The sequence below is a fragment of the Rutilus rutilus genome, assembly GCF_951802725.1.
Source record: "Rutilus rutilus genome assembly, chromosome: 13".
Taxonomy (NCBI): domain Eukaryota; kingdom Metazoa; phylum Chordata; class Actinopteri; order Cypriniformes; family Leuciscidae; genus Rutilus; species Rutilus rutilus.
Window position 1 is genome coordinate 7315305 of NC_140218.1, and position 72089 is coordinate 7387393.

The 72089-nt window shown below is 37.6% G+C and overlaps 6 protein-coding genes across 8 annotated transcripts in view; 3 read left to right on the plus strand and 3 right to left on the minus strand.

The window, feature by feature from the left end:
* Window positions 1-6590: 6590 nt before the first annotated feature.
* On the minus strand, window positions 6591-14970 carry LOC311302646 (uncharacterized protein). The gene is made up of 4 exons (XM_084428652.1): window positions 14578-14970; window positions 14156-14473; window positions 13411-13572; window positions 6591-7730 (listed from the first exon to the last, which is right to left on the minus strand). Exons 1-4 carry the CDS (start codon window positions 14615-14617, stop codon window positions 7717-7719), a joined length of 534 nt encoding a protein of 177 aa, XP_084284778.1. The 5' UTR covers window positions 14618-14970; the 3' UTR covers window positions 6591-7716.
* A 10815-nt stretch (window positions 14971-25785) lies between these two features.
* LOC311302360 (uncharacterized protein) lies at window positions 25786-36653 on the minus strand (the record flags this gene model as incomplete). Its single annotated transcript, XM_084428176.1, has 5 exons — window positions 25786-28100; window positions 34437-34588; window positions 35170-35487; window positions 36442-36547; window positions 36645-36653. The coding sequence occupies 5 exons, from the start codon at window positions 36651-36653 to the stop codon at window positions 27990-27992; spliced, it is 696 nt and encodes a 231-aa protein (XP_084284302.1). The 3' UTR covers window positions 25786-27989.
* A 779-nt stretch (window positions 36654-37432) lies between these two features.
* LOC311302361 (NXPE family member 3-like) lies at window positions 37433-46841 on the plus strand (the record flags this gene model as incomplete). Its single annotated transcript, XM_084428177.1, has 7 exons — window positions 37433-37549; window positions 43521-43880; window positions 44085-44500; window positions 44590-44654; window positions 44768-44971; window positions 45587-45927; window positions 46644-46841. The coding sequence occupies 7 exons, from the start codon at window positions 37433-37435 to the stop codon at window positions 46839-46841; spliced, it is 1701 nt and encodes a 566-aa protein (XP_084284303.1).
* Window positions 46842-49767: 2926 nt separating this feature from the next.
* On the minus strand, window positions 49768-52496 carry LOC311302362 (intelectin-like; the record flags this gene model as incomplete). The annotated part of the gene is made up of 7 exons (XM_084428178.1): window positions 49768-49790; window positions 50216-50336; window positions 50433-50588; window positions 50714-50961; window positions 51040-51145; window positions 52354-52437; window positions 52479-52496. 7 exons carry the CDS (start codon window positions 52494-52496, stop codon window positions 49768-49770), a joined length of 756 nt encoding a protein of 251 aa, XP_084284304.1.
* A 104-nt stretch (window positions 52497-52600) lies between these two features.
* Window positions 52601-55130, plus strand: LOC311303070 (intelectin-like). The gene is made up of 7 exons (XM_084429340.1): window positions 52601-52672; window positions 53286-53365; window positions 53444-53691; window positions 53815-53973; window positions 54162-54282; window positions 54567-54670; window positions 54808-55130. Exons 3-7 carry the CDS (start codon window positions 53500-53502, stop codon window positions 54958-54960), a joined length of 729 nt encoding a protein of 242 aa, XP_084285466.1. The 5' UTR covers window positions 52601-52672; window positions 53286-53365; window positions 53444-53499; the 3' UTR covers window positions 54961-55130.
* Window positions 55131-70501: 15371 nt separating this feature from the next.
* The window catches only part of LOC311302633 (intelectin-like), a 2306-nt gene continuing 718 nt past the window's right edge, over window positions 70502-72089 (plus strand). Inside the window, exons 1-6 of one of the 3 annotated variants that reach the window (XM_084428631.1) lie at window positions 70502-70695; window positions 70864-70951; window positions 71071-71139; window positions 71218-71465; window positions 71589-71747; window positions 71865-71985. In XM_084428631.1, the coding sequence (XP_084284757.1) occupies window positions 70867-70951; window positions 71071-71139; window positions 71218-71465; window positions 71589-71747; window positions 71865-71985 (682 nt within the window). In that variant the 5' untranslated portion in view covers window positions 70502-70695; window positions 70864-70866. The remainder of the gene's footprint in view (window positions 70696-70863; window positions 70952-71070; window positions 71140-71217; window positions 71466-71588; window positions 71748-71864; window positions 71986-72089) is intronic. The other 2 variants (XM_084428633.1, XM_084428632.1) reach the window with 2 other exon arrangements.

A 72089-nucleotide genomic window follows, 5' to 3' on the forward strand; every position in this document is an offset into this window, starting at 1 on the left:
CCTTTAGTTCCTCTAAAGCTCTCAAATCAGTTTATTATAACAGTAAACACTCTTTTCATGTCGTTGTCATGTTTATCAAATTAAAACTGCTTAAGAAACGTAGACTCCACTTCATTGATAGTTGAACTTTATTCTTGTTCAAACAGACGCTGTATGAAGCAGTACATAAAGTATTGAATGAAAATGTCTCTGAAACATCTGTGTATTATTTGGCAAATATTGCATTTATTTCACTGCAGCTGTGGTAAAGTATGCAAACACCACGTGAGCGGTCACCACGGGAACCAGAAAGTGTCCGACTTCACGTCTCCGTTTGCAGCTCCTCCCCGCCTGCACAAGGCTACTCTCGCCGATCGGTTGCATCAGAGCCCGTCTACGGAGAGCCTGCCAACTCCCTATTAAGCTCTATTGTACCGAATTTTGGTTGTAGTACCACCAGAGTTCCACTGGGGGCGATCGCTATGAGTGCAAAATGAATGGGAGTCAATGGGGCTAGACAGCTAAATTTGTCTCTTTCACCCGATTGCCATTGAGAAATCTCAGATCTGATTGTAGATTTTGCAAGTTCAACATGGGTTTTAGGTCGAAAGTTGAATGAACGAGTACTTATGTCCTTTTGATTTCTTACAGGTTGAGTTGTTGTTGCCCATAACACGCTAGCATTCTGCTAATGAACGCTGATTGGTCAGTGAAGGACTGATTACGACCAGAGATACCGCTTGATGGCATCGTGGCATCCGCAGCGGGACCAGAAACAAACAAAACAAAAACTCTTCTAGCACGTGTGTTTACCTGTGTCAGCTGTGTTGTCGATGCCTCGAGAGAAAAGAAAGTGCAGAGCACAAAAGCACCAGAGTGACTGAAGGATTGCCGTAAAGCAGTATCTCTGGTCATACGATGTGTATGACGTCATTGACATTTTAAAAGACTTTTTAAAGCAAATAAGTGACTCAAAAAAATCTAACACCCAGCAATGTGTAATTTATTTGCATCTCCTTTCGAATACAACATTCAAATTACTAGACAAAAAATTATATCCTGAGAAAAGTGGATTTTTATTGGTATAGCGCCATAGACCTCCATTCATTCTGCACTCGTCCTGTGAGCGCCCTTATATGGAATCAGAGTGGAACTGCAACCAGTTCAGAAGCCGGAAGTTTACTGAGAGTGAAACTTCTCGCCATATTAGACATTCTCTGGTTGCATCCAGCCGCAGCCGATGTCGAACACACCTTATGATTCTCACACTACGTTAACTCTATGCCTCCCGGGTCTCGTGCTGACCAGATTTGAATGTTTATTTACATGCTTTTTCTCAGTCAATCCAATGTATGCGGATTTATAACAATGGATTTATACATTTCTAACATTGCCTACTGCATGTCAAGCATTTTCTCTGTTCTTTCCGCCATGTAGTTCTTGTGTTCTCCACTTCCCCATGGGAAGAGGTCTTTTCTTCTCCAATTCCACACGGGAAGAGGTCTTGTGTTCTCCAATTCCACACGGGAAGAGGTCTTGTGTTCTCCAATTCCACACGGGAAGAGGTCTTGTGTTCTCCAATTCCACACGGGAAGAGGTCTTGTGTTCTCCACTTCCCCATGGGAAGAGGTCTTGTGTTCTCCAATTCCACACGGGAAGAGGTCTTGTGTTCTCCACTTCCCCATGGGAAGAGGTCTTGTGTTCTCCAATTCCACACGGGAAGAGGTCTTGTGTTCTCCAATTCCACACGGGAAGAGGTCTTGTGTTCTCCACTTCCCCATGGGAAGAGGTCTTGTGTTCTCCAATTCCACACGGGAAGAGGTCTTGTGTTCTCCAATTCCACACGGGAAGAGGTCTTGTGTTCTCCAATTCCACACGAGAAAAAAACGGCTAAAATGTCATTTCCACCTCCGTCATTTCCACCTCTGAGAAATTACAGGCGTAGCTTTGGACATGATATATGCTGTTTTTGTGCGCTATTTGCATGTTCTCATGACATATTTGTGCTTTTGGACTGAGAACTTTATAGGCTATATCACCATTCCAGTAAACTCTACATTTATTTTTATTTATCTATATTTATATGAATGTTTTGAGTAGGTTCATATAATTTGCATATCATTTGTAATCTTTATTTTTAAAACTATTAGGTATACTGTTCAACTCATATATGTTAAATAATAAAATACATGGTTAAAAATATTTTGGACTGACAATTTAAGTAAAAATAAACAGAAACAATCTTTCCACCATGAACCGTCATTTCCACCACTTTCCACCACTACAGTTTTTTAGAAAAAAAAATAAGAATAACCAATGATGTGGATCTAAATGTGTCACAGTGTCTGTTGTGTTTCCACTTGGTGTCCACTAGGGGTCCCTTCCTTCCTGTTTCCATTCATCCTGGAACCACATTTCCCATAATCCTGGTTGGTCCCATCACTGGTGATTATTCCCTGCTGTTCCCAATTATGTTGTTAGTGTCTGTGCATATATACCCTGTTTGTGATAGTTCATGTACGGAGTCATTATTGTATGTCACTCGTCTACACTAAGGTCTGTTTCTAGTCTGTTCTCGTTCTCGTTCTCGTTCTCGTTCTCGTTCTCGTTCTCGTTCTCGTTCTCGTTCTCGTTCTCGTTCTCGTTCTCGTTCTCGTTCTCGTTCTCGTTCTCGTTTGTTTTATTGTTATTCTGACGGATTAAATGGTTTTCGACACTGGCATGGACGACTACGATTCTGATTATTATAACTTATGCCTAGTTCACACTACACAACTTTAAACGTCGGCAGATCGCTGTGCTGTTCAGACTACATGACTTGCTCTGGAGTCTTGAAGTCGTTGTGGTGTTCAGACTATGTGACACTACGTAAATCTTCTGCAACAGGGGCTTACACACTACAGGAGCTGACAACAAGTCTTGGCGCATTCCAATGGCAAATGGACGGCGGGACAAAATTGTTGGTGTATATATATATATATATATATATATATATATATATATATATATATATATATATATATATATATATATATATATATATATATATATATATATATATAGTTGAGCACCGTCATTACAACTCTATAACCACAAAAAAACGTGTTATTAAAATATTTTTAAATTTCTATCTTTTCTATTATAGAGAATGTTTAAATACTAATTAAAAACAATTGTTGACAGTCTGTGTTATTATTGGTCTATACGTTTCCAACTGTAATTGATTCTTTCAATCATTTGAGATAGAAATAAAAGCTATGACTATGATATAGTGATGTGCCATCATTATGAGATTTATTAAACAAATGAAAAACATTTCCAATAATAAACATTAGCAATAAACATTTGCAATAATAAACAATATCATTACCGATAACTGATCGTGCAGTTTAATTACCCCTTGACTGGCCCCAAACATGTTTGATAAAAGAAACATATACAGTGTGTATATATGATGTGTATTACATTTTAGCTCAAAAACAATTGTAATAAAAGATAGGATCATAAGATGCTATATTGGGTTTTTACCACTTAATGAAGTTTTGTTTTGTAAATCGTGAGACATGATTTTTACCACTTTGCTTTGTAGAAATAATTTATTTAAAACGAATTTCGTTTTGTACAAATTGTATCTTAATTTTAATAAATGTTTCATCAACCAATTGCATGTAGGCCTATTTATAAAATAAAAAGGAAATAGGCAATATAATAACCGATGAGTTATGTCATTTGACTCACGTCATAACCGTCACACCAATTCTGAAACCGGCACACGCACACCCCATATATATATATATATATATATATATATATATATATATATATATATGCCTATATATAGGCCTATATTGTTTGTGCAATGATCTGTTTAGAACCCCGAAAGAAAAAAAAAAAAAAAAAAAAAAAGAATATGGGTGAACGGATGGATAAGCACACGCGGGCAGCAGGGATTGTCTGTCAGATAGAGATTTGGAAGTGAGTAAAACATTATAATGAAAAAGCAGCTGCCTGTTGTGGTTTGGCAACGATGGTTACAAATACAAAGGGATTTTGTAATATCATAACAAGATGATCATTGGCTGTTGCTCGTCGCGACACGTGACACCACAGGCTATCGAGTCGGCCGACAATTCCAGATATTTGGCATGCTAGATATTTTTCTGGCGTCGGCGATGTGTCAGCGAGGGGTTTTGATGCGTCGTTAAGTATTTCACACTCAAAGATTGGCGAGCGCGGATCACCCGCAGATTTGCACGCGATTACAGCCTGACCTGTCGGCGAGCTCGTTAACTTGCAAATCGGGCTTAAATCGGGCTTAAAATCATGTAGTGTGAACTAGGCGCTTGCATGGATGACGATGATTTGGACTGCCCTGAGTACTGTGTTGCTGCATTTGGATCCACCCATTTCTCCGCTAGCGATCGTGACAAAATGTATTTTAAATCAAGTAGTGATAGTTCATTACTTGCAATATATGTGTGAGTGACTTATAATAAACATAGACCTGAGCAAAAATGAGATGCTGTAGGCAAAAATCCCAACTCGTGGCATTTAGCAACTTTAAATAAAAATGCATTAAGTTCATGAAGTATTAAGATTTATTTTGTTACATGATTAGGTAGCCACTGATGTTGTTGACAGATACATAATCTTATATAATAGTTTTACAATATTATATTGTAATAAAATACATAAATTGAAAAGTGGTGGAAATGACATCTTTGAAAGCTCTCTTCAGAAAAACTGTTAAAAATAATAATAATCCATGGAATTCTAAAACTGCCCACTGTTTTGTTTTAGAAGACAAATGAATGAAGCTAGGAAGATTGTTTTAAGTGTGTTTTAAGAGAGTGAATTTTCCATAAACTCACAGTGCCAAAAGTGCTCCTAGTTGGAGAATCACCCATTGTTACTGAAACCCCGCGGTCGGATATCAGTCATAGCATTTTTTTACAGTAGGCTATATGTCAAAACAGACACTGAAATCAGTAATAGCAGCATTAGTGTACAGAACTTATGACTAAAAACAAAACAATAAAGTAGGGGAGCAACAGGGGATGGTTGCAACATGTCATTTTTCTCCAATCAGAAACCAGCTAGAGTGATGACACTCATACTGCACATGCACAGTTAGACCCTCCCCTCCCCCCACTAAGAGAACATAAACATCTGCTGCATTTATTGAACAAAACTTGTTTTTAAGGTATGAAAGTAAATTTTTTGACATGTTGTATGAATTAATCAAAACTTACTTAGTTTGAATTATTGTTTTGTTGACTTCTAAGTGACATGGTTAACATGTGTCAAAGTCAGTGTGTCTAGCAGGCACATGATGTTCTGTCATGGCTGATAGGGTTGGGGACGGTTGCAACAAGTTATAAATTGCATGTTTAATAAAAGTTTGTTGCATTGCAAATTGTTCAATTCTTCCACTGAAATATGGAGAGATTGAATAGCATCTGTAACACCTGCACACACTGAATCTATAGGCCTATGTTCACACTATGAAAGAAACAGGGAAAGAGAAAGAAACACACTTCAACCACAAGCCAGATTTTCTTAAATAAAGTGCCGTCATGCGATGCCTGTGTAAAGAGACGTGTGCTTCATCTGTGTGAGAATCTCTCATGATAACTAAATTCACACCAATTATTTTCCCTTTATAAAGACTGCAAGTATACGCGTATCCTAACATAAATCATAATGTGTGGATCTGATTGAAGATCTGCTGTCGAAGCTTCTGTTCATCTCTGATTCATCAAACCTGCAATCTCAACAATATAATAAAAGCTGTATAACTGCACTTCTTAAAACAATTAAAAATACAGATTATTAGCATCAATACCAGCTTACAAGAAAATATTAATAGTATAATTCGTGTTGTGAAGGTGTAAATCCACATTTTCATGAAATAACTTCAATGTTACTTTGTCTGATTTTTGTGCATGTACTTTTAAATTAAAAACACATGTGTATTGCATCAATAACAGCTGTCATCTTAAACTGTAGACAAATGTATTTAAAGGCCCCCTGAAATCAAAATGTAAGTTTTTTAGCTTTTAGTGTTAATATGTCAGTCTTAAGGTATTAATAAGCCGGTGTGCTCCAAAACAATGACAAAATTAAGTGCCTAGATGCTACAATTTTATTAGCATTATTGATCATTATATCACACTACAATAGAAAATTACCTGTCAAATAAATGAAACATTATGACAAATTCATTTGAGTTGAAATTGTTTGATTAGCTTACTTCTAGAGATTGCAGTGATGCATGAGCTGAAAAATGACTTGAAATAATACTGAAAATAGGTTGAGATGAATGTTACTGTGGTCTAGAAGCGCCACTGCTGCTTCCCTCTAACTTTCATAAAGCTGAGGCTAGTGCTTTGATTATTACACAAGTTAAAGGGATAGTTCACCCAAAATGAATATTATTCCATTATTTACTCACCCTGAAGTCATCCTAGGTGTATATGACATTCTTCTCTCAGACGAATACAATCTGAATTAGATTTAAAAATGTCCTGGCTCTTCCAACTTTATAATGGCAGTGAACGGCTGTTTCCGTTTTGAAGTCCATTAAAGCTGACTACAATCATTACACAGACTTCAGTAAGGCCATTTTTTTTATTTTGAACAAAGAAGCAAATTACAAGCAATAGGACAACAAATACAATAGAAAAAAATATATACAAATGAAATAAACTGAAATACAAGGACAACAAATACAATAGAAAAAAATATATACAAATGAAATAAACTGAAATACAAGGACAACAAATACAATAGAAAAAAAATATACAAATTAAATAAACTGAAGTTTTTCAGGCACAATAGCAGGTTTATGTACCATGTAGTAAGAATACTTAAAATAGGCCCTACCGAAATTGAATAAAATGTAAACAAAAACACACAAAAAAAACCCACACTATATATAGTTTACATTTAATGCTCCAGTCGACATGATGTGCTTTTTGACATAATTGTGTGTGTAGCTGTGAAAGAGAACTGAATTTGCGATTGCGATTGACTTCAGCTGTACTTTCAGCACGAGCACCACACTGAAATAATAACAGCATCTGATAGTTTGGCAGTTCATTGGCATCTAAGACTACATTCACACTCAATCCAAATCAGATTATTTGTGATTGGAATCTGATCTAAATGATTGTCTTTATTTTCTGGAATACCTGAGGGGTTTTCAACACAGATGTTGTCTTACATCTAGCCATGGTGCTGGACAAACACATTTGGGCCCGGTTTCACAGACAGGGCTTAGATTAAGCCAGGATTACCCCTTAGTTCAGTTAGGACTGATTTAAGCAGCTTTTATAAATGTGCCTTACTAAAAAAACATTACTGGTGTGAATCTCGAGACAAAACAATGACACTGACATGCTTTTAGAAATGTGAGTGTGAGTTGCTTTCAGGTAAAACAGCTCAAGCATGTATTTTAGTCCGGGACTATCTTAAGCCTGGTCTGTGAAACCTGGGGCTAATGTTTAAAGGTGCAGTACATAACATTTTTGTAGTTCACATTTACCGAATATGATCAGATATGCACAAAATCTGATTTGGACTGGCATTTTGAACAAGGCTAAAGTGATTGTAATGTTATTTAGTGTTTTTTAAGACACTCAGGTCTCCGTGAGAAGAGATTCAGTGTTTTCTCCACAAAGGTTCATGGCGACGGACACACAGTCACTGCAACTGGATCCCAATTCTTTCTTTCTTTTAAAACTCGGGATCTGTAAAGAAAACAACAGAAAACTGAGCTTAGTGAAAAACACAATTACAAGACGACGTGTAAACCAAATCAAATAAAATGTTGCCAAAGACAAAGCTTAATACATTTAAAGCACATTCTTTGAAATATTCAAAAACAAGCTAATTATTTACTAAGTTAACATTCACTTATTTTTAATTATTTAAACTGGTTTATAAATCATTCTGTCTGATCCACTGGCTTCACACATGAATATACTTGATTTTCAATTAAGGATCAACTTTTCACTTTCACTCACACTGAATACGTCGACAAAATACGAACAGTAAATTAATGGTCACCAGTAAAAGGCCTGTTTTTGGAGACAATAGCTCCGTTTACAGGGACATCTTTTGTTTCAATCAGAATTAATTTATTCCAATAGATTGATCCAAACGTAGCGTTTACATGGATGATGCTAACACACTGCAGGAATATACAGTTTCCCACTGTTGACTCATATACTAACCATTTTCCTAATATTTGCCTCTTTTCCTTGTTTTAAAGAGCAGACTTAATCTGTATTTATTTCAGGTCCTGATTAGGAGACGAGCACATGAACCGTTGTGTTCTGCTTATGTTCATCACGCAGTAAAAGCGCCTCTTCCCGCTCCTAACACAAAGCATCTGTGGATGAGAGTCTGAAACAAGCACTGGTGGGACGTCGTCCAGCTTCACTTCACAAACGACGAGTCGAAGGAGAATTTTAGGATGACAGGACACTCATTTATTACACTTTATTTAACAACAACAGCTTGTTCAATACACCGTTTCTACATCATTGCACATGCGCAGTCCTTTCCAGTTTCGGGTTCCCATCCGTCCTCTCGATCAGATTAGAAAAGGTTTAAAACACCCCTAACAATCCAAATGAAATATTATTTGGATTTGGTCAACTGACGTGGTTCCTAGGGAATTGGATGTGGCAGTGAGGATATTTTCCCACCGGTTAATCGACGTGTGACTTCAACTCTTAAATCGCTAATTTAAAGGCAACTAAAATGCGCATGGCCACACGTGTCCACAGAACATGGAGTGGCTGTCCTTGAGTACACTGAGTATCTGATTCTGCACTTTACTTCAGTATTATTTTTTATGGAAACTTTTTACTTTAACTTCACTACATTTGAAAGACAAATATCATACTTTTTACTCCACTACATTCCTGTCAAGGTCCTGGAGTAGAAAGTAATGTCAGTCAGGGGATGATTTTTTTTTCATCTCTAAAACGTGATTGGTGTTCTGCAGGTGACAGACAGCCTATCAGTGATCACTCTTGTAAGGTCACGTGTCGTGAAGTTCAGAGATTTCCCATCATTCTCTTTGAACACTAATCAACTGGAGGCAAAATGGACAAAGACAGATCCTCGGCGCAGTGTGTGCATCCATGGCAGACAGCTCTTTCTGTTCTGCTGTGTGTTAAAGCAGTGTATCGCTGTGTGTTAAAGCAGTGTAGTGCTGTGTGTTAAAGCAGTGTATTGCTGTGTGTTAAAGCAGTGTATCGCTGTGTGTTAAAGCAGTGTATTGCTGTGTGTTAAAGCAGTGTATCGCTAAAGCAGTGTATTGCTGTGTGTTAAAGCAGTGTATTGCTGTGTGTTAAAGCAGTGTATCGCTAAAGCAGTGTATTGCTGTGTGTTAAAGCAGTGTATTGCTGTGTGTTAAAGCAGTGTATTGCTGTGTGTTAAAGCAGTGTATCGCTAAAGCAGTGTATTGCTGTGTGTTAAAGCAGTGTATTGCTGTGTGTTAAAGCAGTGTATTGCTGTGTGTTAAAGCAGTGTATTGCTGTGTGTTAAAGCAGTGTATCGCTAAAGCAGTGTATTGCTGTGTGTTAAAGCAGTGTATTGCTGTGTGTTAAAGCAGTGTATCGCTGTGTGTTAAAGCAGTGTATCGCTGTGTGTTAAAGCAGTGTATTGCTGTGTGTTAAAGCAGTGTATTGCTGTGTGTTAAAGCAGTGTATTGCTGTGTGTTAAAGCAGTGTATTGCTGTGTGTTAAAGCAGTGTATTGCTGTGTGTTAAAGCAGTGTATTGCTGTGTGTTAAAGCAGTGTATTGCTGTGTGTTAAAGCAGTGTATTGCTGTGTGTTAAAGCAGTGTATTGCTGTGTGTTAAAGCAGTGTATCGCTGTGTGTTAAAGCAGTGTATTGCTGTGTGTTAAAGCAGTGTATTGCTGTTGGGCAGTTGTACAGCTGTGGTTGTGTTGCTGGGTTTAAAGTAGGTTGGGGGTTTTATAGACCACTTGAGTCAAATGTGCATGAATGGATACACATAGATGTGCACTTCTTTTGTTAGGGTGTTTTGAGTGTTAAAAAAAAATAAATAATGAAGATGATTATGGCTGTCTTTTTTTTTTTTTTTTGTCAATTCAGTCGTTTAATTTCTACAATTTCTGGTTTTATAACATTCTGAAAGCTCTTAACTCCACAGACAGCAACTGGTAGGTGTATTCACTAGGTTGCTTCAGAGCCATAAGATACTGTAAGTATTACATACAACAACAATAAAACAATGCATTGACATTTACTTTTGATACTTAAAGGGATACTTCACCTCTGGAAAGATGAATGTGTATTTAAAATAGGTCATTTATGTAGAAGAAATGTGAAATTATTGAGCCTTCTAGACTGAGAAAAGCCAGAAAATGTATTTTTGGCTTATGTGGATGAAAGACAACAACTCCCAGAATGCACTTGCTTCGCTGCCCTAGGAGGCCACTCCCAAGCCATGCCTACCGGTAAGAGCGCGCAGTTGAAAACAACAAAGCTAAGCTACTAGCGAGTCTCCGTGGTGAGTTTGCCCTGGATTTCGAGATCGCCCAAAATGTCCGGGATTCGGCTTTTGCGTTCTACAGTCGGCATTCATCATGTTTACTGTGGCGAGCAGGACGAGGCTGAGGGCCGTGGGAGAACGGCGCGAGGCCGGTGGCGTCATTACTGAGACGCACCGGTCTCGCATCTCTCACGGAGGAGCGGGAATTTTCTTAGCAATGTTAAAACGCACATCAACCGATCACTTGTTTAGCGTTCATGTAAACACTACATTCAGATTCACCAATTGGAATGAATTCCGCTAGATTGAAACAAAAGGTGTGCATGTAAACAATGAATGGCGACTGCAGAAAGCAAAGCCGAATCCCGGACATTTTGGACGATCTCGACGGCTGGACATGTCCGGGAAAAAGAGGATGGCATTGGAAATCAAACGCACTGGCACTGATCTGTGATAGGTCTGTTAGCGCATTAGGTCCAGCCCCCTATGGGCGGGTTTGAAAGGGTGGGAACTAGTGCTTGTAGTCTCAACAGAAATCCGCCCCTCTTACGCTTCCTCCGACAATGACGCAAAATGACGATTTTTGCGTCATTGTGGGAAGAAGTGTAAGAGGTAAAAACGGATTTCTCCCGTCTCAGGGGAAAATGAGAGAGTGTTGCACGACCATTCAATAGTATGACTGGGTTTCTAACAATGCAAAGCTTAATGCAAATGGGTGGAGTGTACCTTTAAGTACTCTTAAAAACGAGTACTTCCGTACTTTTACTTAAGTAAAAATCGGTCTTTACAACTTTTACTTGTAACGGAGTAATACCTGACCAGTAGTACATGTACTTTCACTGAAGTAAGGTCACAGTTTTGCTTAGTCGTCTTCTAGCTACAGAAATATTTAAGACCCAAGCATAGGTTTAAAATAGGAATTAAGACCTCAGAAGATCCTATGAATGTCCATGAATCACACTATTGAACTCTGTAACATTCCCAGGTTTTCCAGGTCTGTGAGAATCCTGGTTGAGTGATTTTGTGATCATATGCTCACTACAGTGTGTTAGTGAATGTGCAATAAAGTACACAAAGCACAACTATGGTGACAAACATGAGACCAAATACCAAGTGTGTAATACCAAGTAAGAATAAATCATGTGATGGGAATTTAATTGAATTTCGATTTCGACTCCCAACGATCGCCAAAAATAGGACAATCGAATAAAAACGATGAATGTTCTGTTTTGCAAGAACACTCTTATTTTGTTGTTGGTTTCTTAATGACACGCGCACATCCGCCCCTCCCGAAGCCATAAACTCTCTCAGCTTGAATGTTTAAACTGATAAGACTTAAAAAGAAGTGAAAATGATCAACTTTAGTTACGATGCAATGGCCCGATGGTGCAAGTGACAATTCCATCATGTCCCAACTCCTAAACGCGAAAGTGTAGTTTCGACGCTTGCCTTGTCCAACCCATTTTGAGAGACAGAGAGAGAAGAGACGCAGCACCGCTGAACACTCACACGGTTTGTGAAATTGCGTCTTGGAAAGTTTTAAAATGATTGATTTGATTTTATAATCTGTGTGGATTAATTTAGGCTACTCATACAATCTACATGCTAAAGTGAATCAATGTGTGCGGGGGAATTTCCCGCATTATAAGTGGTAGACCTGCGGGAATTATTAAAATACTTATTGAAGTATTATCTGTTATATTATTTTAATAATTCAAAAATACAATAAATGTTAAAATTTTGATTTTTTTAAGAATTGTTGAAAGGTGTCTTTTAAATAAATGCAACACGTTCCCAAAGTCATGTGAAATAATCGTGTTACTCGTGATTTTTTTTTACTGACCAAAATAATCGTGATTATGAATTTTTCTATAATCGAGCAGCCCTAGTGTACTGCCATTTTAAGAAAGGATATACAAGTTAAAAACCTAAAATGCTGAAAAGAATCGAAGCATTCATTTAAAATGCTGCATGTAAATTTTACCATCAATAACTTTACAATTTGCATTATGTGGTCAAATGTGTATATAAGGATTGTCTGCTGGGTATTTTTGGCTCAAAACAGTGGATGAAACCTTACATAGAGACAGAACGCATTTAGGCCACATCCACCATCTTATAACTAAAAACAAAACAATATCTAAAAGCTGCTGTGTGACAGGGTGCACAGCAAACAAGCTAAAAAACCCAGAACTAAGTTTTTATAAGCTAATGAACCGTAGAAACCAGCCTTAAGGGGACAAAAGTGGATACAGGCAATTAGAAGTGAAGCTTCAGATGGAACAAATGGGTAAATTGGGATCCTGACACTCATTATAAACTCAAAATACACTACATGTGCAGTAAACATTTCATTACAGGTAAGTAGAATATCCAAATGTCAGTTTTATATAGTATATTTCTGTAAGCTAAGCTATCCTGTCACCGATTACATTCCTCTCCAGTGGCAGTAAGTTCGTTCTCAGAGTAATAGGACACGTTACACTATCAATTGCCTGTATCCCAATTGGCCTTTGTGTCCTTAAACACTTGTTTTTTGGGGTCGACAGCTTATAAAAACTTAGTTCTGGGTTTTTTAGCTTGTTTGCTGCTCACCCTGTCACACAGCAGCTTTTAGACATTGTTTTGTTTTTTGTAGTAAGTCAGAAATGACAAAGAGGAAATTTCACGTAATACAAAGTCAATGGAGACAACCGTATGGAGACAACCGGATTGTTTTCTCCCCAGTGGAAGAGGTTTTCAGATTATGATGCGTGTCGCTTTGTTTGTTTATGTTTCTACAATCCAAACCATAGGAATCACTTTATAATAACTTTAATATCAACATCTTATCAGCTTAACAGATCATTAGAACCACAGTGCTGCTCCCATCCATCACTAAAAGCTTAAATTTAATACCTTCCATCCTGTTTATCCAGGAGCAAAAGTACAAGATGATGAAGATGATGATGGAGGTGATGAAGACTGGAATTAAAACATAACTCCAGTGTATGGTATAGGGGCTGAGAGGTGTTGGGCTGGAGGAGTGTGGAGGAGCTGGACTGGAGGAAACCGGAGCTTCTGTAAGAGACAACAGGAGCAGAATTAATTAAGAGAAATATACACTCAAATCACATGACCTTTACCTTAAAACCACCTTAAAACATTAATGATCAATTCTACTTTAGCAACTGTTACCATCTGCCAAACTATCAGACAAGATTTAGCTCTGTCTCTGATGTGTGTTTGCACAGCTTTAAACCATTTTTTAAAGAAATAATATAAGCAAGTTTTTCCCCCTCTTTTCTATATCGTAAAATAAATCATGAGTTAATGCTAAGACATCTGATTCTTTACATCACCTAAATCTTATCACTTATAATCTTATTACTTATAATCGTTTTCAACTGAGACCTTTGCAAAAAGCACTTGTTTATTTGGATTCAGTCTCTGCAGTTTTAAGTGATGTTGTGTGATTTATTAAATCATTTAGACTAGATAAAATGCTTTGCAATGTTGCAATTCATTCCAGCTAGAGTATAGGTGTAACATCAACTTAATTTCAAAAACTTCATGAGCACAATCATGACCATTTATGTGTTTTTTCATAATCCTGATCCTGGAACATTACAGTTAAACAGACATATTATAGTAACATACTCACTGTTGACAACAAGTGTAGCATTCCCCTCAGACACTTTCCCTCCAGTGTAGGCTTCTGCTTTATAGAGTCCTGATCTGGAGATGTCCACATCTTGAATGATTGGAGATAAACGTCTTTTTCCAACTATCAGTGAAACTCCAGGCTCTGGAGGATCATCATAGACCCAAGGCTTCTGCGCAGTAAGTTTAACATATTCCTTCTTGTCTTCTGTAAAAGAAATCTTCACTTCATCTGCTTTCTCCACTTCATCGATGTCGGAGGATATTGTAACATTCTGTCCATCGATCGCCTCGATCTTCGACCCAGCAACAACCAGAGCTGCAAATCAGAACCACTGTATTAGAATAATGAGGAATAATCTGACAGCACTTTTTTTCATCAACCCATTAAATCAACAGTTCCCAAATCAACAGTCTACATACCCGATAAGAGTACCAAATTCATCGTGAAAATAGTATTCATCTTCAGAAAAGGCACCAGGATAAGCTTAAAAATGTGTAAAAAGACACGCTAGATGCTAAATGCTAACAAGTGATAGAGGGTCGCGTTTCGTCGTCGGAAGCATAATAAAGCAACGCAACATATCTGAGGCCCCGTCCACACTACTGCGTTTTCGTTTAGAAACGGAGAATTAAAACGAATACGATCTCCGTCCACACCAGCGTTTTAGCTGCGTATTAGAATTGATCTCCGTCACACATTGAAACGATTGAAAACGCGGATCACGTGACCATTCACCAACACTGGGCATGCGCGAGCCGGTGTAAACACAACTTCATTGATAAAATTATCCCACCATGCGCTGGTTCTTCCCGGGTTAACCCAAAACCGACGCTCAAGGTACACGGTCGATACCGGGAATTGTCAAACGTAAACTATTTTATCGGGAATTGTCAGTTGCACACGGGAATTGTCACTATTTTACCGGGAATTGTCACTATTTTACCGGGAATTGTCACAGATCGCTCGAATAATAGCTTGCCTCCGGCGCATGTAGGCAGTTAGCATTGTAAAATTTACTTGCACAACAGCTGCTAGAAAAGACATAGCCTACGCCATGACTGATGACACCCAATCATAGAGCCGAGCGTGAGCCTCTACTACGTCATCGTTTCTAAAGTCCTCCGTTTTGACCCGTCCACACTAAAACGCCCTCCAGAGATTCAAAACGAAAAACGGGTCGGCAGCGTTTCTAAACTTCTCCGTTTTGGGTCTCCGTTTTTGCCGGTTTTTAGTGTGGACGGGAGGTGCAAACGTAGCAAAAGGTCTCCGTTTTTAAACGAAAACACAGTAGTGTGGACGGGGCCTGAGTGACCTTCTTCCGGTGAGCTTTTCAAAGCTTCGAATCAGTTTTAAAACCAACTGATTCGCAAAATGATTCACTGTTTCGCATCGTTCGAAACACCACAAGTTGGTGACTCTCCCCGCCCAGTGGAAATTTTGCCTCACGGTCCCTCCCACGTTGGTTTCAATAAAAAACTCCGCCCACAAAATCGAGCTTGGCAAAAGAGCGCATAGAGAATGCAAATCCACAGCAAAGGTCGCGCGCACCCTTCTGAAAAATAACTTTGCGCGTGCCCTGCCATTGTCCACAAGACCTAAAGTGAACATGAAGTGTCCTATTTGGACAGGGTTCCGATCTTATAAGCCCACATTTCGATACGCGTTCCTTAATATGTTAGTCTGCGTCAACGTGCACATTTTCACACTTACATTTTTACAGTCATATTTGTATAAAAGAAATATCTAGCCTACTATGTTTGTTATGTAAAACAGATTAGTGTGTGGTAAAATAATTTACTTACTTGCGACATTGAATGTTTCCGAAGAGAAAATGATTACAACACATTTTAGTGTGTATAGCTGCCTTCGACAAGGTTTGTCTGCTTTGGTGGTTCTCGATAATCGAGACTTTCGAGAGGAGTCAGATGACACCAACTGTGACTGACTGTTTCATGTTACAACAACCCCATCCAATCAGAGCAAAACCCTCCCCGTGTAAGCCAATCACAATCAGTGAAATATGCTTGTTACACAAAGTACCAGAGTGGCGGAGCCAAAGAGAGTGGCGTCATATCTCAGTTCACTCCAATGAGAATCGACGAAAAGAAAAGACCGTTGGTGGGTGTTGGCGGCTGGAGTCTCTCGTGGCGCAGATATAAGTTATTTTTCGGTCTAAATTATTGTTGTTTGAAGTTATACTTACAAAATGTGAAAATGTGTAAAAGAAATGTGTCAAGAACTTGATATTGAATTCTGTAATTTTGAAAGTTCAATTAAAAAATGTATTTAAAAAAAGTATTTTTTTTTGTTCTTCACTGAGGGGTAGCCTATATAAATATTTTTTTTTCTTTTGTAGTTACAGCAATGTTATTTTTAAAAGACAAAGATCTGCTAATATTTGACGATTAGTGTGGTCAACCAGCGTTGCCTGCCTTGTTATATTATTTCAGGCTAACGTTACTTTTTTTGTATTTTTTTTATGTTCTTAAACTTAATCAATCATGTCATGTTCACTATGGTTTCACAAAGACAGGAGACCTGCAGGTTACAGGTTATTGTCTTAAATCCATTGCAAACAAGTGAAATTTAATTATGTATCCCTTGCACTTACCTAAAGTAATACATGATATCTCTAAGTCTAAATCAAAAACATTTGTTTATACACACACAAATAAACATGTATACACATTTACACTGATTTATAACAATGGATTACATTTTGAACAAACTGCATGTCAAGCATTTTTGTCTGTTCTTTCCGCCATGTTGTTCTTGTAGTCTCCACTGGTTTGCAGTCCTGCATGAGGAGGATCCAGTTGATCAGAGAAAGCAGTGTGAATGTACTATTCCCACTGACACAGAGGAGAAAATGAGCTTTGCTCAAGTCAGCAGGAGCAATTTAAATATAACTTAAGATTGGGTGTTATACCATACTTAGGTGTATCTGCACTTTTTCACAAAGACCAACACTGGGAAGTTCATAAAAGGTTTATTCAAAATAAAATAAAAAGAGCCTGGAAAAGCTTGAAAAATCCACAGACAGAGCTGAGGTCAAAGCGTCAGTCTTCAGGATCCACTGAAGCCCTTAATCCACTGAATGTGCTTCTTGTGTTGAAAGCAAGATAAATGAGACAAAAACTGGAAAATTATATTATATACAGACACAGTAGAATATACTACAGTTTTGGTATTTAGCATGATTCCCCATTTAACTGCTTGCCTTTTTAACTTAAAGTTTTTTTTTACTTAGGCTACTTATGAACTTCCCTTTCACATCAATTCAAAAATCAGCTCAGCTGAAACATATATGATATACAGATAGTCAACAGAATCTCAATGCCTAAACTCCACCCAAACGGTTTTGCTTACTCTAAATTTGTAGCAATATGCTCTTACAATAAGGAATTTTATTCTTTTTTTGGACATTTATTTATAAGAAATAAAAAGGATATTATTATATCATACGCTTCAATGTGATTTAACCCCCGTTTAAGAACCTTTTCCTCTATTTACGTTACAACGGTGGATAAATCCGCATTAATAGAACGGGTTTTACAATGAGGCTGATCGTGGTTTGAGTTAGCTAACGTACTTTTATCTACCTAATCTATCTTCTGATAACGTCCCCAAAATATACTAATTTAGAGAGCAATAATCAACTATACATGCTCTAATACACAAGTTAATTAGATTCAGATGTAGTGATAATAAACGTGTTCTTTAAACGTCTTATCTTACCTTTTAAAAGTGCGTCATAAACGGCCTGGGCTGCGCTCCCCCAAAAGCATCGTAAAGCCTATTTGATCGTAGAATAATTGCCATCAATAGTCTCTACGGTTAACTAGCTCTCGATGCTTTTGGGAAACACAGCCCTTTTCTGTTGCAACTCTAAACAATTCGAAACAGCGAAATAGTCTCCGGAAAAGTGGTATAAAGGCTGATCGCTCCGGCCGGTAAACATTTTTGCACTATCATTGTTTATTCTCTGAGATGACAGGTGTCTAGCCTAGCCATGTCAAATATAGATCACGTGTGCTCGGAGGCTCCACCTTCTTCGAACTGGAAATGTCCTCTGAATCATTTTTCTGTTCAGTCTGTCGAGTAGTGATGGTAGAAACTAAGCTTCGAATCAATTGAACCGCTCGCAAAATGATTCATTGTTTCGATTCATTTCCGCCACGCGCACGCTGTTACTGACCCATGCTGTTCAGAACAGTGTGATGCAACAAACACTCAGGCCAAACCATAGACAGTATGGGCCAAACATGCATAAATACACCTTTTACACACATAAAGTGTAAAGTTTAGGATGGGAGCACTACAGAAAGATTCCGGCCAGAGAATCCTTTATCAGCTTTATTTTCAAGATCAGGATGCCAATATACAAGTTCGTATAAGTGAGTGTATGTGGTCTAAACACACTCTAAAAACTATTACTGGCGCGTAACTTACTCAACATCTTAAGTAGTTGATTAAGTTGAAATAATATTCAATTGGAATGAGTAATAATTGTAGTTCTTGAAACTAATCAGTAGGCTAGAATTAATCCATTCTCAAATATTTTGATTGAAATTTACCAAACATATTAACAATATCTAAAAAATTTAATTTATTAGGCAAATACTAATTTTATTTTGTGAAATAAACCTAAATGATAATTGTAATTTGAACACAAAATTAACTGTTGAATTTCTAGGCATTTATTTTGATGTACAACTCAAACAATCACTTAAGTGATATTCAGAGATTTTATTAAGTTAGTATAGCTATTTATTACTATGATATGTACTAAGCCTGTGAATCATTTTTTAGAGTGCAGGGAGAAAGAAAAAGAAATAGTTATTATTACCATTGCATTGATTAATAAACAAATAAAGGAATACTATACTATGATCATTGTCATCATTCACAGCAGTACAGTACAGAAATAATAATTGACGTTAATACAAAATATGTCACTATATGCCCTTTAATATCTATACTCACTCAAAAAAATAACTCATTGGACAAACTCAATTTAATTGAGGGCAGGATTTCCATCCAATAATTATGTGTAGCCCCAACTTATAAAAAACTCATTCATGCAATGAAATGTAATTAAGTTGGTCCAACTTAATTTTGACCAACTTTAATGAGTTGGTCCAACTCAATTATGAGCAACTTAAATGAGTTGGTCCAACTCAATTTTGACCAACTTAAATGAGTTGGTCCAACTCAATTTTGACCAACTTAAATGAGTTGGTCCAACTCAATTTTGACCAACTTAAATGAGTTGGTCCAACTCAATTTTGACCAACTTAAATGAGTTGGTCCAACTCAATTTTGATCAAATAGTTTAGATGAAATGGATACATTTATACAATTAGTTTAATGCTTCTTAAACTTAAATTAGAACATTTCATTGAAAAATCAATTAGGAAATCCTTATTTTGTACCCCATAGAGACAAGAGACAAACTCAAACTCAATAGTGCAATAGTTATTTAATGTGAAAAGTACTTAGAAAAATGCAAGTACACATTAAAGCCTTTATCCAAACATGTACAAATGTCTTTGTTCTGTTGAACACAAAGGAAGATATGTTAAAGAATATGGGAAACTGAACAGTTCTGGGCCACCATTGACTTCCATAGTAGGAAGAAAAAACAACAGCTATGAAAGTCAATGGTGGCCCAGAACTGTTAAGTTTCCCATATTCTTTAACACATCTTCCTTTGTGTTCAACAGAACAAATACATTTATACAGGTTTGGAACAACCCTAGGATCAGTAAATGACAGAATTTTCATTTTTGGGTGAACTATCCCTAAAGACAAGAACGACTAAGTAGAAATACACACAAAAAGCATGTAAGAAAAAGCATGTAAGAGTGTTTAAAAAAAAAAAAATGTGTGGTGTGTGTGCGTGCATAAGTATGTTAATGATTCAATATACAACGTTTTCTCAAATAATTCTCATTGTGTTCTCAAAAAAAGTGCACATCTTATGCAAACAACTTGATTTTAAGTTGCTGGATTTTTGCATTCAGCCTATGTCCATCCAAGTTCATTAGGATTTTCTGGATAAACTTGAAGGTGTACTTGAGGTTGTCAGGAAAATTAAGATCAAGAGCATAAATGAGATCGAACAGCATGATGAATGCCAGGATCACGCAGTCTAGGTCGCTCAAAACCTTAATGCCCTCGATCACAACTCCGATGTCTTCTGTACAATCTCCTTGACTGTGTTTAGGATTTCATTTTCTGCATCCTCAGTGGCCTGGACAAAACACAAAACACTTTGGTTAAGCCCAGGTGAATTTGACCCTTTATATTTTAAAAGTAATCGGCAAATTGCATTGCTACTTTTCACTTTTACTATTACATTGTTGGCTGCTATTTACTTCCATTTTATGGACATAGACATACACATCTGAAAACTTCTACAAATTCTATTGTGTTCAGATGAACAATGAAAGGCATACACATGAAATGAAAAAAGTTATTACCCCTGCAAAATTATTACTATTAAAAATATTATTTTATTAAAATGAATAAAACAAAATATTATTATTCCACTAATACATATTTTATTGTGAAATGAAAATTGAGCATTTAATAATAATCAATCATATCTTCTTTTATAAAACATGAAAGTATTAACAGAATTGTTGTTATATATAAAAAAAAAAAATCACTTACCACATACTCCTTGAAGAAAGAGTCTGGATCTTCAGTCGGGTAGATCATCAGGCCTTTCAGGGTGCACTCTCTCCTGATGTTTATGTTGTCACACTAGGGGGGAAATCAAGACTGAAATTAGCCAAATGCAGAAAGCTGTACAATAACTAGACAAAACAGAAGACATTGCATGCATTTATACTAACAGAGTCTGTGATCGCCAGGGCGTTTTTGATCTTTTGCCCCTTCACTCCTCCTTTGCTCTTGAAGATCTGCATCAGTTTATCTGAAAAGTGGTCCAGCTGTAGGAACATATTGATTGCAGTGGCTTCGTAGTGATCTGCATGAACTCTGTGTTCACCTTCAAAATGAAAAAAAAAAAGAACAACACAAAAACAATTTCTTACTATGAAAAGAACCTAATAACGACTAAAATAAAACACTACATAACATGTTTACTTACTTCACTCTGCTGAAAAAGAGCTGGCCATTGATTCTTGAACACCTCTATCATGGGCATTGGCTGACGACAATGGGTTTGAAGTCTATTAATGAATGTGGAATGTGGATTGTGTTTCCGGTATCTGTGGGTGTTAAATGTCCTGTAAATGTTACTTTCAAATGCACATCCTACAAACATACACTGAACTGTTTCATTATGCCTGAGATGTCCATTTATGTGTTGAAAATAATCTTTCTGTTGCTAGCTCCTTGCATGAACACACATGACACTGGAATGTTGTTAATTCTTCTGGCTTTGGAGTTTCCTGTTTAGCATGTATTTTGTACGTGTGATTAAGAAGCTTACTCCATATACTAAACGTGCATGGGCAATCTGTGTATGGACATGGATAGCGAAAACTGCCCCTAAAGCACAGATGAGTCTGCATAAAATGCTGCAGCAACAAATACCTGCTAGGTAGTTTCGATGGACACATTCTTTGCACTGCCACATTCACAATCCTAAAAAGAAGAATAAAAAAGTATTATAAGATACCATATTTAACAAATGACACAAGTAGCCTAAATCAGAATATTTGAATATGACTTACTATAACTAGGAGGTTGCTGTTCACCTGGTCATATTCATAAATCTGTGAAAGAGAAGATGTTGATTAGGAGTGGGAACCAGTACTCATATGAAAATATGCTTTTTGAGGTGAACTAATCCCTTAATATGACACTTTACAATTCTCTCAAGTAATTAAATTGATTTTAAAATAATTTAAAATGTTTACTTGGTACAATTGTCTACCAGCAATATTTAACCCAGTCGCATGAAAATGCATATCTATAGCATGCTTTGTGTTTCATCGCGCAGTTGATATGCAAAAATGACTTTTGCATAGCCTATTTACGCACTGTAAACCCTTGGGTAGGTTTAGTAGTGTGGGGTACGTGCATATCAAAGTGCGTATGTATTATATATAGATAGATAATGTTAGATGCCTATTATCATTTTTTTTGAGAAATGAATGGGAGTTCACAGAATAGATTGATAATTTCAACAAATATGCGTTTTATAGCGTTATTCAAATAGTGTGTTTAATGCAAAAACAGACGACTATATCGTCCATTCTGTCACATTTTTCAGGTGTTCTGATGTAACGTTAACTTAGGTTAGCAGCTAACCCCTGTATGTCACTTGCTCTGATTTACCATGGGCAGCTCAGCTACGATGTTGTAAATAGGTAGTTTACATGATAAAAGTAATCTTAATATTGAGATAACGTTATACGTTCTACCTTATAGTTAATTATTTAAACAGGCCTTTGAACAAAAACGATGTTTTCGTGTATTTTCCCCCCCACAGCGCTTAATGTCATATGGTGATTGTGAAACACGGAACACCTCACTTCATGATTTTATGCTGAAATGTCTTATTTTTCATGTTAGGCAGGTCAAATTTGATCAAGAAAAACGCACTGTGGCCAATTCAGCGTGAGTGAGTGACGCAGCTAAAAATAGATTCGGCGCCGAAACAATCGCGGCGATCGCAAGCCTCTAATTCATTTTATGACGGATATATCAATCCAGCTAGCAAACCAATACGTTAAGAACCAATTTTGCACAGTTACAGTCAAATTCTGTCTGTTAGACTGGTCTAACACAGAATTTGCACGTTGTGTGAGTAAGTTAAGCTATCGAAGGGACACTTATGTAGTTAAAACAATTCACCTCGCATAACTTTCACTGCTGTTGCATGCATATTTCACTCAAAATTATGATATAAGTTACACATCCTCTTACAGTGAGGAAAATTCTTTGTTACAAATACTCAAACAAGATAATACTTACCAATAACGAATACGACGTTGCAGTCCTTCTTGCGGCGGCAGACGATAAAATGGCGGCCACACTCTGAGTATGTTCTTCTCTAAGCTTGTCTTGCACATGCGCAAATGGCGCGCTCCGAAGCCAAATTAATTTGAGTTAACCAAATTAAATAAAATCTCATAGATGACACTATTTATACATTTTACGTTAGACTTATTAAATATATATACGTATTATTCCTAATTAGATATATTAAAATAAAGTGAACACAATTTAAATGTGTCATATCTAAGAAGGCCTTGAATCATTTTTTTGAGTGCTGCTGCACCTTTAAGTGGCTATGCAGCATATGACACTGTATCACTATAACACTCGATGCAGGTAACATCAAATAAACAGTAAATGCACTGCACTCGAACACAGAAGCATATCTCTAAATAACTAACTATAACCTATCAGTCAATAGCCTTTGTAAAATTAAATCTAGTCTAAATACTAAACTAACTATTTAGTTTAGTATTTAGACTAGATTTAATTTTACAAAGGCTATTGACTGATAGGCTATACAGACAGTGACAGCTAGGATAAATATCATAATCATCATCATCGTCTTCTTCTTCTTCTTCTTCTTCTTCCGCTTATCCGGGGCCGGGTCGTGGGGGCATCAGTCTTAGCAGAGATGCTCAGACTCCCCTCTCCCTAGTCCTAGACACTTCCTCCAGCTCTTCTGGGGAGGACACCGAGGCGTTCCCAGGCCAGCCGGGAGACATAATCCCCCCAGCGTGTCCAAGGTCTTCTTCCCCGGAGTCTCTTCCCGTGGTCACGCGCCCGAAACACATTCCTTGGAAGTTTTTGGCCATTGTCCAGCAACAGTAAAGCTTAAAAAACATAACTTAAATCAATGAATGAGGAATTTTTGCACACTTAAGTAAACGCTTATTATTAAAAATCCGTAGCAAACTATAAAGACAATTCTCTTAGCCTACCTTTCGAAGTGGTCTGGTCGGGTGCAGCGAATAATCCACTGAACGAATGGCACAGGATAAAACATAAGAAAATGGCAATTATTATTGATTTTTCTACCATAATGTTCAGAGCTGTAACAGACTTTAGTTATTCGTTTGACAAACTTTAGTAGGCTAACTGAGGAAGTTTTACGAATTAATCCGTCACTGAGAGGTGCAAGAAAACTTATGAACTGTAAGGCAACAAGGTTAGCTGTCATCTGACCACCCGCTGAAGCCCATGCTGGAGGCGGCATAATGGCAAGCCGTTTTAACTTTTATTCATTTTTAGGATATGAATTGTTGATATCAATAATTAAATTTTTGATATCAACAATTACATTTTTGATATCAACAATTTACTTTCCGATATCAACAATTGAATTCTTGATATCAAAAATGTAATTGTTGATATCAAAAATGTAATTGTTGATATCTAGAATTAGTATCCTGGAAATTAATAAAAGTTAAAACGGCTTGCCATATGGACTATTAGTGTGTCATCATAGTATGACCAGAGCACGTCTACGTAGTAGGTGCTTCTGCTGCAACTATTGATATAAAACACGTGCATTGATGCTTAACTCATGACTCATGCGGAAATTGAGGAAAGAAAATATGAATAGCTGTTTTGGTTCACCTAGGCTATGCACTATGCAGCACAGTATGGCTGCGTTGGCACACATTCTGTTAACTCTATGCCTAATCAGAGTTGAATGATTATTTATATGCTTTTTTTCAGTGTGACGAGTTAGCGACCATTAGCGGTGGAAAAAAAATACATATTGTAAATTTAATTCCTTTTGTGCAATTCACACGAGCTGTAGGCTAATCTTAAAACTATTAATGTCGCTGTCGTCACAAAGTGCTGAAATGTCAATAACTCTATTATCATGACATGGACTATAGGCCTATAGTCAGGAAAAGAAGACCAAAAAGCGGGAATATGTAAATCAAACTTGCGACTCCCGGCCTAATGGTGTCCCGGACCGGCAGCCTAAATAATTCGTAAATAAAACTATTAATGCATTTAAAGTTAATTGAAATAAAGCTGAAATTAGGCTACATAAAATGGGCCTATAATATTAATATAGGTAACGAAAATGGGAAATGTTGCCTTGCAATAGACTGAAATAGGCTAAGTTGAAGCTCTAGAATTATTAACTGGGAAGAAATAAAAACTTAAACTATAGGCTACTTAAACTGAAAAATAGCTAAATTATAAATAAATAGCCTAATTTAATATATCACAAATTAAACCGGGTACATTGTTACTGAAACCCCGCGGTCGGATATCAGTCATAACCTTTTACAGTAGGCTAGGCTATATGGTCAAAACAGACACTGAAATCAGTAATAGCAGCATTAGTGTACAGAACTTATGACTAAAAACAATAAAGTAGGGGAGCAACAGGGGACAATTGCAACGTCAGAATTAAGCTAGTGATGACACTCATACTGTACTTGCACAGTTAGACCCTCCCCCCACCAAGAAGACAGTAGACATATTAAACATCTGCTGCTTCATTTATTGAACAAAACTTGTTTTTAGGTATGAAATTACATTTTTTTCATGAGATGTATTTTTGTCATACTGTCCTGACATTTTGTATGAATTAATCAAAACTTACTTAGTTTGAATTATTATTTTGTTGACTTCTAAGTGACATGGTTAACATGTGTCAAAGTCAGTGTGTCTAGCAGGAATATGATGTTCTGTCATGGCTGATAGGGTTGGGGACGGTTGCAACAAGTTATAAATTGCATGTTTAATAAAAGTTTGTTGCATTGCAAATTGTTCAATTCTCCCTGTCTGACACTGAAATATGGAGAGATTGAATAGCATCTGTAACACCTGCACACTGAATCTATAGGCCTATGTTCACACTACGAAAGAAACAGGGAAAGAGAAAGATACACTTCAACCACAAGCCAGATTTTCTTAAATAAAGTGCCGTCATGCGATGCCTGTGTAAAGAGACGTGTGCTTCATCTGTGGGAGAATTTCAAATTCAGACCAATTATTTTCCCTTTATAAAGACTGCAAGTATACGCGTATCCAAACATAAATCATAATGTGTGGATCTGATTGAAGATCTGCTGTAGAAGCGTTTGTTCATCTCTGATTCATCAAACCTGCAATCTCAACAATATAATAAAAGCTGTATAACTGCACTTCTTAAAACAATTAAAAATACAGATTATTAGCATCAATACCAGCTTACAAGAAAATATTAATAGTATAATTTGTGTTGTGAAGGTATAAATCCACATTTTCATGAAATAACTTCAATGTTACTTTGTCTGATTTTTGTGCATGTACTTTTAAATTGAAACAAATGTGTATTGCATCAATAACGGCTGTCATCTTAAACTGTAGACAAATGTATTTAAAGGCCCCCTGAAATCAAAATGTAAGTTTTTTAGCTTTTAGTGTTAATATGTCAGTCTTAAGGTATTAATAAGCCGGTGTGCTCCAAAACAATGACAAAATTGCCACTTAGGAGATTAAGTGCCTAGATGTGCTTAGATGCTAAAATTGTATTATCATTATTGATTTGACAGATTCATCTGAGTTGAAATTGTTTGATTAGCTTACTTCTAGAGATTGCAGTGATGCATGAGCTGAAAAATGACTTGAAATAATACTGAAAATAGGTTGAGATGAATGTTACTGTGGTCTAGAAGCGCCACTGCTGCTTCCCTCTAACATTCATAAAGCTGAGGCTAGTGCTTTGATTATTACACAAGTTAAAGGGATAGTTCACCCAAAATGAATATTATCCCATGATTTAATCACCCTGAAGTCATCCTAGGTGTATATGACTTTCTTCTCTCAGACGAATACAATCTGAATTAGATTTAAAAATGTCCTGGCTCTTCCAACTTTATAATGGCAGTGAACGGCTGTTTCTGTTTTGAAGTCCATTAAAGCTGACTACAATCATTACACAGACTTCTGTATTACAGCAAGGAAGGCAATTTTTTTTATTTTCATATTTAAAATAGGAACAAAGAGGCAAATTACAAGCAATAGGATAACAAATACAATAGAAAAAAAAAATATACAAATTAAATAAACTGAAGTTTTTCAGGCACAATAGCAGGTTTATTTACCATGTAGTAAGAATACTTAAAATAGGCCCTACCGAAATTGAATAAAATGTAAAAAAAAAAAAAAAAACACTATATAGAGTTTACATTTAATGCTCCAGTCGACATGATGTGCTTTTTGACATAATTGTGTGTGTAGCTGTGAAAGAGAACTGAATTTGCGATTGCGATTGACTTCAGCTGTACTTTCAGCACGAGCACCACACTGAAATAATAACAGCATCTGATAGTTTGGCAGTTCATTGGCATCTAAGACTACATTCACACTCAATCCAAATCAGATTATTTGTGATTGGAATCTGATCTAAATGATTGTCTTTATTTTCTGGAATACCTGAGGGGTTTTCAACACAGATGTTGTCTTACATCTAGCCATGGTGCTGGACAAACACATTTGGGCCCGGTTTCACAGACAGGGTTTAGATTAAGCCAGGATTAGCCCTTAGTTCAATTAGGACTGATTTAAGCAGCTTTTATAAATGTGCCTTAGAAAAAAACATTACTGGTGTGAATCTCGAGACAAAACAATGACACTGACATGCTTTTAGAAATGTGAGTGTGAGTTGCTTTCAGGTAAAACAGCTCAAGCATGTATTTTAGTCCGGGACTAGCTTAAGCCTGGTCTGTGAAACCTGGGGCTAATGTTTAAAGGTGCAGTACATAACATTTTTGTAGTTCACATTTACCAAATATGATCAGATATGCAAAAAAATCTGATTTGGACTGGCATTTTGAACAAGGCTAAAGTGATTGTAATGTTATTTAGTGTTTTAAGACACTCAGGTCTCCGTGAGAAGAGATTCAGTGTTTTCTCCACAACCGTTCATGGCGACGGACACACAGTCACTGGATCTGGATCCCAATTCTTTCTTTCTTTTAAAACTCGGGATCTGTAAAGAAAACAACAGAAAACTGGGCTTAGTGAAAAACACAAATACAAGACGACGTGTAAACCAAAAATCGAATAAAATGTTGCCAAAGAAAGCTTAATTTATACATTTAAACCACATTCTGTTATTTGAAATATTCAAAAACAAGCTAATTATTTACTAAGTTAACCTTCACTAAATCATTCTGTCTGATCCACTGGCTTCACACATGAATATACTTGATTTTCAATTAAGGATCAACTTTTCACTTTCACTCACACTGAATACGTCGACAAAATACGAACAGTAAATTAATGGTCACCAGTAAAAGGCCTGTTTTTGGAGACAATAGCTCCGTTTACAGGGACATCTTTTGTTTCAATCAGAATTAATTTATTCCAATAGATTGATCCAAACGTAGCGTTTACATGGATGATGCTAACACACTGCAGGAATATACAGTTCCCCGCTGTTAGCGCATATACTAACTATTTTCCTAATATTTGTCTCTTTTCCTTGTTTTAGAGAGCAGACTTAATCTGTATTTATTTCAGGTCCTGATTAGGAGACGAGCACATGAACCGTTGTGTCGTGCTGCTTATGTTCATCACGCAGTAAAAGCTCCTCTTCACGCTCCTAACACAAAGCATCAGTGGATGAGAGTCTGAAACAAGCACTGGTGGGACATCGTCCAGCTCCACTTCACAAACGACGAGTTTAAGGAGAATTTTAGGATGACAGGACACTCATTACACTTTAACAACAACAGCTTGTTCATTACATTACTCCTCTGATTCATGACCTTCACGTATTCACTTTAAGGTACTACTTCTAACGTTTAAGGCATTAAATGGTCTTGCACCTCCATATCTGTCTGATCTACTGTACTCTTAACACCCTGCCCTTAGATCAGCTGAACTTGGTTTATTGTCCATCTCTCGTTTCATTTAGTGTTAATGCTCCTAAATTCTGGAATTCACTACTCCTTACACTTCGTAATATCTCATCTGTGGCTACATTCAAGACTCAGCTAAAAACATCTATTTAACGTGTATTTTGGATAATGTGACTAGACTATGTGTCCTAATGTGATTGTAATGTGTGTGCGGGTGTGTAAATGTATTGTAATGTACAAATGTAAAGCGACCTTGAGCTATGTAAAGGCGCTATATAATAAAACTTCATTACACCGTTTCTACATCATTGCACATGCGCAGTCCTTTCCAGTTTCGGGTTTCCATCCGTCCTCTCGATCGGATTAGAAAAAGTTTAAAACACCCCTTACAATCCAAATGAAATATTATTTGGATTTGGCCAACTGATGTGGTTACTAAGGATGTGGCGGTGAGGATATTTTCCCACCGGTTAATCGACGTGTGACAGCACCGGTATCACCCCGCGGGGTTTTTAAATCGCTAATTTAAAAGCAAAACTAAAATGCGCACGCGTCCACAGAACATGAAGTGGCTCAAACTCTTTGACCCTGTTTAAATTGAAGAGGATTTACTTGAGTACACTTTGAGTATTTTTTAAATACTCTTAAAGCATTTTTTATGGAAACTTTCTACTTTAACTTCATCACTACATTTGAAAGACAAATATCGTACTTTGTATTTCTGTCAAGGTCCTTGAGTAGAAAGTAATGTCAGTCAGGGGATGTTTTTTTTTCCATCTCTAAAACGTGATTGGTGTTCTGCAGGTGACAGACAGCCTATCAGTGATCACTCTTGTAAGGTCACGTGTCGTGAAGTTCAGAGATTTCCCATCATTCTCTTTGAACACTAATCAACTGGTGGCAAAATAGATGAAGACAGATCCTCGGTGCAGTGTGTGCATCCATGGCAGACAGCTCTTTCTGTTCTGCTGTGTGTTAAAGCTGTAGGGCTGAGCACATATGGGCAGAACTCTTTACCGCCCTAGTACTTCAAAAATCCTTTTAAAGGTATACATGTGAATTAAACGTGGCACAATGGTCTTCATCACAGTATGCGAATGCCTATCTAGCACAAGGGGATTTCATCAATATGCTGATGGAGGACTGTTGGGACACTCCAGGCACAGGATGGTTCTGTCAGGAGAGACAGAGTCGTTTGCACCTCAATCACGCGTCTGTACCATTTGCTTCACCGAACATGTGCTTTCAACTACATACTGCTTACTTACTAGTACTAATATGTAACTATGCCATGTTTGGTCTCATCTGACAGCTTATAAACTGAAATGAATGGTGATGAACTTAAGAGATATTAAAGTATCCTAATGTACAATCTAGGTACTATTGCTTAAACATGCATTGAGGAGAATGTTAATGTTCTTCTCCCCCTCTTGATCTCCACACATTTGCCTCATCTTTTGGTTTCCTGTCGGTCGGTTTGGTGTCGGTATTCCACTCATGTTCAATTCTTTGCTCAGGGTATAAGAAGGAAAGATATTAAAGGGTTAGTTCACCCAAAAATGAAAATTCTTTCAGTAATTACTCACCCTCATGTTGTTCCAACCCCGTAAGACCTTCGTTCATCTTCGGAACACAAATTAAGATATTTTTGATTAAATCTGAGCGCTGGCTCACTCCTCCATAGACTTCTAGGTGACCGAAACTTGCTGGCCCAGAAAAGTTATTAAAGAGATCGTTAATATAGTCCAAGTGACTACAGTGGCTCAATCTTAAGTTTATCAAGCGACGAGAATACTTTTTGTGCGCAAAAACAAACAAAAATAACTACTTTATTCCACTATTCATTTCCTTCTATCTGGGCCTTGAGTTGGTTCACGTAGTGTTTTTGCGCAGCGCGTCTGTGTTACACGTCACACGCATCACACACATGACCAGCATCGGCCAATAGTGAGCCTACGTGGTGATGTGCAACACAGACGCGCTGCGCAAAAACACTACGTGAACCAACTCAAGGTCCAGATAGAAGGAAATGAATAGTGGAATAAAGTCGTTATTTTTGTTTGTTTTTGCGCACAAAAAGTATTCTCGTCACTTGATATACTTAAGATTGAGCCACTGTAGTCACTTGGACTATATTAACGATCTCTTTAATAACTTTTCTGGGCCAGCAAGTTTCGGTCACCTAGCAGTCTATGGAGGAGTGAGCCAGCGCTCAGATTTAATCAAAAATATCTTAATTTGTGTTCCGAAGATGAACGAAGGTCTTACGGGGTTGGAACAACATGAGGGTGAGTAATTACTGACAGAATATTCATTTTTGGGTGAACTAACCCTTTAACTGTTGATCTAGGAGAAAGGCACTCCCGCACACCGGTGTGTAACCTCATACTACAAGAAAGGCTTTTCCAGCCTCTTCTGCACATTAGTGCATTATTTGTTACAACTGAGTTTCTATACAGTATGTTGTTCCACTCTATATATGTGTGTCTGTATATTTAAACATGTAACTTAATAAATAACTTTGCCTGCTTTAAAGGCTTTGAGAATCTTTCCTTTTATCACTGATCATGTTGAAAGCTAAAGTGATTATAACTTTCGTTATCTAAACGTTCAGGTTAAATCCTAAGTTTTTCCTATCAGTTCTAAGACCTTTACCTTTAAAGAATAAGAGGTTAAAGAACAACAACAACAACTTTAATGGAGTCAGATTAATTATATCAGAGTCAGATAAATATGGCTGTCTTTTTATGTCAATTAAGTCGTTTAATTTCTACAATTTCTGGTTTTATAACATTCTGAAAGCTCCTCAGATAATAGTAACTGGTAGGTGTATTCACTAGGTTGCTTCAGAGGCATAAGATACTATAAGTATTACATACAACAATGATAAAACAATGCATTGACATTTACTTTTTACTTTTGATACTTAAGTACTCTTAAAAACGAGTACTTCTGTACTTTTACTTGAGTAAAAATCGGTCTTTACATCTTTTACCTGTACCGGAGTAATACCTGACCAGTATATCTGTACTTTCACTGAAGTAAGGAAGTGTGTGTTTTGTCCACCTGTTAAATCGTTATTAAGATCTGCTTCCGGTGACCCGATCACAGTTTTGCTTAGTCGTCTTCTAGCAACAGAAATATTTTAGACCCAAGCATAGGTTTAAAATGTACTGTGTCTGTCTGTAGGAATTAAGACCTCAGAAGATCCTATGAATGTCCATGAATCACACTTTTGAACTCTGTAAGATTCCCAGGTTTTCCAGGTCTGAGTGAATCCTGGTTGAGTGATTTTGTGACCATATGCTTCACTACATCAGCGTGTAACTGTGTGTTTGTGAATGTGCAATAAAGCACACAAAGCACAACTGGTGACAAATATGAGACCAAATACAATGTGTGTTCTCAGTCTCAGCACCACAACTGTGTGTACTGGCATTTTAAGAAAGGATATACAAGTTAAAAATAGGGCTGGGAAGGTTACCGCATTACCGCGGTCACGTGATACCTACCGCGGGTCTGAGCTCGTCACCGTCATCACCGCAAAAAAATAAAAATAAAATAAAATAAATAAATAAACACTGGCCTTCACATGTGTTCACGTTGTGTCTAATGACATGGATTCATTGATTCTAATGACATGGATTGTGTCTAATAACATTGTGTCTTACATGGATTCAAGGTTTTCTAAACAAAACTTATCATCAAAAGATGGAGCAAATCCGACCGTTCGCAAGTTGTTTCATGACACATAATAACATTCCATTCGTAGGCTATTGACTGTAATCCCTTATTTACACTCTGTGGCGTGTTACGGCTGCGACGCGTCTACCGGAGCTGATCGCGCCCACTCTAGTCAATGCTTGTGTTTACAACAGCCACGACGCGGCGCGTTTCAGAAGCGTCCCTCAGCGCCGCTTCGATAAAGATAGGCGCCTAGTCTATTTTCGACGGACGCCGCGTCTAAGCCGCACCGTAAATAAATAAAAAAAGTAAAAGCAGGACCTCAGCTTTTAATTGCACGTGCTTATTTAACAGAATTCTCTCACGTGAAGACCGCATTTGTCAACCCTCGCGGAGTCGCGGCAAGTGCACACTCACAGCACCAGAGAGTAATCTTGACGGCACTTGCAAGAAAATGGATAAGTAGGCTACATAATCAAATTCACAAATATTACACCATTTAAACATTATTAAAAATACATAGGCTACTGAGTTACTAAAACAATATTTGTCAAAGAATACACTTGTATGTTCACAGTTTGAACGTTCTTGTTTCCATTTGTTTAATTTCAAGATCTGAGGTGAATTATCCATTGTTGCTTTTACAGCTACAAAGCTGGAGTACTAAACAGTATTCAAAGTCACATTGCATGCTTTTAACATTAAATAAAGCACATAAACACTACCTGAGATTACCGCAATACCGCGGGAATTTCTTGCTTTTCAACCGCGGTAAGAAAAAATCCATACCGTCCCAGCCCTAGTTAAAAATCTAAAATGCTGAAAAGAGTCAAAGCATTTATTTAAAATGCTGCATGTAAATTTTACCATCAATAATTTTACAAAAGCATTATGTGGTCAAATGTGTATATAAGGAATAAAGATGCATATCGATTATCGGCTGGGTATGTTGGCTCAAAACAGTGGATGAAACCTTACATAGAGACCGAACGCATTTAAGCCACATCCACCATCTAACTAAAAACAAAATCTAAAAGCTGCTGTGTGACAGGGTGTACAGCAAACAAGCTACAAAACCCAGAACTAGGTTTTTATAAGCTACCGAACCATAAAAACCAGCCTTAAGGGGACAAAAGTGGATACAGGCAATAAGACCTGAAGCATCAGATGGAACAAATGGGTAAATTGAGGGATCCTGACACTCAGTATGCACTAGAAATACACTACGTGTGCAGTAAACATTGTCACTGGTAAGTCGAATATCCAAATGTCAGTTTTATATATAGCCTATATTTCTGTAAGCTAAGCTATCCTGTCACCGATTACATTCCTCTCCAGTGGCTGTAAGTTCGTCCTCAGAGTAATAGGACACGTTACACTCTATCAATTGCCTGTATCCCAATTGGCCTTTGTCACTTGTTTTTTGGGGTCGACAGCTTATAAAACTTAGTTCTGGTTTTTTTAGCTTGTTTGCTGCACACCCTGGCACACTGCAGCTTTTAGATATTGTTTTGTTTTTTGTTGTAAGTCAGAAATGACAAGGAGGAGGCTTCACGCAATACAAAGTCAATGGAGACGGTTGGATTGTTTTCTCCCCTGTGGAAGAGGTTTTCAGATTATGATGCGTGTCGTTTTGTCTCTTTATGTTTCTACAATCCAAACCATAGGAATCACTTTATAATAACTTTAATATCAACATCTTATCAGCTTAACACATCATTAGAACCACAGTGCTGCTCCCATCCATCACTAAAAGCTTAAATTTAAGTAATACTTGCCATCCCATGTTTCCAGGAGCAAACGCACAAGATGATGATGATGATGAAGAAGACTGGAATTAAAGCATAAAGCCAGTGTAGGTCAGAGGAGCTGAGAGGTGTTGGGCTGGAGGAGGAGTGTGGAGGAGATGTAGTGGAGGAAACTGGAGCTTCTGTAAGAGACAACAGGAGCAGAATTAATTAAGAGGAATATACACTCAAATCAAATGACCATTACCTTACAACCACCTTAAAACATTAATGATCAATCCTACTTTAGCAACTGTTACCATCTGCCAAACTATCAGACAAGATTTAGCTCTGTCTCTGATGTGTTTGCACAGCTTTAAACCATTTTTTTAAGAAATAATGTAAGCAAGTTTCCCCCCCCCCCCTCTTTTCTATATCGTAAAATAAATCATGAGTTAATGCTAAGACATCTGATTCTTTACATCACCTAAATCTTATCACTTATAATTGTATCACTTATAATCGTTTTCAACTGAGACCTTTGCAAAAAACCCTTGTTTATTTGGATTCAGCAGTTTTAAGTGATGTTGTGTGATTTATAAAAACATTTAGATTAGATAAAATGCTTTGCAGTGTTGCAATTCATTCCAGCTAGAGTAGGTGTAACATCAACTTAATTTCAAAAACTTAATGAGCACAATCATGACCATTTGTTTTTTTTTTTCCCATAATCCTGATCCTGGAGCATTACAGTTAAACAGACATATTATAGTAATATACTCACTCTTGACAACAAGTGTAGCATTCCCCTCAGACACTTTCTTTCCAGTGTAGGCTTCTGCTTTATAGAGTCCTGATCTGGAGATGTCCACATCTTGAATGATTACTGATAAACATCCTTTTCCTAATATCAGTGAAACTCCAGGTCTGGGAGGATCATCATAGACCCAAGGCTTCTGCGCAATAAGAACAGCATATTCCTTCTTGTCTTCTTTAAAAGTTATTCTCACTTCATCTGCTTTCTCCACTTCATCGATGTCGAAGGATATTGTAACATTCTGTCCATCGATCACCTCGAACTTCGACCCAGCAACAACCAGAGCTGCAAATCAGAACCAGTGCATTAGACTAATGAGGAATAAACTGACAGCACTTTTTTCATCAACCTATTAAATCATCATCAGTCTACATACCCGATAAAAGTACAAAATTCATGCTGAAAATAGCATTCATCTTCTGAAAAAGCTCCTGTGTAAGCTTAAAAAAAATTGTTAAAAGACTCGCTAGATGCTAAATGCTAACAACAGGTGATAGAGGATCGCGTTTCTTCTCTTTACGAGATTTGCTGCCCTACACATGTCATTTGTAGAATTCCACTGAATAAGATAACTCCTTATTTAAAGTTCGTTTTATGTTATGACAAAATGGCAGCCGCTCCTCACTCGTCGGAAGCAGCGCAATTTCCAAGTTAACTTCTCTTGATTAATGATGGTCCCGGATTGCAAACAACCTTTAGGTGAATACCGCCACCTACTGTACTATTACCTATAGTATTTCAAGTGTTCTCACAATCTACCAATCAACCCTGTGTCTTTAAGACATTTAAAACGAATCTTTTCAAAGCTTCGAATCAGTTAAACGAATTGATTCGCAAAATGATTCAGTTTCGAAGCGTTCGAAACCAAGTTGGTGACTCTCCCCGCCCAGTGGAAATTTGGCCTCAAGTTACAACGTTGGTTTCACTTAAAAAAACTCCGCCCACAAATCGGGCTCGGCAAAAAGGGCACATAGAGAGATAGAATGCATCTCGACAGCAAAGGTTGCGAGCAGCCTTCTGAAATAATGACTATGCGCGTGCCCGCCATTTTCCACAAGACCGAAAGTGAATATTAAGTGTCCGACTCAAATTTCGACCGTATAGGCGTTCCTTAACATATTAGTCTGCGTCGTGTACATATTCACACTTAGATTTTTACAGGTCATATTTGAACTATCGAAATATCCACTGCGTTTGTTATGTAAAACATAGTATTGGGTTGTAAAATCATTTACTTACTTGTGACATTGATGGTTTCCGAAGAGAAAACGATTACAACACATTTTGGTGTGTATAGCTGCCCTCGACATGGTTTGTCTGTTTCGTTCTCGACGGACTTCAGTTTCTAAACGTCACAGACAGTATCACATCAGTGTTACAACAACCCCCAACCAATCAGCGCAAATCCCTCCTTGTGCAGCCAATCGCAGTGCTTGTCACACAAACGACATTGAGTCATGGACCTAAAGAAGAAGGTTTTAGAGTTGCGTCATCTTCGTTTACTCCAATGAGAATCGACCGTTGTTGACAAAAAGAAAAGACCGTTGGGTGTCGACAGCAAATGGTGGCTCATGGAGTCTCTCATAGAGCTCTTTTTCGTTCTTCGCTTAGGGCACAGGCACAGCCCTACAGAGTTTTGTTCCAACCCTGCTTCCACACACACACACACACCTGCAGTTTTCAAATAAGCCCGAAGGACTTGATTAGCTGATCAGGTGTGTTTAAATAGGGTTGAAGCAAGCAGAAGCTAAACTCTGCAAGGCTGTGGCCCTCCAGGAACTGAGTTTGACACCCCTGGCTTAGGGTATAAAAATAAGTTTTATTTTTTTGTAGTTACAGCAATGTTATTTTTAAAAGATAACAAATTGCTATTATTTGACGATGTGTGGTCAACCAGCGTTGCCCTGCCTTAACATATTTCAGACTAACGTGACTTTTTTGTATTTTTTTATGTTCTTAAAATTAATCATGCCATGTTCAATATGGTTTCACTAAGACAGGAGACCTGCAGGTGACATGTTATTTTCTTAATCTATTGCAAACAAGTGAAATTTAATTAATCTTATGTATCCCTTGCACTTACACTATATAAATTAATACATGATATATCAAATAAAAAACATGTTTATACAAGCACTCACATTTAGACAGACATTTGCACTGTAATAACAATGGATTTCTACATTTCGAACAAACTGCATGTCAAGTATTTTTGCCTGTTCTTTCCACCATGTTGTTCTTGTGGTCTCCATTATGGTTTGCAGTCCTGCATGAGGAGGATCCAGTTGTTCAGAGAAAGCAGTATGAATGTACTGACTCAGAAGAGAAAATGATCATGGTGGCTCAAGTCAGCAGGAGCAACCTAAATATAACTAAACATTGGGTGCTATACCATAAGTCACAAAGACCAACACTGGGAAGTTTAATGTTTATAAAGGTTTATTTAAAAAAAAAAAAAAAAAAAGGCTTGAAAAATCCACAGAGCTACAGCGTCAGTGCAGGGAGTCTTCAAGATCCACTGAATCCCCTTTGTGCTTCTTGTGTTGAAAGCAGAATAAAAGAGACAAAAACTGGAAAATTATATTATATACAGTAGTATATAATACAATTTTGGTATTTAGTGTGATTCCTTTCCCCATCCCATCATTTCATTTTAGCCACGTATGCTTTTTTTTAGCAGTTTTTTTTTTAATCTCATTTATGAACTTCCCTTTAACATCAATCCAAAAATCAGCTGAAACATGATATACAGATAGTCAACAGAATCAATGCCTAATCTCCACCCAAACGGTTTTGCTTACTCTAAATTTGTAGCAATATGCTCTTTCCTACAGTAAGGAATTTTATTCTTTATTTCACATTAATTTATAAGGAATAAAAAGGATATTCTCATATCACACGACTCAATGTTATATTTAACCCGTTTTAGAACCTTTTTCTCTATTTACACAACGATGGATAAAACTGCATTAATAGAACGAGTTTAACCATTAATAGGCTGTTTGTGGTTTGATAAATTAGCTACTTTATCCAATAACATATCTAAAGCACAATCTATTGTATGATAACATCCCTAAAATTTACTAATTTAGAGAGCAATAATAAACTAAGCATTATTTAATACGCAAGTTAATTAGATTCAGATGTTGAGAATATATAAACGTGTTCTTTAAACGTCTTATCTTACCTTTTAAAACTGCGTCATAAACGGCCTGGGCTGCGCTCCCCCAAAAGCATCGTAAAGCCTATTCGATCGTAGAATAATTGCCATCAATAGTCTCTACGGATAACTTAGCTTTAGATGCTTTTGGGAGAAACAGCCCTTTTCTGCAACTCTAAACCATTCGAAACAGCGAAATAGTCTCTGGGGAAAGTGGTAAAAAGGCTGATCGCTCCGGCCGGTAAACATCTTTTTACTATCATTGTTCTCTGATGTGAGGTGTCTGGGCATGTGATGTCATATATATGTGTGTGCTCGGAGGCTCCACCTTCTTTGAACTGTAAATTCCCTCTGGCTCATTTTTCCGTTCGGTTGTTCAGTCTGTAGAGTAGTGATCGGAGAAACTAAGCTTCGAATCAATTGAACCGCTCGCAAAATGATTCATTGTTTCGATTCATTTTCGCCACGCGCACGAAAAACTGAATTATTAATCCAGGACTGAATGTAGGCTAATTGTTAAATAACAATTTAACAGTGATAATGTAGCTATCATTAGCCTAAAGTTTAGCTAAAACTTAAGCCGGTAGGGTTGGGAAATAGCCAATTGCCAAATAAATCTGAATTTTTTGGGCTAAATGGCGATGTATGGTATAATCTGAGTATTTAATTATTATTTTTCCATTTGAATAAAAACAAACTGTATTTTTCTATTTTTTTAATATATTTAATATCCAGATCAATATTGTCCTACAAACAATGTTCATATTGAAGGTTATAAAAACAAACCTTGCTGTCTATCTGCAGTCTATCCAAAAAAGGGGTCAAATCACATTACATTCTAACATTGCAACATTACAATCTAAAAACAAAATAATGCTTTTTAAAGAAGTAGTTAAATTTACAAAAAAAAAAAAAAACAAGCTACTATCATAAAAATACACATGTAGGTTTGAAATTCTCTAGCACATTTATGTTCACCAACAACAACAAATATTCAATAACAAATATTTTAGCTAAATATATTTATAATTTAGTGCTAATGTATATTTTAGTCAGAATAATTGCGCTCCTGTATTGCGCTCCGTCTGTTCGGCGCGCATGCACGCGGCGGCGCTCGTTCACCGAAGTTCATGACAGCAAGCTGGAAATATTGACTTTCTAACATTTACAGATGGAGAATATGTCCGTGAAATGTAAGTTACGCACTGAGGAAATTATTGGATGTCACTTCAGCTTATGGATAAATATTATTAGAGGTATATTTGTTTCAACCAATCGCTGCACAAGTGAAGTTTACGTGTGATGACGAAAGCACGTTAGTGCGAGCCCTCCCGGAAGCCATAGAGAATGCATTGCAGTGCCTGCAGTTCGGAAAAAAAAAATCTTTTAATGTAAGTCTATGTGAACACTCTGGGCGATTCTCAGCCAGAGTGAAATCTCCCAAAAAGAGGCGGTACTCCACAGAACGTGACTTGGCGCTGATTGGACTATATCCAGAGGCAGAACAACAGTGAGTGACTGCTAACTCTGTGGTTGAATGAGATTGTGATTGAAAAAGTCCCTTTCACACTTTGGTGGTGCGTCGCCCAATCGCCCTAATGAAGAAACCGCCGCTGCCATAATTTATCACTTTATTTACAACATATTAAATTAAGTTTTATGTAACAAAGTTCGGGAGGAGCATGTTCAGGTAATCATCCAATCAGCACAAGAAGAAGCCAGTATAAATAAAGCCTTCCCTTACCTCCTGTCTCATGACAAATTTCTCAGCATCCCGCCACCACCCCATCACCTCACATTCAGATGGGTCTGCTCATAGATACCCATGAAATATACATTCATAGGGGGGAGTACTCTGGGGTCGGGCCGAATTCCGAGCTCGAGTCGGAGCCCTCCCCCCGGACAGCAAGTAGGGTTGCCAACCGTTCCGTATACGGAATCGTTCCGTATTTGACACATAAAAGTCTTGTTCCGTATTGAACTGATACGGAACGCACTTTGTTCCGTATTTTTGAGAATCAATTCAGTGCAAATCCATGACAGACACATATAGCTTCTAATATATGTCAGACTATGAACGAAGACATTTGTAGGCTATGATAAGAAAGAAAAAAAAAAAACCCCGACGGTGCGGTAGATACTAATTTCTCCCCCTGTTTGTCTATGATCAGCGTAGCGTTTTTAACATCTTGGAACATCATCAGAGAATTGCCTTTTAATTGGTCGTTTCAGTCATTGTTTTTTTTTTTTTTTTTTTATTCAAGAAATGTTTAACAATATTGCAAACATACATTTCTTAGAAATATAGAACATTTCAACAAAAGCATATATTAAACAGTTGAAGTCAAATTTGCACAATCATATAACACCAAAAGGAAAAGAAAAAAAAAGAGAAAAAAAAATATAACCCCCCCCCCCCCCCCCCCAAAAAAAAACCAAAGAAGTAAATCATGGTACATGAAAGACCTCATCATATTTTTTCAGAAAAGACGTACATTTTCTATTATCAATTGTTCTTAATGATTTGATTAAATATTTCACTTCACAAAGGAAATCAATAAAAGTAGGAATTTTCTTAAGAAACCTTTGCTTGTGAAAGTAAAATTTTGCCACAAGGATAAGGAAGACGTTTCAGTCATTGTGAGTCACGTATCGTAGCAACGATGACGACAAGTAACAACAGCGGGAAATGTAAAAATGACTACCTCCGAGCAGCCGGCGAAAAAGAAAAGAGCACAAAAATATAGAATTGAATGGGAAAATGACTACCAACCCGTGGTTGGAATGCGTGAGGGACAATGAATACACGGCCGAGCGATGTCAAGGTTCCTTGTCCGTCAGACGTCTCCAGAGGCTGATATGGTAGGCTAATCATGTGGATTTTTAAAACTCAAATATAGTTCATAAGAAAGTGATTATATTAAAAGAGATAGTACAGGTTTAGCCTAACATTGTAAAGAAATAAAAAAAAGTACACATGGAAAAAATAGCTGCACAATGTGCTTAGTCTGGAGGTTTATTTATTTCTGTGAGATTTTCCATGTGCATATGTGTTGTATTGCTTGAATGCAGTATTTGAGTGCAATACTTTAGATTTTCTTTATTAGCTGTTTTTTTATTTATGTTTTTTATATTATTGTTTTGCACTGGAAAGAAAGTTAACTATAATGGAAGTATAATTATATAAATATATTTGCACTACACCTCCTTAAAATGTTGTCTAATTAAATTAAAAATATATTTTTTTGCACTGGAAAGAACATTCTAGAAGTCTAATTCTATTGAATAAGTTTGCACAAGGCTACAGAAAACTGTTGTTTATTTTTCTTCAAATGCAGTCTAAGCCGATAAGTTTTGAATGTTATATGTTGTATTTGTTTAAGTTAAAAATAAAACGTATTATAAACTAAACAAATCCATGGTTCATTGTTGGCAAAATGATCATGATAGGCTTTATATTTCACATCTAACTTATGTGGTTCAGTCTTGTATATTGATTAGGCCTACTTTGCTATTCTATAAATATAGGCCTAATAAGTTGTATTATAATATGCTACAATGTATTAAATATATTAAATATATTCATCTAAATATATCAATTAGTGACAGTACCTGACAGTATCAATCGGGGACAGTACCTTTGGACTGGCAGACCGGGGTGGTGGTCCCTCTTTTCAAGAAGGGGGATCGGAGGGTGTGCTCCAACTATAGGGGCATCACACTTCTCAGCCTCCCTGGGAAAGTCTATGCCAGGGTACTGGAGAGGAGAATCCGGCCGATAGTAGAACCTCGGATTCAGGAGGAACAGTGTGGTTTTCGTCCCGGTCGTGGAACACTGGACCAGCTCTATACCCTCTACAGGGTGCTGGAGGGTTCATGGGAGTTTGCCCAACCAATCTACATGTGCTTTGTGGATTTGGAGAAGGCATTCGACTGTGTCCCTCGCGGCGGCCTGTGGAGGGTGCTCCGGGAGTATGGGGTCCGGGGCCCTTTGCTAAGGGCTATCCGGTCCCTGTACGACCGGAGCAGGAGCTTGGTTCGTATTGCCAGCAGTAAGTCAGACTTGTTCCCGGTGCGTGTTGGACTCCGGCAGGGCTGCCCTTTGTCGCCGGTTCTGTTCATAATTTTTATGGACAGAATTTCTAGGCGCAGCCAGGGGCCGGAGGGGGTCGGGTTTGGGGACCACACGATTTCATCTCTGCTCTTTGCGGATGATGTTGTCGTGTTGGCCTCATCAGACCAGGACCTCCAGCATGCACTGGGACGGTTTGCAGCCGAGTGTGAAGCGGCTGGGATGAGAATCAGCACCTCCAAATCCGAGGCCATGGTTCTCAGTCGGAAAAGGGTGGCTTGCCCGCTTCACGTTGGTGGAGAGCTCCTGCCTCAAGTGGAGGAGTTCAAGTATCTTGGGGTCTTGTTCACGAGTGAGGGAAGGATGGAACGGGAGATTGACAGGCGGATCGGTGCAGCTTCTGCAGTAATGCGGTCCCTGTACCGGTCTGTCGTGGTGAAGAAGGAGCTGAGCCGCAAGGCGAAGCTCTCGATTTACCAGTCAATCTACGTTCCTACTCTCACCTATGGTCATGAACTGTGGGTCATGACCGAAAGGACAAGATCCCGGATACAAGCGGCCGAAATGAGCTTTCTCCGCAGGGTGGCTGGGCGATCCCTTAGAGATAGGGTGAGAAGCTCGGTCACTCGGGAGGAGCTCAGAGTAGAGCCGCTGCTCCTCCACATCGAGAGGGGTCAGTTGAGGTGGCTCGGGCATCTTTTCCGGATGCCTCCTGGACGCCTTCCCGGGAAGGTGTTCCGGGCATGTCCCACCGGGAGGAGACCCCGGGGAAGACCTAGGACACGCTGGAGAGACTATGTCTCCCGGCTGGCCTGGGAACGCCTCGGTGTCCCCCCGGAAGAGCTGGAGGAAGTGTCTAGGGAGAGGGAAGTCTGGGCATCCCTGCTTAGACTGCTGCCCCCGCGACCCGGCCCCGGATAAGCGGTAGAAGATGGATGGATGGATGGATATCAATTAGTTTCCACAATATTCACCAGAAGTCATCATTTCAGGAGTTATTTTTCAAAAAAAATTCAAAATTTTCTTCCTTGGGGGGCGTGTCACTTTAGCCTCAATGATCTGATTGATATCCTGGTCCTCTCTCAGGCTCTATGGGGATTGACTGGTGGGATCCAAACAAGACCATTTCAGCCCCCCAGACCTAAACCAGTTCCTCGAAATAATAAATCTTCATCTACAATATCCGCTCATGACATGGGAATCAGTGAAGAGGAGTGGGACCGGCTACAGAAGGCTCTGGACTGGCCCGGTCCAGAACAAGAAATCACTCAGCTGGATCAGAGCACAAGCCCAGTCCACTCAACATTCTCTATTGTGGGACTCAAGGAGAGTTACAAAGTGGGAGAAAATATCTCCGTTACCATCACAGCCAGAGACCACAACAAGAACCTGAAAAGATATGGAGGAGATTTTTTCAAAGCAAAGCTATTCAATTCAGAGCTAATGGTGTGTTTGTTTTATATAATATTTTTTAAGTAAAAATTAAGATATTTGTCATATTGAGTTTTATTTGACAGTTAAATGTTGATTTAGTTTACAACATTTTATATATTATATTTTCATATACTTTAAAACTGGATTTACCAACAGACATTCGTCTAATGCAGAGGTTTTCTGCAATACACTTAACCTTCTCTATTCTTCTTGAAGGCAAGTGTGTACGGGGAGGTTGTGGATCACCATAATGGGACTTACTCTGTAGTTCTTCTTCTGCCGTGGGAAGGTCAGGCACAAGTGTATGTACGTCTAGAGCACTCCAGTGAGGCTGTGCAGATTCTCAAAAAATACAGGGACTCCTCATTTGCACGCAGCCACTATAAAGGCTACTTTGAAGGGCCAGGACCCAATAAAACCAGGATCAGTGAAGTAGTAGAATGTAATCTTAAGTGGGGTGCAGATGGAAGTTGGATTAAAGGCGACTGCTGCTGTGAGTATAAGGATATAAAAACAGGGACGGTGTGGCAGTGTGAGAGACCAAATAAACTTTCGTGTGACAAACTGGTTCATCACTCTTACGGAGATTTGGAAAACCCATTAAATCCTTTTGAGAAGAGCTTTTTCACAACGTAAGTGGGAAAGGATTCCAAATGAATTACAGAGGAATTGTAAAACTAGAAAACCTGCATGTTTCTCTTGCGTTTTTTTCTCTCCACAGCACAAATGTTGCTATTACTGGAGACACACAAATCATAAATGTCCTTCCCAACACTACAGACAATGGTATGTTCATATATCAGGACCGATATAATCTAAAATCAAATGTAGTTGCAAGAGAATTAAGAATTTGCATAATTATGGCACAGTCTCTTCAGGTTAATGTTTCTTGGCTTTAGGCACAATGGAGAGATGCAGATCTGGCTTGACGACACCAGTTCCTGCAGGGTTTTATCTGAAAGATGTCTGGAAGTCTTTTGTGTGCAACACCCAACAGTTCAGTTCTGCAGAAATGGGAAACTGTCTTAAAAACAAGATCATCTACTTGATGGGAGACTCCACCACAAGGCAGTGGTTTGAGTATTTAGAAAGTAAAGTGCCAGGCAAGTTATTCATACACAGAGGCCCCAAAAAGTATTTGGATGGATCAACAAATGCATGAATGTCTTGACATTACACCAAAATATTAAACCAAGTGACAATTTTTGTTTAAAGACTTAAATTGGTCACACTTTAACAGTGTAATTATTTTCTTCATTACAAAATGTTATTGCAAAAATGGTTCATAAAGAATTTGCAATGACATTCATACATGCTAATGTGTCAGTGCATCTTAAAGGGATAGTTCACCCCAAAATAAAGATTCTGTCATCATTTTTTTCTCACCCTCATGTCATTGCAAACTTGTATGGCTTTCTTTTGTGGAACACAAAAGAAGATTTCCATACACTTGTATCACACTGACTTTCATTCTATAGACAAAGACTGGTGAAACATTCAATATAATCTTATGTGTTCTGCAGAAAAAAAAGTCATGCATGTTTGGAACAACATGAGGGTGAGTAAATTATGACAGAAGTTATTTTTTAAGTGTACTATTCCTTAAGTGCCAATATATTTTAAGGGGCTGCTGTGTACAAAAAAAAGCAGCTTTGCAAAGTTGTTTAAGAAATAAATAAAGCAATGAGTCTAATGTAAGTTTTGCTTATCTTATTTAGGCATAGAAAAAATTGACCTCCAGACTCAACATGCTCTTGGACCCCTGATGGCTGTAGAGTTGAAAAATAATATCATTGTTCACTGGAGGCCACACGGTGTTCCTTTGCGATTTAAGAAAATGCCCATTATCGACTTGCATTATATAAGCAATGAAATTGATGAAATAGCTGGTGGTCCTCATGTAGTCTTTGTCTTAACAAAATTTGCCCACTTGGCTGCTCACCCAATAACATTTTACGTGCATGAAGTGGCCAAAATCCGTCAGTCTGTTGTTGCATTGTTGAGTCGTGCACCAGAGACCACCGTCATCATCAAGTCCGGAAACACTGCAGCACCAAAGGTACAATTGTTCATTTTCAATCCTACTCCATTTTCAATAACTTTCTGTCTTGTATTCGTAATATGGTACATTTGTCCTGCTGTCTTTGTATTCAAAGTCTAGAAACACAAATATGCATGTGCTGAGGTGACACTTCATTTTCCAATTCATGCAAAATTCCATCCCTTAAAGGTGTAATTCAGTCCATATCATGTCATTACAAACCTGTATGATTGTCTTACATGGTTTTGCAAAATGTCTACCCATTTTATTTTCTAACTATGAAAGTGGATGGGTACCAGAGTACAAGCAAAGTAGTCCATATGACTCAAGCACTATTCCATGTTTCAGAAGGCATATGAAAGTTCTGTGAGAGAAACAGACTGAAATGTAACTATTTTTCCAATGAAAAAATGGTCACCATTCACTGGACATTCTGCAATAAGTAACTTTTTTGTTCAATAAAAGAGACTAATATAGAGCTCAGAATAAAACATGAGAAAATATAGATGGATTAATCGTTGTTGTTTTTTTTGTATGAACTATTCCTTGTTTTACTCCTATTGGATTGGCCTACAAGGTCAAAGTAAAATGTCAGTTATAACAGGTGACAGACTAATATTTAAGTAACCTACTCAGCACTGTTTCTGGTAGAAAATGCAAACAATGTAGTTAGTCTAAACCAAGTTAATATTAATGCTTATAGTATTGTCTGTTACTGATCTGTGTTGTTACAGGATATTTTTCTAAGTGATTGGTATTCAATGCAGCTGAATACAGTGATGCAGGAGATGTTCCGAGATATTGATGGAGTAATCTACATCGATGTCTGGCAGATGACGTCCTGTCACTATCTACGTGAAGAAATTCACCCAGGTCCTGTTATCATTGCTAATGAAGTCGACATGTTTCTCTCATATATCTGTCCTGCCTGACACAATAGAATAATATTTACCTTATACTTTGTTATAATATACCAAGAAATGTATGTATCTACAGTACAAAAATGAGCATCTGTAAGAAACTTCTGGTATACTTTTAAAACTTACCAAGCTTAGCACCTACCTGCTTACTGTAAACCTGTATAATCTCAAAATGAACCCTTAATCACTGTTTGCCAAGTAAGACATGTTCCTGGATCAACATATTTTGTTGATCCTGGAATAACATTCCTGCCCCAAAATTTAGTCCTAACCCTATCCCTACCCCTAAACCTAAACCTACCCAAACTTTTCCCTAAAATCAGAGGGAAATGATAGGTGAATAACACTGATATTGAAGCACCTCACCCTGGTTTTAAGCCTAAAATTGACATAACCTGTAAACTTGTCCCTCAATTCTGATTGGTTGATTGGAATGTTGTTCCAGGATCAACAAAGATGTTGATCCAGGAACATGTGGTACTTGGTGAAATCACGTTCACCGTTTGGGGTCACGCTGACCCCATGGACTTTTCCTTCATTTTTTAAAAGTGTTACCTTCATCTCAGGGGCATGAAACTCTGTGACTTTTCCTAAATAATCTATCTAAAAATGCAAAAAAAAAAAAAAAAACTGGGTTGGATTTGGTTGTTCTAAAGGTGTGTGTAATTTTTTTTTAACCTTTTAAGGTGTTTGGGGTCACACTGAAAATGAATGGGAAAATGAAAAAAATGACTTTTTAAAATTTTGTTTGTCAAAAAAATAAAAGTAAATCCATTATAAATCTGAAAATGTCAACAAATAAACCAAGGTCAGGGGTCTCATTTATAAAACTGTGCGTAGGAACCTTACTAAAAGTGTACGTGCGCCCGAAAGCCAAAAATGGCGTACGCAAAAAGAATATTCAGACTTATAAAACCGTTCGTACGCCAGAACCTGCACAGAATTCACTTTGTAAATCCCAGTCAGCGGAAGATTGTGCGCACATGCGTCTCCACCCCGAAATAACCATATATGGAGCTTACAACGCCTAGTTTTACTATGCAGATCCTCATCTGCATATCATTTTGCATATGATTATTCATCCACATGATAACGTTTAACGGTACAAGACACATTACATTAATAAATGATTATTAATGTAATTAATACATTACATTGTGAATTTTTAATTCAGTATATTGGACAGTATATTGTATGATTCTTTGGCTAGCAGTCGTGGAAAAGACATAACGAGAAAGACTATATTTGAACAGGATTCTGTGATAACCGTGATAATTTTTGTCACTATAATCATGAAATGAAATGTTCATGCCATTTCATCTCTAGTTATGATCAACTAAAATCAACTAATTATGTGTTTTTTTTACAGTATAATATGTAAAATATGTATAAGTACAACGTTCTATAAAAAAATGATATCTGATTCTGTTCTTTTCTCTGACACGCGTTGTTGGGTGTGGAAGGTTACTAATGTGATTGCTTTATCTGTAAATTAAATTAATGCTTTTTCAATTACTGAATTCATTGAAATAAAATGAATTCTTTGATTTGAATATTTTTTGGCAATATGTCGTGTAGGTCTTAAATTTCAATCTTAAAAGTCTTAAAATGTCTTAAAAAGGTCTTAAATTTGACTTACTGAAACCTGCTACTGTAATATAGGCTTGTATTGGGTTTGTTCATCTCATGTCTGAATGATGTCCATTTATATCCACAAAAGTCACCAGAATCTATCATTTAAGGGACTATTTATCAAAATGTTCTCCAAGGGGAGCACACCCCTGGATCCCGCTTGACAATTATGTTGATCAGGGCATATATCTTGGTTTAGGGGCCGCTTACCTCCCAGGGAAAAAAGTTCAGGCTCAGGATTTTTTTCTACTATCACCCCTGTAGTAATGTTATGTTTATGTGTGACAGCAAACATTAAGCTGTGTGAGCGAAAACATTTTTAAGACTAATATTCTTATACTATATCGCTGGTCTGAATCAGGGCTATAGCCAAGCCGTACGTAAACCAGATTGTCTTGATTTCGCCATGGGCTAAAGCAGACCGCATATAGCCCGTCCAATTCGGAGCTAAATCGTGACTAGATCGACCATGTCGTGAAATGACACATTGAACCTTGTAGATATCATTACCAATGCGAACATGATGGAATATCAACCATTTCATGCGCTGCCTGGCAAAAAACTACAATTAATCAGTTTTGACTAAAAGTGGGCTACAATAGCCAGGTCTAAATACGAGCTAAATCGTGGCTACGCACAGCCTACACATATAACATGTAAAAAAAAAAGCAAACCAAACAACTTTGCTTACATGATGGAATATCATACATCTCACAAGTTATTTTGGAAAAAAATACATTTATCCAGATTAAATGATATTTGGGCTAAAAGTGGGTTACACATAGCCGGACAATATCGGGTCTACATTTAACCGAGACGTTGAAATGACGGCTATTGCTTGCTGGGAGTTGCGACGGTTCCCTGCTACTTGAAAACAAAGAAGAGCTGCTGCTGCTGCTGGAGAACAGTCTTTCGAATCGGCTTTGGCCGCGACTGGAGGACTTGGAGTTAAGTTTTTCTTTGAGAAAAGAGCAAAGAACGGCACTTAAGTCATTCTTAAAAAATTAAGATGTGTTCGTAGTTTTGCCGGCCAGATTCAAAAGTTGAATCTATCAACTCGTTAGCTCTGATGTTGGGAAAACGCGCTGGTTGGTTGAAGAGCTGTCCTATTGCGTGCCGAGGGAATTTGAAAGACAGCCGTTTATCACGCCCCTCGGATTGAGCCGTGTCTAGGGTGGGTTGCCAGACCTAACATCTTGATGTAGGTCTGGCTTGCCAGGCTAAGCCACAACATAATGATGTTGCATATTTTCCAAACCAGCACTCAGCCACCCTCGCATAAAACAGCTTCCAATAATATTTTGTTTCACTGAAAGGCTTTCAGGAAAGCTGTATGCCATGTTCAATTAATTTAATTCACAATATGCACACATTCATTCTCAATATGACAGCGTGTCATCTGTGTAACTGTTCTTACAGGGTCACCTTGGTAAAAAGTAAATTAATAAACAATTAAAATGTCTCCTTGCTATATTTGACAAATTCATAATCATTACTTTACAGTAATTATGTAGCTATGGCCACCAAAGCACTTCACATATAGCCTCACATTCACCCACCGACAGCGGTGTCAGCCATGCAAGGCGCCATCCAGCTCGTCGGGAGCAGCCGGGGTTAGGTGTCTTGCTCATGGACATCTTGACGCTTGGTCAGGTGGAACTGGGGATTGAACCACCAACCTTCCGGTTTGTAGATAACCTACATGAACCACTTGCTGATGCTTAAATAAAAGATAAATTAAAAAAGAGTCATACTTCTTGAAGCGGGACCATAGAGATTTCTGTTGTAATCCGCATTTCCATTATCATACACGATTGGAATAACAGGTCCATTATCAGTGATGCACGTCCCTATTCCAAACCTCACAGGGAATTTCTGGGGGGAAAAACTGTTATTGTAATTTCACACACAAAAAAAAAAAAAATTCTGTGAATGTTTCAAACCCAAAAATGGTGTTGAAGTTGATCTGACCTTGAATAAATAATAAAGGTTTCCTCCGTGGAGAGTTAAGAAGTGATTCTCAGTGTGGTATCGCATGGAGGATGCGGTCCAGGATTCCACCTCCATATTATTAGGAACGTGCCACACGGACACATCTTGAGCTGGAATGTCAAAGTAGCCAGAATTCTGGGACAGAAAGGAGACTATCGTTTCAGATTCTCCAACAACATCCTTTAATCATTATACTTTTGTGTCATTTCTCTTCCTTCTATTTAACTATTGCTGTAAAACAATAAATGTAATAAGAATACCTTATAATCATCACTTGTAGAGGCCTCTGCACTTCCAAATGTGACAGTGTTTGCCCATGTCCCCTCACCATCAGGCCGGTTCGGTTCACTGCCCTGCTGACTAGACCAGCGATCACCAACGGTACACTTTCCGTACATGTTGTTTTCATGAACACTGGCAACCAGCGTCCAGCCTCCGCCCGCAGTGGTCATATCACAGAAGGTCTGGCAAAGCACCCCTCTGGAGGAGTTCAGATAGTACAGGCCGTCTGCGTGAACAGAGCATTCCTGAGTCACTTCAGTGCAGTTCTTGCTTAAGATCAAACATTAACATAAAATGAGCGTACCTTCATTAACCTGATACTTTTTCTGAAGTTCTTTGCAGCTTCGAGCAGCATATGCTCTCTCAAGATTGATATCAGCGGTATCAATATGTTGCTTCTTGTTGATCCACTGCAATGCAAGAGAAAGATGTAGTGGAATATGTTATATATTATTATATTATACTATTTTAAGATAAATTAATTTCAATCAAAATATTCTTATAATACTCCTATTTCATGAATAATTTCACTTTTGAAATTTTGCCACCATGTACGCATCAGTTGGGGATGGCTCGCAACGTGTACACAGCAACAGACGAGGACAAGACGTTTGTCTGCTAGCTTGTTCTTCCTTAGTTTCACATTCTGTAAGAGGACTCTCGGCTCGATTCCCCCATAATCACATCAAACCAAAGTTCAAACAAAAACTACACCTTTATTGAATTTTAGGTGTATTCAAATATTATTTTCTTAGCCAAAGCAGATTAGATAAGACATTGATATTGATCTTTCAATATTGAAAAAGTGTTTTGTCCTCGTACAGAATGTGAAACTGAGAAGGAAGAACAAGCTAGCAGACAAACATTTTGTCCTCGTCTGTTGCCGTGTACACGTTGCGAGCCATCCCCAACTGATGCGTACATTAGGGTGCCACTCAATGTAATGGAATTTTTTTTTTTTCTCAAAATGTTAAAGGTCTCTCCCCCTCATTCTGTTCCTTTTATGATGCATAGTAGCAGTGCCAAGTTTCATTGAGATATATTATTATTTACTGGTAGCTCAATGAGCTCAAATGTTGCATATGTAGTAGCCTACATTTAGCCTATCGGAAAAAAATTACCTCAACTATTTGTAAAATATTATAGAAAAGATTAGATTACAAATTGACAATAATGGCAAGAACCCCTATAATCACTCAGTCAATTGTGCACAATATAGCAAATAAATTAAATAAACAAGGCAATAATCACTTTCAGTTCTCTTCTCAATGAATAAGATGATGCACAAAGTTAACTGTACTACTCACTAATGAGCTAAAGTGATAAATAGCCGAACAGTCTAACACAACAATATTATTATAATTGGTGATTGATGAGAGACGGCAGATGACATATTTTTCATTCCAAAGAATATCTAAATTCTAAAATCATAAAAGAATTTGAACATGGACAAAAAAAACAAAAAAAAATAACAATACTCACCCTCAAGGATTAATTTACTTTGGTGAACAAAATTGAAATAAAATGGCATTTCTTTGCGATAGGCTAAATGTTCTACATATGCAACATTTGAGCTCATTGAGCTACCAGTAAATAATAATATATCTGTCACGATCACCTTCACCGTCACACTGCCTTCCTCATCTTCTACGTCGCTGTCATCGTCACCATCACTGTTTCTGTCACTGTCTGCTGTTAGTCCCTGTCCGCACTACAGTTCCCAGCATCCTCCTTGACCCACACCTGCACCTCCTCTACCATTACCTGCACCTGCCAGCGATCATCATTATCATCACAGCTGTCTGCATTGTCTAGTCATCATCTGTGTATTGAAGTTCCTGCTTGTCCTGTCATTCGTTGTCTGGTCTTGAATCTATTAAGTTGTTGTCTATACTAAGTGGTTTTGGTGTGAGTGTGATCCTGTGGAAATCCCTATCGTGAGTAAAAGTTTATATTGGAATCTTCTGCCTTCATCATCTTTTAGCAAACTGTGACAATATCTCAATGAAACTTGGCACTGCTACTATGCATCATAAAAGGAACAGAATGAGTGTATATGTTACTTTTATAGGGGTTGTTCTCATACTGTTGTTTAAACATGTGTTTCGGATATGTTTTAATCCATAGTTTTAGTAAAATTTTTAATTCAATAACAGCCTGATGAAAGATCAATATCAATGTCTTCCCTAATTTAGGTATTAACTTATTCAAATGTTATTTTCTTAGCCAAAGCAGAAAATCGTTCCTTTCCCGCATCCATGTGTTCCACTTAGGCTCAGGTTTCCCTTATTTACCAAATTCAACTTAGACTCCGGTAGCCTATCCTTCATTCCACTCCTGAGAAAGTATAAAATGCTAAGAAAGTATGCCTGAGCTTTATTATCTGACTCACCAAGAATCCAAAAGCCTTGACAGTGCTCGTCAAATCTGAGGAGAAAAACACAAGACGTCTAATTTCAGCTTTGTGTTGTTGAGTGTAATTGTGAAACTTTTCCCCTTTTGTTTGCAGACTATGTTTCTTATAAAAAAGATTTTGGTGATTATTTTCAGTCTCTCACTGAATGTATGGCTCTGTGAGACTACTGCTCGAAGCTGCAAAGACCTTCAGAAAGTGTATCAGGTTAATGATGGTACGCTCATTTTATGTTAATGTTTGATCTTAAGCAAGAACTGCACTGAAGTGACTCAGGAATGCTCTGTTCACGCAGACGGCCTGTACTATCTGAACTCCTCCAGAGGGGTGCTTTACCAGACCTTCTGTGATATGACCACTGAGGGCGGAGGCTGGACGCTGGTTGCCAGTGTTCATGAAAACAACATGTACGGAAAGTGTACCGTTGGTGATCGCTGGTCTAGTCAGCAGGGCAGTGAACCGAACCGGCCTGATGGTGAGGGGACATGGGCAAACAAAGTCACATTTGGTAGTGCAGAGGCCTCTACAAGTGATGATTATAAGGTATTCTTATTACATTTATGGTTTTACAGCAGTAGTTAAATAGAAGAAACAGAATTGACACAAGTATAATGATCAAAGGATGTTTTTGGAGAATCTGAAACGATAGTCTCCTTTCTGTCCCAGAATCCTGGCTACTTTGACATTCCAGCACAAGATGTGTCCGTGTGGCACGTTCCTAATAATATGGAGGTGGAATCCTGGACCGCGTCCTCCATCCTGCAATACCACACTGAGAATCACTTCTTAACTCTCCACGGAGGAAACCTTTATTATTTATTCAAGGTCAGATAAACTCTTATCTAAAGATTTTGAAACATTATATATATATATATATATATATATATATATATATATATATATATATATATATATATATATATATATATATATATATATATATATATATATATATATATATATATATATATATATATATATAATATTATTTTTTTTTTTTTTTTTTTTTTCAGAGATTCCCTGTGAGGTTTGGAATAGGGACGTGCATCACTGATAATGGACCTGTTATTCCAATCGTGTATGATAATGGAAATGCGGATTACAACAAAAATCTCTATGGTCCCAATGCAAGAAGTATGACTTTTTTATTTTTATATATTTTTTTTATTTTATCCTTTACGCAGGCAAATCTTTTAAAACAAATTATTTTCAGCAACAGCCCGTGAGCCAATATTTTCCAAATATTTTAATACAGTGGCTTCATCAGTTGACGTTATCCGTATCATAAATCTGTGTATTAAGTGATCATCATTGTTGAGATCTAGTCACTTTAATGAATAAAAGCCATGTCATGTGTTCATGGACATATCATCATTGATATGATTATCATCACTGATATATTCTGTGCATTTCCCCAGCAAATTTTCTGCCTGGATTCATCTCATTCAGAGTCTTCAATACTGAAAGGGCAGCCATGGCTCTTTGTTCAGGTGTCAAACCAACCGCCTGTAACACTGAACATGTGAGGAAAAATAATATTCTGGATTGTAAAATTGATAGTAATACAATGTACAATGAAAATAAATCAACTGCACCAGTGTCATTGTAAGAAGTGCCTAGGCATGTCTTGTTGTCAGTAATGTCCTCGTATTGTTGCAGTTCTGTATTGGCGGAGGTGGACACTTTCCTGAGGCGGCCCCAAGGCAGTGTGGGGACTTTCCGGGATTCGACTGGGATGGCTATGGCACTAATGTGGGATGGAGCGCTTCCAAAGAGATAACTGAAGCAGCCGTGCTTCTCTTTTATCGCTGACACTCCCATTAGTCTAAATCTGCACATGTGGAACCAATCATATTAGAGAAAAATGGTGGTATATGTCATGTTACCTTTCCTATCTAAACTCTTGTACTCTTTTTGCTGGGGGGATTCTCTCTGAAATGTGTGAGATCCTCCCAGCTGTGATTAAAGCATATTCAGAGGCATTGTCTGGAGTCTGTCTGGTTACTGATGCACAGCGGGTTAGTGGAGCACTAGAGGTCTTATTCACTAGTGATCATAGTGTTCACAGGGGACGAGACGTCGGGGGTTAGGAGATGCGCTGGAGGATAAATGTGTAAACATCGATTAGGTGACACGCACACGACAAGGCTTGATGTCGAGCCCTGACACTTTGATACTGTCTTATCCAACGTTAGTATTCCAGCCAATCCTACTGCTAAAATTGGCAGTATGGTTTGAATCACCTAGTATGCCCACCCTGACCCTCCCCAGTTGGTTCATGATCTCATGAACAACCCATTTGTCATTTGCATAATTCATATCATTGAATAGATTTTCTACTTTTCCTGAAAACATTTGCACCAATCAAATCATCAGATCTATATCAATACTAAGCCCTAGTTTGATTTAGTCAAATAAAATCGTCACAAAACAAATTATTCTGCTAAACTTAAACCATTAGTTGGTCCACATCTTGTCTTGCCAGTCGTCCCTTTTGGTCTGACCTGTGGAATCAACAACCTGAAACATAATCACTTAATAGCACTCATGCAGAGTCCTTTCCTGCCCTGAAAAACACTCAACCCACTTTGCTCATGTTGACGAAACAATATTTTTACATTTGGAACAGAATGGAACAAACAGTTCTGTTTGACACAATCCATCCTGACATTCTGCAAAAGGACATTTTTGGACCTTTCTGACACAATAATAACCCAGGCCAGGATAGTTAGATAGTTAGCCAAATTCATCCATAGCCATTATTTTACTGGGCACACTCTGCCCTGTATCAATAGTCTGCATGCTCTGTAAAGAAAAACAAATGTCGAGGTTATTGTCAGATAGTAAAGTACATGTAGTTTCTTTTGCTAACGTTATCTTGCTATTATTACGTCCTTTATATGGGAGCTATATTTATAACCTCAGGTGGCAAATGATTTTAAGATAATGTTTATCTTTTTCTGCATTCTGTTCTGCAATATATAAAAGCATTTATCTAACTTGGTGACATTACACATTGAATGAAATATCAGTAAAACTTAACTTTGTTTGTACTAGTGACTACTTTGACTTTATGCCGGAAGGGAGGGGAGGAGGGTGGAGACGGGATGAGGAGGAGGGAGGGTCTAGCTAGCCTCCGTTTTGTTTGACAACAATTCGAATGTCAACAAGAAGTTACGACTCCCGGCATCGCTTAGAGCACCTTTAACCAGTTTCAAAGCATTTCTGTTCATTATTCATTATTCATTACTCATTTTAGAAAAGTCAGCTGGTTTGTTTTGGTTCATTATCATTATTTTGCTTCAGCTTGCTTTAGCAGGCCGATAACAGAAAGAGAGGCAGAGTACCATCCCTTCCTCCACTCAAGCAGTCTCTCTCACTATACACAAATAATCTTTTCAACAACCTCCTAAGATTGTAACTTTGACAAAATGTAATAATAAATTAATTTCAATAACCTTTGACCATTAACCTTTATCCAAACTTTTCTTGAATCTACAAAAGCTGTCTTCATCTTTAGCCACCAACATGTCTTATAGACATATTAGTTCAAAATCAACACATCTATAAGAAATTCTATTCTTGCCCATGAGGCAACCAACATCATTGTCCTGACATAAATTAAGTTTTGTTACTGTCTCCACAACAAATAATGATAATCACCTCATGGTCTCAGCTGGCTCTCGAAAGCCCATTCCCATCAGCTCTTTATCTTTAATCTCCATCAGGGTGTTGTCCCCTGGCATAGTTGCAGACACTTGTCACAATGAAAAACAAGCCATGCAATGAATGCGGTTTCTGGTGAGTGGTATAGAGGAACACACATTTTCTGGGTCAGACTGCCATAACTTCTCACAGCTCATCTCCCCTCTCAGTGATCTGCTGATGCTGGTGGCCTCACAGTCATCGCTCCACTCTCATACCCATCTCACATAACACACCTCCATTCAGGAGATGCCCAGTGTCGGCGTGAACCCCTGCTTTAGGTTGCCCTCGCTTGGCCAAAGAGGATTTTACCCGTCGTTGAGTAATCACCTCGTGCACACTGGTAACCGCTCTTCCCCGTAACAGAACCTTAAACCGTTTTCTTCACCAGACTCAGTTGTTTTCTGGAGCTTAGGGAAGGTGCATTCAAGAGTCACCAGAGCCATTCGGACTGCCTAATAGTGTTAATACAAGGAGACAGGTTAATAACAGCAGTATTTAATCACTTAAAATCCATTAAACATCTTCAAATCAGCAAAATCGCAATACTGAGATTATACTCAGTGAATTTAGTTATCACAACATCCATTCAGTGTACTGTTACATCTGTAGCCGGAGCCATCGGCCCTGTATGGTGGAGACTAAGATCAGACAAAGAAGTACTAGCTCTGAATTAAACTAGTCAAAAACGTCACTTCTATCGTTTAAGACTTATTTAAAGTCATTCCGTTTTACTTTTAAAACATTTACAAATTTCCCTTTAAATGTATGAAATCTGAACTGCCTGTATCATGATTTCTTTTAACATCTCCATGTCTATGGTTTTCACTATAAATAGCTTATTATGACTTCTGACACAGGCTCAGATAAAAGCTTTTAGCTGACTTTGAATGAGAGAGACTCTGAGGCATTCAGGACTGGTACACCGCACTCTCGTCAACTTTTATCATAGTTTCATTTTACTTTCTTTTGACTCTAGCCTAGCTTAATACATTTGCCAGAATTGACGTGTATTTTCAAACAATCACATTTTATATTTGTCTTTTGCCCACATCAGGGAATTTAGACATTACAAATTTCCACTCAGATCGTGTCTCTGGACGTCTCAGCCACAGCACACACCAGATTTAGATAAGCAAACTGTTTCAGCCAATCACAAGCTTATCTTTTGAAAGCAAAACATCAGCTCCTAGTTCTTTCATGGTCAACGCTATTCCTCCACGTTCAAAACACGAACAATCTGTTTGTTTAATCAGATGCCTTTCTACACATTTTACATTTAGCAACTGTTAATCCAGTAATACTGCTTCTGCTTATTTGATTAATTCACTTTGAATATTATTCTAGATCTTTCCTTCAAAAGGATTCTCTTGACCTTGTTTTTAGTTTATTATCTCTTATTCTTTAGATGAACACTTTGATATCGTCATTTAAACACTGATCTACTTTCTAAACATTTTCTTTTTAATTTCACTTTTCTTTGAAGTCAGAGCTTCAGACCACAGCTGCTTACAGCGTTTGCTCTCCTCTGTCTCACTGTTTGCTTCAGGACTCCTCATAACGTATAAAATTCGTACTATATGTCATCAATTTCATTAAAACTTTGATTGTTCTGGTCTGCAGATTCAACTTAATGTTATCATTATTTTTCTCAGTCCCACTTATCTCTGCTGTTTCACAAAACCCCAAAATATTATATTACTCACATCTCAATCCCTAAATTGCACAGACATCCAACTCTCGTTAGGAAAATTCTCTAGACATCATTATTTTACCACTAAAATACATAATTGTTCCCCATTCTGCTTAATAAAACTTTCTTTTCGCTCTGCCTCATCTAACCAGTTCACAATTGTTTGCTTACAATCCACACACGTCAAGACAACCCACTCACCGCTGTCAGCCTAGTGACACTTAACCCTCTGATGGTCCTCGGTCATTTCTGACCGAATAATTTTTTATTTATGAAGGTTATGATACTTGGTGACTTTTATGGCATTAGGTATGTGAAAAAATAGGGTAATGATCCGAGCATGCTAAGAGGTCGTAAAAAAAATAGTCACACTCGTGGTCTTCAGTCAAAAATGACCGACCCATAGGAAATGAATGGGAAATTTACAAAAAAACAAATCTACAATCTACAAATCGGACACGATTCTAAAAAAAAGTACACCGCAGTAAAGGGGTGACACTCTACAACATCAAGAGTGCAAAAAATTCACACACACACACACACACATACAAACACACATTTATACACATACACACCAATAAATTCAGATTACAAAAATCTGTTTTGAATTTTTAAAAATCACAGCTTCATCAGAATGTTACGAAACTTGGTGACTTTTCTGGCACAATTGAGTTCATGATCCGAGCATGCCAAGTGGTCGTAAAAAAATTACTCACGATTTTGGTCTTTGGTCAAAAATGACCCCCATAGGAAATGAATGGGAAATTGACAAAAACACAAAAATTCTCTACAAATAGGCCACGATGCAGAAAAAAAGTGCTCAGCAATGAAGGGGTGAAACTCTAAAACATCAAGAGTGAAAAAAATAACATAATTAATAATTATTATTAATATATATATATATATATATATATATATATATATATATATATATATATATATATATATATATATATATATATAATTATTAAAATAATAATTAATAAAATGTTATAAACCTTGGCAAAAAGTATTTTTTGAGAATTTTCTAAAAAAAATACATTCAATCCACATCTTAAAAGTAAGTAATTTGGTCCAAAAACAACTAGAATTCACAAACATCTCCATTTAGAGCTATACAGGCATCTAGTGGTAAACCCATGCAATAACATGATTTATTTAATTTTATGTTTAATAAATTGATTTTTTTTTTTATTTTTTTTTTTTTCTGAAAGCCTAGTCTCTATTTTAACTGAAAATACTGTATAGAAAAATAAAATAATAATAAATAGAAAAAAAAAATTTGATTCATTATTTTCAATGGCAAAAAATGGACTATAAATATTGCATAAATATTAATACGTTAAATCAAATTGTCTCAAAATACTAAATTAAAAAGAATAAATATTATAGAACAAAAATAAATTGCATTGGTTTTTACTGGGATGGAGGAAGTTTCATTTTTAGGTGTCCGGTCACTTCTGACCGGGAAGGCCAAGAACGTGACTCCTAAACGAAGACCATCAGAGGGTTAACATTCCCTCTCTGGGAAAACCATGGTACTTGATCAACTTCTTGCATGCATTTTGCCCTTAATTCTTTCATTTGACAGAAAACTGGTGTATAAAAATGATCGAGCTTACTGTGAGACAGTGGCGGATACAGAATGTCATTAATAGGTGGGCCTGGTGAATATACGGGGGGCCTCGGTTTTTTAAGCTTATATACACGCTCAGTGGCGTAACTTTGCTAAATTATATGTACATTGTACAATAACATTACGATGTCCACCGATTTAAATAGTATATGCTACATTTGTCATTTAATGAGATGTAGCCTATGCTGTATGATAGAATTTTTGTGTGACTAAAATACTTAGATTCGCCTGTTCGAATAACGTACATCTAAATGGTCCAGTGGTAGAACTTTCGCCAACAGTGTCAGAGGTTGTGGGATCTAATCCGCTCCAGAATAGTTTTTTTTTTTTAATCAAAACTGATTATGTTCATCAGTGGTTGTATATCAAGGAGGGACACGTGTGCATTATGATGTGTGATTTCGCCACAACGAATAGAGAGTATCCGCAACGGATTGAAGCGCGCGTCGAGTCAAGACAGTGCGGTGTGTGCGCGAGCCACACGAGAGAACACTGTATCAGCGCCACTTATCGCAGCGGCAACTTTCATCACCTGATTTAAAAAAACACATTTCAGCGCTAGATCGTCTCTTATTTAACAAACGAACGAAATGAATGCTCTGCTGGTTAACTGGAGATGTTTAATTTATTTGTAGAATTGGTACATTCGTGCCGCGAGATGTTTTAAAAAGTGGTGGGGACATGTCCCACCCGCAAATTATGCCTATGTAACACGCCTGATAAATGTCAACAATAGCAGATCGGTACTTAGGTAGTGAATTTAACTACCTTGTACTCATGTCAGTCAGTCCTCCCGGCTGCTTTAAACCTAAAGTTCATCTGTCTGTCACGCGAGTCACTATCACAATGTTAAGTCAGTGCGCGCACAGAGATGAGTTGCGTGATAGCATCAATGGACTGACACGTGATATGCCGACATAAAATTTTTCTTTTGTAGCTATTTTTCGTAGCTATTGTACATAAATGTCCTCAGGACACTATTAAAATGAAATGATTTATTAGTTCATTATTATTATTATTATTATTAAAATTAAAATTTTTAATTGTTTATATTAATCTGATTGGGTGGGCCACCGGTCAATCTGGGTGGGCACATGCCCACCCAGGCCCACCCATAAATCCGCGCCTGCTGTGAGATGACCCCATACTGGCTGATTATACTTTCCCTGGATTTTTCTTCGACACGCGTCTTACTAATCTGTCAGATGTCTCAGACAGATCCGATTTTTTAACCCAAAATCGGCCAGGTCTGCACTTTCCAGTGACCTTTAATTACGGCTTACTCAAAATCTTTTCGTGAGCACTTTCCAGCACTTGATTGATTCCGGTTCACAATTTTAGGAGCTGGTTACCGGCTCCCCCTCGGTAACTTTCTATACCCGCACCAAAGAAATAGTCTCAGCCACCATGGTTCACTCACAGTCATACCAAAATTACACCACCACACAAAACACATTTGACTGTCTCTTACCAGAGATGCTTCTGTTGTTCTTTCTGGTTCCAGTGGAGTCCCTCCTGGCCCTGATAGCAGTTGGCTCTTCTCTCTCAATGATCTGCGAGGTAAGACTAAAGCAGAACTGCCATGGAATCCCAACTTCTAACACCAATTGTTGTGGAAAAAACAATCATTAAACAATCATCATCACTGCATAAGAGACACCAAGAATCAAATTGTATTTTAAAAGATATTTATTCTCTTGCAAGAGGCTTAGTCACAAAATCACAGCAGCTACCCCGTGACGTGAGCGAGACCTGACACCCAGCCCTGGAAACTCCCTTCTTATACTCCTTCTTCAAGGTCTTTTCTCTGTAGTTTTCCACTCACCCAGCATGGCCACATCTAGCTGATTTAGAGTAGAATGACCCCTCTAACCCCCCCTTGGATAAATTATCTTCCATACCTAAAGAGTTAAAGGTTCTTAATCATTTGTCTTACTGTGTGTGTCTTGCTTATGTCAGGTGTACGAACATACATAAATTCCAGAAGAGAAACAATGCTTAAAACAATGTCTAAGAAAGTTAATGAAAAAAAAGTAAAATAGAAATTTTTCTACAACAGCGGAATTTACTGTTCGCCCTCTCTGAGCATCAGAAATTCATGAAAATAAACATATTGGGAAGTGTAGGAAACTTTTTCTTCTTCAAAGCAAGACCAGGAGACGTTGGGATCGCGCTCAAACAGAAGTTATTCTTTATTGAGAGTGGCTGCAATTCGTCCAACATAATCTGACTAAGGGAACTTTACATGGTATCTTATAGGCAATTCAGTGGGCAGTCCTTAAAGGTGCTGAACTTACACACAGCCTTAGGGATGAAGACAATAGAGGCAATTACCCCCAACTGAGATAATGGTACCCCCCAAATTGTATAAACAACACGGTCAGGAGAACTAAGACTTTGTAACATTCACACATAGTTCAACTCTTAAGGCCATTGCACACTGAGTCCGAATTTTTCGTATGCGTTTTTTCGTGTTCGTCAGCCTAAAAATTCGTCACGCACAGAAACCTTGCACACTGAGTCCGATGCGTATTTTTTACACATTTGCGGAAAAAACGCAAACAATACAAAATGGATTCGTCAAGCCGTGAGGATGATTTTGTTGCCCTGTCTCTTCTTAAAAAGAAAAGAAAGAGGAAATATTAGTCCATCCAATTCTGACTTTGCGACGAGAGGAAGGAGAGTTTCACCTACTAATTAAGGAGTTACGAAATTATCCCGAGCGATTTAAAATTTACTTCAGAATGTCAGTGGAACAGTTTGACGATTTGCTAGCGACACTGGAGCCACATATTAAAAAGAAGACGACCAATTATCGTGAACCAATCCATCCTTAACAGACACACACACACGGCCGGCCAGCCGGCGGAAGCACTGGGCAGACAGAACAGCTGTAGCCTACAGGCTTTAGTTTTTTAACCAAATAATACATTAGTATTCGAATTGGCTGCTCAATCACACCTTAATCGATCCGAAATTTCGATCAAATTGAAAGGAGTGGTTCCTTTTCTAATACGATCGAGAATCACCTGCCACAATCTGTCTTTATATTCAGTGTTTTTGTAATCTGCATTTTGTTTATCATACAGTGCTTTGTGCTGCAAGACCAAGTGTATCAACTTGTCAGACGCCATTCTGGATGTTGTCGTTTGCTTGTACGGTGGCTCTGAATAGTCAAAAATCCTCTCAAAACGCTGCCTGTGGATGCGAAAAACGCAGAAAATCGAACCCAATCCGATTATTTTTATTACGGACGAAAGTTTCGGAGGCAGTGTGCAAGTGTGATTGACATAACGTGAGGTCGTACTTATTTTTTAACGTCCGAAAAATTCGGATGCGAATTTCGGACTCGGTGTGCAATGGCCTTTATTAAAGATCAAAGACTTAAGGCCATTGCACACTGAGTCCGAAATTCGCATCCGAAATTTTCGCACGTTAAAAAAAAAATTCGACCTCACGTTATGTCAATCATGCTTGCACACTGTCTACGAAACTTTCGTCCGTAAAAAAAAAATTCGGATTGGGTTCGATTTTCTGCGTTTTTCGCATCTACAGCCAGTGTTTTGTGAGGTTTTTTGAAAATTCAGAGCCACCGTACAAGCGAACGACAAAATCCAGAATGACGTCTGACAAGTTGATACACTTCGTCTCGCAGCACAAGTACTGTATGAAAAACAAAATGCGGATTACAAAGACACTGAATAAAATATAACCTGTATACAGCTGTTCTGTCTGCCCAGCGCTTCTGCCGGCCACGTGTGTGTGTCTGTATGTGTGTGTCCGTCCATATGCTGCCAGTTTCTGTTCAGGATCGATTGGTTCATGGAAATTGGTGGTCTTTTTAATATGTGGCTCCAGTATCGCTAGCAAAGCATCAAACTGTTCCACTGACACTCTGAGGTAAATTTTGAATCGTTTGGGATAATTTCGCAACTCTTTGATAAGGAGGTGAAACTCTCCTTCCTCTCGGCGCAACCTCAGGATTGGATGGACCCAATATTTCCTCTTTCTTTTTCTCTTTTTAAGAAGAAAGAGGGCAACAAATTCATCCTCACGGCTTGACGAATCCATTTAGTATTTTTTGCGTTTTTTTCCGCAAAGGTTTAATAAATACGCATCGGACTCAGTGTGCAAGGTTTCTGTGCGTGACGAATTTTACTGCTGACGAACACGAAAAAACGCATACGAAAATTTCGGACTCAGTGTGCAATGGCCTTAAGGCCATTGCACACTGAGTCCGAAATTCGCATCCGAAATTTTCGCACGTTAAAAAAAAAATTCGACCTCACGTTATGTCAATCACGCTTGCACACTGTCTACGAAACTTTCGTCCGTAATAAAAAAATTCGGATCGGGTTCGATTTTCTGCGTTTTTCGCATCCACAGCCAGTATTTTGAGAGGTTTTTTGACAATTCAGAGCCACCGTACAAGCGAACGACAAAATCCAGCTGTTCGGTTCTGTCTGCCCAGCGCTTCCGCCGGCCGCGCGCTCGCGTGTCTGTCTGTCCATACCTTAGACATACTGCCAGTCTCTGTTCAGGATCGATTGGTTCACGGAAATTGGTCGTCTTCTTTTTAATATGTGGCTCCAGTATCGCTAGCAAAGCATCAAACTGTTCCACTGACATTCTGAGGTAAATTTTGAATTGCTCGGGATAATTTCGCAACTCCTTGATAAGGAGGTGAAACTCTCCTTCCTCTCGGTGCAATCTCAGGATTGGATGGACCCAATATTTCCTCTTTCTTTTTCTCTTAAAGAGGGCAACAAAATAATCCTCACTGCTTGACGAATCCATTTAGTATTTTTTGCGTTTTTTTCCGCAAAGGTTTAATAAATACGCATCGGACTCAGTGTGCAAGGATTCTGTGCGTGACGAATTTTAAGGCTGACGAACACGAAAAAACGCATACGAAAATTTCGGACTCAGTGTGCAATGGCCTTAATGATACAAATGGAATGGTGATTGAGGAGGTAATGGAGATGACAAATTTAGTGTGTTTAAATGATGGAAGTGGTACAAGAATTAATATCAGAACTGGTACAGAATCAGCAATAGATCTTACATTAGTGTCAGATTCATTAGCAGGCATTTGTACATGGGAAGTTAGAGGAACGACAGTAGGAAGTGACCATTATCCTATTATAATAGAAGTAGGCTTGAATCTAGAAGAATTTGATATAGTAGGATTGCAGAAATGGTCATTCAATAGTGCTGAATGGGATAAATTTAGGAATATTAGTGATCAAGAAATTGGATAAATTGATAGAAATAAAGATGTTGATCATTTAAATGTTTCTTTTTGTAAAGTTGTTCTAGAGGCTGCAGAGAAGTCAATAAAGAAGAGGGCAGGTAAGTGCAAAAGTAAGATTGTACCATGGTGGACAAAGGAATGTACACTGTAAAAAGTGAACAGTTGGACCAACTTAAAAAAATTACTTCAGTTGGTAACACCTAAAGAAATTAAGTTTTCTCAACTTAAATTATCACGTTTTATCGTGAAAAACTTTATAATTTAAGTTGAGAAAACTTAATTTCTTTAGGTGTTACCAATTGAAGTATTTTTTTTAAGTTGATCCAACTGTTCACTTTTTACAGTGTAAAAGAGCGATACAATTTCGAAATAAAGCTTTTAAAGTGTTAAAAAGGAATCACTGTTTTCAGAATCTTATTGAATATAAAAAGTTGCAAGCAAATGTAAGGAGAGTCATACAAAGTGCAAAGAAAGAATATTGGAGGAAATTCTGTTCCTCAGTAGGAAGGGAGACAGAAATGGGTAAAGTCTGGGGGATGATAAAAAGAATGAATGGGATAAAAAGAGAATATGGATACCCAATTTTAAATGATGGAGGGAAAACAGCAGTGAGTGATAAGGAGAAAGCAGAGATGCTGGCTAAAGCATTGGTAACAGTTCACAGTTCAGATAATATTAATGATGAGGGGAAAAGAGGGAGGGAGACTACAGTAAGGGAGAATGAAGAAGTACAGCAAGAAGAACATTTGAATGACCTACTAAACAAATCATTTACTATGGTAGAACTAAAACGTGCTATTCAGAAAAATAAGATGTCAGCACCAGGAATTGATCAGATTTGTTATATAATGATTAACCAGCTCATTGAAAATTCAAAGGAGGTATTATTGGAACTATATAATAAAGTGTGGGAGGATGGGAAACTGCCACAGAGCTGGAGGGAGGCTGTGGTAGTGCCAATACGCAAACCAGGGAAAGACTGTACAAATCCGGGGAATTATAGACCAATAGCTTTGACTTCTAACATATGCAAAATAATGGAGAAAATGATAAATGAAAGGTTAACGTACTATATGGAAAAGAACGGATATATAGCCAAATATCAAAGTGGCTTTAGGAGAGGTAGAAATACAATGGATCCAGCGGTATGTTTAGAGCATGAAATTAGAAGAGCACAAGTAAACAGAGAAAGTGTAGTGGCTGTCTTCTTTGACATTGAGAAGGCCTACGATATGATGTGGAGAGAAGGTTTGTTAATTAGACTGTGTAAATTAGGTATCAAAGGAAGAATATATAGATGGATTAAGGACTTTTTACGAGGAAGATTAATACAAGTTAGAATAGGGGAGAGTTATTCAAGGAAATATATTGTTGAGAACGGAACACCTCAAGGGAGTATAATAAGTCCTTTATTATTCTCCATACTAATAAATGATGTTTATAGAGAAATAGAGAATGGGATGGGATTTTCACTTTTTGCGGATGACGGGGCGATTTGGAAGAGGGGAAAGAAATCTGAAATGTATTGTTAAAAGACTACAGGAAGCTATTATGGAAATAGAGGAGTGGTCATATAAATGGGGGTTTAAATTTTCAGTAGATAAGACAAAGATAATGTTGTTTACAAAGAAAAGAATTGGTACTGAGGTCAAATTAAAGTTATATCATCAAGAGTTGGAAAGAGTGAAACACTTTAAGTTTTTGGGGATATGGTTTGATGAGGGAATAACATGGAATGTACATATCCAGAAAGTAATAGAAAAGTGTAGGAAGGTGTTAAATGTTATGAGGTGTTTGGTGGGAAGTGATTGGGGTGCTGACAGAACAGCACTGAAGGCAATTTATTGTGGATTAATTAGATCAGTACTGGATTATGGTTGTGTGGTGTATGGATCGGCATCAAGCATGTCCCTTAAAAAATTAGATAACATTCAGTTTCAGGCTTTGAGATTATGTACAGGGGCATTCAAAACAACTTCAACGGCAGCTCTGTTGGTGGAGATGGGAGAAATGCCACTCGAGTTGAGACGAATTCAGCTATCTCTGAATTATTGGGTCAATTTACAGGGCCATAGTGAAGATTACCCAGCACAAAGTACTTTAAAACCATGTTGGGAAAAGGAGAAGAGGGAGACAAAAGCTTTGGATGGACAGTTTTAAAAAAGGCAACAGAGTTAAAATTAACTGAATTAAAAATTAGTCCTACAGTACCATTACCAGTAGTGCCACCTTGGATAATACCTGAAGTGAAAGTAGATTTAGTGCTATTAGAAAAGAAGAACAAAGACACGTCAATTTTTGACTCACATACTATACAGGAATATATGAATAATTACTACAGTTATATTCAGATTTACACAGATGCATCACAGAATTTAGTTAAGGAGTAGCTTTTATTGTTCCAGAGTTTCATATTTCAATAACAAAGAGAATAAGTGATAATGTATCAGTATACACAGGAGAAATGTTAGCAATTCTGTTAGCAGTACAGTGGATAGAGGAAATAAGACCATTGATGGTTATAATATGTTCAGATTCAACTTCATCATTAGTCAGTTTACAGAACAGTCATTCCAACAGCAGAGCCGATATTTTAATAGAAATACAACAAGTATTATATAGAATTCAAATGATGGGCATTGAAGTTATATTTTTGTGGGTACCAGCACATATTGGAGTCATAGGAAATGAAATGGCAGACAAGGCTGCAAAGGAGGCCACAAAAAGAGAGTATGTTGAAGTTACAGTTAACATCACTAAGATGGAAATGAAAAGCATTATTAAACAGAGGTTGAAGGAAAGGTGGCAAAAACAATGGGAGGAAGAGAGGAAAGGACGGTGGTTTTACAAAATTCAGAGGAGAGTGGGATAAATGAGATGTGCAGGAAGGAGAAGGAGAGAAGAGACAATTATATCGAGACTTAGATTTGGGCACACAGGGTTAAACAGTAGGGGAGAGCGGGGCACAAAGTAACGCTTTTTGACTTTCTCAGTTTGTGTAAATCTACTTATGGTTCAGAGTATTTATTTTTTCCCATATTAATTTCCCACATGTCTACTACAATTATGTGTTTTTGTTTTATTAATACAGTATATACTTTTTTTCTGGATATAGCCTGAAAGAATGGAAGTGAAATGTGACAACATGCCCCATAGTACATTGTAACATGTGAGGGGCACATTGTAACATACCATATGACAGCTTAAAATGTTATCTGATCTAATAAAAACAATATACAAAACAAACTAAAATATTTTCTAAATAAAATACAATTAAAATAGTTTTTCATATAAAATAATGGCAATTTTTAATAATTAAATATAAACTCATTTTTGAGTTTTGACTACGAACACATGAAAACACAGCTATACAACATAGTTCAAAAAATTTTTTTTTGTAATTTCTGAACATTGACTCTGTCTTTATTCACCTTTTTCTCACGTTTTCTCAATAAAATTAATAAAAGTATAGAATATAATAGCATATTTCTAATAGGGGCACATTGTAACGCAGTGTTACAACATGCCCCCGCCTGCACAACTGGGATTTAAACCCTGCTAGTGTCTTCTGCTAGTTAGCGAAGCATTAAATAACTATCTCAACTGTTAAATAACATCTTGGAGATTAAAATATTATCAGATTTGTCTTATTTTAAATAAACACAAAAAATAGAGATGAAAAATTAACTTAAAGGGATACTCCACTTTTTTCGGAAATATGCTCATTTTACAACTCCCCCAGAGTTAAACAGATGAGTTTTACCGTTTTAGAATCCATTCAGCCGAACTCCGGGTCTGACGGTACCACTTTTAGCATAGCTTAGCATAGATCATTGATTCAGACGAGTCCAGTAGCATTTCTTTCAAAATGACCAAAGAGTTTCAATATTTTTCCTATTTAAAACTTGACTCTTCTGTAGTTAAACCGTGTACTAAGATCGACGGAAAATGAAAAGTTGCGATTTTCTAAGCTTATATGGCTAGGAACTACTCTCATTCCAGCGTAATAATCAAGGAACTGTGCGGCCGTACCATGGGTGCAGCAGGCGTAATGATATGACGCAGCGCCTAAAAATAGTCCCCAGCTCGGTAACTTCTTCCAACGTGACCGGGACTAAGTTTGTCTAACCTTTAGACCTATTTTCAGGCGCTGCGTCATATCATTACGCCTGCTGCACTCATGGTACAGCCGCACAGTTCCTTGATTATTACGCCGGAATGAGAGTAGTTCCTAGTCATATAGGCTTAGAAAATCGCAACTTTTCATTTTCCGTCGATCTTAGTACACGGTTTAACTACAGAAGAGTCAAGTTTTAAATAGGAAAAATATTGAAACTCTTTGGTCATTTTGAAAGAAATGCTACTGGACTCGTCTGAATCAATGATCTATGCTAAGCTATGCTAAAAGTGGTACCGTCAGACCCGGAGTTCGGCTGAATGGATTCTAAAACGGTAAAACTCAACTGTTTAACTCTGGGGGAGTTGTAAAATGAGCATATTTCCGAAAAAAGTGGAGTATCCCTTTAAGTAAGAAATTTACTTTTGCTATAGTTTAATAAATGTCTATGGATATCTTCCAAAAAAAAAATTATTTTGGCGGAATTTTTTTTTTCTATATAGTGTTGATATGGCAACTAGTAAATACACAAAGTTTCGTCATCCAAGCATGTGCGGAAGTATTTAAAACAAGCGTGTTACAACTAGCCCCGCGTTAGGTTGTGCCCCGCGCTCCCCTAATTTATTTAAAATAGGTAGACATAACACCGGCAGATGTGAATATTGTGAGCAACAGGAAACAATAGAACATGTTATGATACATTGTAAAAAATATGAGGGAAAAAGGAAGGAAATGATCCAAAATCTTAAAAAGGAGAGAATAAGTTTTGATTTAGTAGAAATTCTTAGGAAAAAACTCAAAAGATAAATGCTATGGAATTGTTTTTCATTGTCTTAGAATAATCAATGTGATTGAGAGGATTTGAGATTTTTTTTTTTTTTTTTTTTAAATAAAGTAATTAAGACGTTCAGATCCACACTCCATACCAGTTGGTGGCAGTAATGCACCATTTCGTTGTGTGCCAACCGCCAAAAAACTCGTTTGTCATTAGTCACGTGATTTTCACATCAACAACACAAGCCTCGAATCGCGGCTTCATCTGACACGCCCATTTTTTCTCGACACAAGCTCCGACGCCTCGCTTCAAATGTCACATCACTACTTGACAGTGCTCGTCAAATCTGAGGGGAGAAACACAAAACGTAAGAATTCTTTTGCCATGCAAATGAAGTGTCAAAATATCAGTAGCCTAATGCTTTTAGTAAGCTTCTTTTACAGTCTTTCACAGAAACATGGAACCAGTAACATAAGAATTTCAGCTTTGTGGTGTTGAGTGTAATGGTGGAAAACTTTTCTTCTTTTGTTTGCAGACTATGTTTCTTACAAAAAAGTTTTTCGGGATCATTTTCAGTCTCTCACTGAATGTATGGCTCTGTGAGACTGCAAGTGTAATCCTTTGTAAGTAAGATTTTTTTTTTTGATTGAAATGAATTTCAACAAAATGTTGAAAGTAAAAAAAAATTTTTTTTTATTATTATTTACAATATATTCCACTAAATCTTTGTCTTACATTGCAGCGGATCAGCACAAAGCCTATACTGCTCGAAGCTGCAAAGAACTTCAGAAAAAGTATCAGGTTAATGAAGGTATGCTCATTTTATGTTAATGTTTGATCTTAAGCAAGAACTGCACTGAAGTGACTCAGGAATGCTCTGTTCACGCAGACGGCCTGTACTATCTGAACTCCTCCAGAGGGTTGCTTTACCAGACCTTCTGTGATATGACCACTGCGGGCGGAGGCTGGACGCTGGTTGCCAGTGTTCATGAAAACAACATGTACGGAAAGTGTACCGTTGGTGATCGCTGGTCTAGTCAGCAGGGCAGTGAACCGAACCGTCCTGATGGTGAGGGGACATGGGCAAACACAGTCACGTTTGGAAGTGCAGAGGCCTCTACAAGTGATGATTATAAGGTATTCTTATTACATTTATGGTTTTACAGCAATAGTTAAATAGAAGGAACAGAAGTGACACGAGTATAATGATTAAAGGATGTTTTTGGAGAATCTGAAACGATAGTCTCCTTTCTGTCCCAGAATTCTGGCTACTTTGACATTCCAGCACAAGATGTGTCCGTGTGGCACGTTCCTAATAATGTGGAGGTGGAATCCTGGACCGCGTCCTCCATCCTGCAATACCACACTGAGAATCACTTCTTAACTCTCCACGGGGGAAACCTTTACAATTTATTCAAGGTCAGATAAACTTTTATCTAAAGGGTTTGAAACATTCACTTTTTTTCTTTTTTTTTTCTTTTTTTTTTTGTGAAATTACAATAACGTGTGGGGTTTTTTTGTGTTTTTTTTTTTCAGAAATTCCCTGTGAGGTTTGGAATTGGGACATGCATCACTGATAATGGACCTGTTATTCCAATCGTGTATGATAATGGAAATGTGGATTACAACAAAAATCTCTATGGTCCCAATGCAAGAAGTGTGTAATAATAATAATAATAATAATTATTATTATTATTTTATTTTTTTTATTTTTTTATCCTTTAAGCAGGCAAATCACTTAAATTATTATTTACAGCAACT

Excerpts from the sequence above, each read along its gene's own strand:
- LOC311302646 (XM_084428652.1), bottom strand. The coding sequence starts at position 14,617 with ATGAATACTATTTTCACGATGAATTTGGTACTCTTATCGG. Across the intron at positions 14,474-14,577 it reads GAATTTGGTACTCTTATCGG|CTCTGGTTGTTGCTGGGTCG; the intron begins GTATGTAGACTG and ends TCTGATTTGCAG. Across the intron at positions 13,573-14,155 it reads TGCTACACTTGTTGTCAACA|AAGCTCCGGTTTCCTCCAGT; the intron begins GTGAGTATGTTA and ends TGTCTCTTACAG.
- LOC311303070 (XM_084429340.1), top strand. The coding sequence starts at position 53,500 with ATGACCACTGAGGGCGGAGGCTGGACGCTGGTTGCCAGTGTTCATGAA. Across the intron at positions 53,692-53,814 it reads CTACAAGTGATGATTATAAG|AATCCTGGCTACTTTGACAT; the intron begins GTATTCTTATTA and ends TTTCTGTCCCAG. Across the intron at positions 54,283-54,566 it reads CTATGGTCCCAATGCAAGAA|CAAATTTTCTGCCTGGATTC; the intron begins GTATGACTTTTT and ends GCATTTCCCCAG.